A 72,089-nucleotide genomic window follows, 5' to 3' on the forward strand; every position below is an offset into this window, starting at 1 on the left:
GGGAGTCGCATGAGAGAAATGCGATGCACTGAACAAAGGAGGGCCATGTGAGGTCCCGCGCCAGTGTCTGATCACAACAAACCAGCCGTTTATGTATGTCATGGCACCAGGATGAAGGGCTACACTCCTTGAAATTCGGGCAATACTTTGAAGGCACAGCACCAGGCAAAACCAGTCTCCAGATAGTATATTTGCTCCAGGGCTCGCATCACTGCTGCCTAATGAAGTCCAGCCGATGATGCAAGTACTTTCGAGGGCAGTTCTCTCCAGATGACACTGATAGAAGATGTAGGTCCATCATGGGAGGTCTTTGATGTCCCTCAGAGCTCCATGAGAGAACAAGGGGCACTGTGCTGTACCCTTGGAGAGCATACTTCAGAGTGCCACACTGCAGCTACCAGTTTGCCCAGGCCAACCATATTGTCAGAAGGGTGTGTGGATCATCCTGGCGGCAGTAAATACTCCTTGAGCACAACAGAGTACTCTGGTAGTATGCACCATGCAGTCCAGCACATCCGTTCCACGTTCCAACAGGAGTAACTCTAAGTTGCTGAAGTGAAATATTAGTAAATACACTGAAGTGTGCCTTTGAAGTTGGGGGTGGTTCAAAGGGTTCCCCTTTGAACCACAGATGGCTCCCCTAAATTTCAGGCCTATTTGCCATACGGCTATGGAATGCAGATTGTTATCTTTCATCTGGTCATGATCTGGCTCTGAGAGGCCAAGTGTCAAGACCTCTCTCTCCAATCTATCCAGCCAGGCCCAAAACTGGCAGATGTCTGTCGTTTCACACCAGTGGGTAGATCCAGTCAGATCTAATCAATAAGACTGAATGTTTTCCATCGTGGATTTTTGAAGAGTGTTGCTCCCTGGGATACATTTTTGCCACACTTCCCAGGAAGTGGTCACTCAGGAGGGTGGTGGCCTGCACTCTATTGGACAGGAGCATCCCTCTGCTTCCCACCCCCAGGAGTAAGGTTAAATATGGCAGAGCTGCCCCACAGTTAAAATCCCTGCTGGAAGAAGATACTGGAGAAGAAGGACAGCCCTGCTGAATGCCTGGTCTTCACCTGAAGAACTGCACTACCAAGGTCTGCACCAGCTGCACACCTTGAGCTTCACCAAGAAAAGGAATTTTCCTTGCTTCTGTAACTCCAGGAGTAGACTCTCTGTAAGCTACAGGTACAAAGGAGCTGACCAGAGTCTCCTGCATCAAGTTCTGCAAGAAGAACCCAGCTGAAAAGCGCCGATTGACCATTTGAGGATTCCGACAAGGTGCATTCTGGGAACTGTAGTCCCAACTTCCAAGGAACAACTCAGAGATTCTGGAACCTAAGACCAAGTTTGTGTACACTTCAAGGACACAAAAAGGACCTCTGGAAGAGGATCCCGACATTTGAAGCAACTGTTGTAAAAAGCTCCATGAGTGGAAGAGGTGCATTGTGGGAGTTGTAGTCCCAGACCCCAAGAGGTAAACCACACCCTCTGAACCCTTGGCTGCTGCTGTGGACCACTTTCCTGAATCAGGAAACACTTCTGAAAGTAAGTCTAACAGTGTTGCCTCATGGGTGGCCTGAACCCCTGGACTTTGTCCCTGTCCAGTGTGACCATTTTATCCCTTTGAGTTCTATTTGCTTCTTAGCTCTAGATTTTCTTTCAATCTTTAAAAAATCACATCTCTGGTTACCTACATTGGATTTTTGTCATTTTTATGTAATTTTAAAGACAAAAATACTTCCTGTTTGTATAAATTGGTGTCAGATTTTTATTGTGTGTTGTGTTATTTACTGTTTTGTTGATATCAAATGTTTACCCATCTGCCTCCTAAATTAAGCCTATATGATCATGGGTTGAGCATGGATTAAATTACTGAGACCTTCACTGGACCTAGTAGGGGTTTGTGGCCTATTGCTCAGTGTTTGTACCTTCCTGCCCTTCCCATCATCCTATTGTTGCACAGATTGGAATGGGAATAGTAACCTTTACCCCTCTAGAGTCCAACACTTTCTCTACTATTGCACAGACTTGAGAGGGAATAGTAAATTCTCTCCTCTGGAGTCCAACAGTTTCCCTACTGTTGCACAGGCTGGACTGTAAATAGTTAATTTGACTCCTTTGGAGTCCAATGCTTTACCTACTGTTGCACAGACTGGAGTAGGAATAGTAAATATTACCTCTCTGGAGTCCAACGCTTTCCTACTGTTGTACACATTGGAGTGGAAATAGTATTTCAAATTTCTCACACACTTTACTACTTTTATTATTGTGTTATATAATAATGTTATTATTTGTTTACGTTTGTATTTTCTGCATAAATGCATATAGTTTTTAAGTTGTTTTATTTAATATTTTAAGTGCGTGTCTTTTATTATTTTGTGAGTTGATTTATTTAATATTTTGCATGTGAATTATTGTTTGTTTATGTATATATATATTTTTCGATCTTCAAGAGATCTTTCTCACAGCCAGTACATATATCACGTTATGGTGGATGTAGTCTGGAGACGCCGGAACTCCATTATCGTAAACTGCGTAACCTGGCTTCCACTGCCAATGAAAAGATCTGACTCGGCATTGTGGCACTTACCCGGATACGCAGAGGAAAGCAGCTGCCCAAACACTCGTAAGATTAACAACTATAACGCTGCTGTACATCGTCAATTTTGTGACAAATGTCCGGAGTTTTGCCCTAGTTTGGAAGATATCAGGCAGTATTGGCTTGAAGCTGCAAGTTCAATGGAACAACAGTACGTGAGTTAAGTGATTTTCTTTCAATAAAAATAAAATTTGAAGTGGAGTGATTAACCCTTGTAGAAATGGATGAAGTCTGTCAGAAACAAGCAGAGGTAGTGTGTAATCTCTTTAATGAGGAGAATGAGGATACTTTTCATGATGTGAGGGGAATGAACAGTGGCACGTAGTCTCAAAAAACACTGAAGCAATATCTGTCTCTATATGAGAGAATACTAAAAAGAAAGTTAATCGGTGGTGGGAAACCACATCCTTGGATAACTACATTGAGGTGGGCTGGGTGCCAAGAGGTCTACGAATGCTAATTTCTCCCACATACCAAAATCCTAACCCAAAATTGTTGGAGGAGTGGTCTGCACTATTAGCTTCCAAGTGTAAGGGAATGTTGGGTCTACTGTCCAAGTATGCCAAATTGGAACTTGAACGGACATGGGAAGAGATTGTGAAGGTGATATCTATCTTGGACCAACATCTGGCGCACAATGAAATTAAGAAATTCAGTGCTGCAATAGAGCAGAGGCTTAATGAATGTGAACTAGAAATGCAGAGGAAAAAGAGGAGAAAAGTTCTCAGGGACAAACAGTAATATGCACTTGGTCCTATTCTTACTTTTGTCAGGAAATATGACAATGCTGTTAAAGTGTTAATGCAAGAGGGGGCTGTAGGAAAGTAGCCTCTTTCACGCAAGGTTATCCCCACTTTTGGCCTGTTTGTGAGGGTGTGTCAGTATGTTTTGACTGTGTCGCCGGGATCCCGCTATCTAGGACCTCAGTGCTCATAGATAAAAACCTATATGTCAGTATGTTTTTGCCTGTCTCACTGGGATCCTGCTGGTCAGGACCCCAGTGCTCATAGTTTATGGCCTAATGTGTATGCCTGTGTAGTGTCTAACTGTGTTACTGAGGCTCTGCAGAACCTCAGTGCTTATGTTCTCTCTGCTTTTAAAAGTTGTCACTGTAGGCTAGTGACTTCATTTACCAATTTCAATTGGCACACTGGACCCCCCTTATAAGTCCCTAGTATATAGTACCTAGGTACCCAGGGCATTGGGGTTCCAGGAGATCCATATGGGTTGCAGCATTTCCTTAGCCACCCATAGGGAGCTCAGACAAACCCTTAAACAGGACTGCCATTGCAGTCTGCGTGAAATAGTGCACACACTATTACACAGCCAGTTTCGCTGCACCTAAGTAACTTATAAGTCACCTATATGTCTAACCTTCACTTGCTGAAGGTTAGGTGCAAAGTTACTAAGTGTGAGGGCACCCTTGCACAAGCAAAGGTGCCCCCACATTGTTCAGGGCCATTTCCCAGGACTTTGTGAGTGCGGGGACGCCATTACATGCGTGCACTACATATAGGTCAATACCTATATGTAGCTTCACAATGGTAACTCTGAATATGACCATGTAACATGTCTAAGATCATGAAATTGTCCTCCCGTTCCAAATCTGGTATTGGGGAGTCAATTTCATGCATCCTGGGGGCTCCCACTGTGGACCCCCAATACTGCCAAATCAGCTACAGCTGCTGCCACATCACAGACAGAGTTCTGCCCTCCTGAGGTCTGGCCAGCCCAGTCCCAGGAAGGCATAACAAAGCATTTCCTCTGAGAGCAGGGTGTTACACCCTCTCCCTTGGGAAATAGGTGTTACAGGCTGGAGAGGGGTAGACTCCCCCAGCCTTTGGGAACGCTTTGAAGGGCACAGATCATGCCCTCCTTGCATAAACCAGTCTACACCGGGTCTGGGACCCCTTGTCCCCTGCTCTGGTGAGAACCTGGACAAAGGAAAGGGGAGTGAGCACTCCCCTGTCCATCACCACCCCAGGGGTGGTGCCCAGAGCTCCTCCAGTGTGTCCCAGACTTCAGCCATTTTCTTTTGTAAGGTGTGGGGGCACTCCGGAGACCCCTCCTGATAGGTTCATGTCTGATAAGGTAGCCAATCCCCCTCTCAGGGCTATTTAGGGTCTCTCTTGTGGGTTCTCTTCAGGTTCTGCTTGCAAGTTTCCTTTAGGAATCCACTGCAACATCTTCAGACTCATCTAACCTCGGATCAATCGCAGCCTGCTCCAAGAAATGCTGTAACTGCAACAAAGTGTCTACAAGAGACACTTTTCTTCAGTAGCCTCAGCTCCAAGTGAGCAACTGCAACAGTTTCCATGGTGTGCATGCTCTGAGGACTCCCTGTCTTCATCCTGCACCAGAAGGACCGAAGAAATCTCCTTTGCCCCCTGAGGCCTCTGTGAACTCTTTGCAAAATTCCTTCATGCACAGCCTGGCCCAGGTCCCCATCACTCCATCTTGCGATGGTCAACTCACTGAGTTGTTCTCCAGCAGCGTGGGACCCTCTATTGTTGTGCTGCATCAACTGCATTTTGCACCTCCTTTGAACCCAGATTTCACTGCTTCTGGAGGTGCTGGATGGCATCCTGAGGACTCTCTAAAGTGCAGAGAGCCCCCTCTTCCTCGCCACACAGAGTTGAGGCCTCCAGGTCCCTCGTGGATTAAATCAGTGCCATTTTAATGCAAAGCACACTTTTGTCATAGCCAAAGCTTGTTGGCGCCTTCCAACAGGAAATCTCATCTGCAACAATCTTCATGCCTTGGGACATCTTTTGCATCAAGCAGGAACCCGCTGGCATCTTCCTAGGGTGAATTTCTGCAGTCTTCAACTAACCAGGGACTCTTCTTTGGCACCCTTTTCTGGGTTGGCAGGGGCTCCTGTCCTTCCTGGAACTTCTTTCGACTTCTGGACTTGGTCCTCTTCCTTTGCAGGTCTTCAGGTCCAATAATACAGCAGTTTTTCTTTGCAGACTTGGTTGGCTGCTGCAAAATCCCAAAAATGAGGTGTAGTGTGTCCTAAGGAAACTTTACTCCTGCTTTTCTGGGCTCTGTGGTGGGGTAATTTACTTACTTTTACTGTATTCTTACTCTCCCAGTGATTCTGCACACACTACACTTGTCTAGGGGGGAGTTCGTGATTCACATTCCACTTTCTTAGTATATGGTTTGTGTTGCCCATAGACCTATTTTTCCCATTGCATTCTATAGGATTTCCTACTGTTTTCATTGTTCTATGACTATTTACTTGTCTAATTTTGGTGTCTATTGTGTATAATACCTACCTCCAAAAGGAGTATTGTCTCTAAGATATTTTTGGTGCTGTGTCTCCCAAATAAATACCTTTATTTTTGGTAACACTGAGTATTGTCTTTACTTGTGTATAAGTACTGTGTAACTATAATTGGTATTGCATGAGCTTTGCATGTCTCCTAGTTCAGCCTAAGCTGCTCTGTTATAGCTATGTCTATCAGCCTTAGCTGCTAGAACAATACTACTTCACTAATAAGGGAATACTGGACCTGGTATATGGTGTAAGTACCCAAGGTACCCACTACAAACCAGGCCAGCCTCCTACAGGGGCCCTAGGACATTGGAATCAGGATTACAAATCTATCCAGACCTTGACGATTCTCCAAATACCAGCAATAGGGAGACATTACCACTGTCCACTTTAGATGAGTATCATTTTTTACAACAAAGCCTGGGCCCACAAGGAAAACCCTGGCCATCAATTTATCATCAAATGAACTTAATAAGGGGGAACAATCCCTTTTAGTGTTAGGTGTGTCTTTTTGCCCTGTAGCAAACATGGATTATTGCAGAACTCGAATTGATGTATTCTTGTTCTGCCGAAAGCTGAAACTGATGAAGATCTTCTCGCAACAAGAGAATAGACCTTTAAGAAACCCTATTATTGTCCCTAGTGTGGATCACACTTTTGATGATTTCTGCCTGAGTGATGTTGAGGGAATTATGACTTTACATGAGTTAGAATATGGGGGCCTAGCTTCTCAGACAGAAAGGGACTTTTTGACATCTATGAATCTTGAATTGGATAGGACAAGTAGCAGTCCTTTTAAACACAAATCTAGATGTACCCTAATATTCCACATGGCAACATAGATGCCTTTCATGAGGTGATAAAGATATATTTAGGATTTGTCAAAAGAGTAAATTTTGCTGAAAATGTAACTATACCCCAGAAATTGGCTTTGCAATCACTACCAGATGATTCCAATATTGTGATTAAACCCTCTGACAAGGGAGGGAATGTAGTCTTGTGGGATGTTCAACAGTATATGCAGGAAGCCAATAGACAACTTACAAGAGTAAGGGACTATGGGCCATATATACGAATACATTTTCCCATTCCCTTTGCTACATCTGGCCCTAAGAGACTTCATCTTATGAAGTCTATAAACAGTCCATTTTCCACTACCATTGTAAACTTAGTGATTGGAGAGATCGCTTAGCACAGAAGAATTTCAGTTTTTGTATGTACAGAAACTTGTGCCACCATGTTTTTACATGCTTCCGAAAATCCATAAAACCAAAACTAACCACCCTGGCAGACCTATTATTTCAGCTAATGACAGTCTCAAATTTCATCCTGTTACCATGTGTTTTGAATTTACCCTCATTTTGCAGGGACAGTGCAGATTTCATCTCTAAGATTGAGGGTGTTGGATTTTTTTGCTTATGCAGGGTCATCCCCATTCTTTTTTCCTCCTGCATCCTATTTGTTCTGACCTGTTGCTGTTGGCTTTTGAACTCTGAGCACTTTACCACTGCTAACCAGTGCTAAAGTGCATATACTCTCTGTGTACATTGTATGGTTGATTGGTTTATCCATGATTAGCATATTTGATTTACTAGTAAGTCCCTAGTAAAGTGCACTAGAGCTGCCCAGGGCCTGTAAATGAAATGCTACTAGTGGGACTGCAGCACTGGTTGTGCCACCCACATAAGTAGCTCTGTAATCACATCTCAGACCTGTCATTGCAGTGTCTGTGTGTGCAGTTTTAACTGTAAATTCAACTTGGCAAGTGTACTCACTTGCCAGGCCTAAACCTTCCCTTTTCCTACATGAACGACACCCCTAAGGTAGGCCCTAGGTAGCCTCAAGGGCAGGGTACAGTGTATGGTTAAGGTAGGACATATAGGGGGTGATTCTAACCCTGGCGGTCGGTGATAAAGCGGCGGCCAACCCGCCAACAGGCCGGTGGTCCAAAAAATGGAATTCTGACCCAGGCGGGAACCGCCAACACAGCCCGCCACATTAACACTCCGCCCGCCACGGCGGTACAAACAAACAGCGCGGCGGTCACCGCCAACAGACAGGCGGCAGACAATGTACCGCCCACACTATCACAACTCACCAATCCGCCACCTTTTCCGGGGCGGGAGCACCGCCGATAAAAACACGGCAGAAACAGACTACGAACGGGAAAACGCGCACCTCTACGCTCTCCACGAGGAAGGAGGACAGCATGGAACCCGAATTAAACATCCTACCTGCTCTCGTCTACCTGCTCATCTACCACGAGTACGAACGCTGGCGCAGACGACAATGGTGAGTACTGCACCTACGACACAGGGGAGGGGGGAGGACGAAAGGTTACGGCACACACATATGCGACCCCCACCGCCCCCAAACTATGTACACACCAATGCAGAGCAACAAGTCACAGTGACACCACCCAAACCCCCGTGAAAAAAGCAAGGACATAATTAAATTGTGAATCGAAATTTATGGAAAAAATAAGCCACTGATAAGTCATGGTCAAATAGCAATAACAATTTAAAAAAATCAATTCAATATTTAGTGTATTCGATAAACCGAGGCAATTAGTCCTGCACATCTAACGAAATTCCAAGTGTCCGTGGGCCAAAGTGTATCAACACAAGGGCAAAGCCCACACAGGAGACCTGAGTCCTTTGGAGAGAACACTGCAGGGGCATCTTATGACAAAACTACAGGCACCTCAGGGTGAAGGGAAGGGGGGGGCACCACAGCCACATGAGTCCACGACGCCAGATCCACGAAGGGGCCACCATGCCCACTGTGCCATCCTGGGGAGTGCAAAGCCACAGTCACTCAAGTCTCTACAGTGGGTGGCTTGCCCACTGTGCCATCCTGGGGAGTGCGAAGCCACAGTCTCTCAAGTCTCTACAGTGGGTGGCTTGCCCACTGTGTCATCCTGGGGAGTGCAAAGCCACAGTCTCTCAAGTCTCTACAGTGGGTGGCTTGCCCACTGTGCCATCCTGGGGAGTGCAAAGCCACAGTCACTCAAGTCTCTACAGTGGGTGGCTTGCCCACTGTGCCATCCTGGGGAGTGCAAAGCCACAGTCCATCAGGTGGATAACAGTCTCCACCGGTCAAGGAGGAGGCATGGTGGGCACAGTGAACCGTGAACAGTAGCTCGAGACAGATCCAGCACTGTCATTGTGCCAGTGGGGCTTGAGACGGCGGGGCCCAGTGGAGCGGTGCTTGAGACGGCGGGGCCCAGCGGAGCGGTGCTTGACAGGAAGGGCCCAGTGGAGCAGTGCTTGAGACGGCGGGGCCCAGCGGAGCGGTGCTTGACAGGAAGGGCCCAGCGGAGCGGTGCTTGAGACGGCGGGGCCCAGCGGAGCGGTGCTTGAGACGGCGGGGCCCAGCGGAGCGGTGCTTGACAGGAAGGGCCCAGCGGAGCGGTGCTTGACAGGAAGGGCCCAGCAGAGCGGTGCTTGACAGGAAGGGCCCAGCGGAGCGGTGCTTGAGACGGCGGGGCCCAGTGGAGCGGTGCTTGAGACGGCGGGGCCCAGCGGAGCAGTGCTTGAGACGGCGGGGCCCAGCGGAGCGGTGCTTGAGACGGCGGGCCCAGCGGAGCGGTGCTTGACAGGAAGGGCCCAGCGGAGCGGTGCTTGAGACGGCGGGGCCCAGCGGAGCGGTGCTTGAGACGGCGGGGCCCAGCGGAGCGGTGCTTGAGACGGCGGGGCCCAGCGGAGCGGTGCTTGACAGGAAGGGCCCAGCGGAGCGGTGCTTGACAGGAAGGGCCCAGCGGAGCGGTGCTCGAGACGGCGGGCCCAGCGGAGCAGTGCTTTAGACGGCGGGGCCCAGCGGAGCGGTGCTTGAGACGGCGGGGCCCAGCGCAGCGGTGCTTGACAGGAAGGGCCCAGCGGAGCGGTGCTTGAGACGGCGGGCCCAGCGGAGCGGTGCTTGAGACGGCGGGGCCCAGCGGAGCGGTGCTTGACAGGAAGGGCCCAGCGGAGCGGTGCTTGACAGGAAGGGCCCAGCGGAGCGGAGCGGTGCTTGAGACAGGGGGCCCAGCGGAGCGGTGCTTGAGACGGCGGGGCCCAGCGGAGCGGTGCTTGAGATGGCGGGGCCCTGTTCAGCGGTGCTCTTCTGCACAGTGGGGCCCTGTTCAGCGGTGCTCTTCTGCACGGCGGGGCCCGGTTCAGCGGTGCTCTTCTGCACGGCGGGGCCCTGTTCAGCGGTGCTCTTCTGTGCGGCGGGGCCCTGTTCAGCGGTGCTCTTCTGTGCGGCGGGGCCCTGTTCAGCGGTGCTCCTCTGCGCGGCGGGGCCCTGTTCAGCGGTGCTCTTCTGCGCGGCGGGGCCCTGTTCAGCGGTGCTCTTCTGCACGGCGGGGCCCTGTTCAGCGGTGCTCTTCTGCACGGCGGGGCCCGGTTCAGCGGTGCTCTTCTGTGCGGCGGGGCCCTGTTCAGCGGTGCTCTTCTGCACGGCGGGGCCCGGTTCAGCGGTGCTCTTCTGCACGGCGGGCCCGGTTCAGCGGTGCTCTTCTGTGCGGCGGGGCCCTGTTCAGCGGTGCTCCTCTGCGCGGCGGGGCCCTGTTCAGCGGTGCTCTTCTGCGCGGCGGGGCCCTGTTCAGCGGTGCTCTTCTGCACGGCGGGGCCCTGTTCAGCGGTGCTTGTCCAGTAATTCAAGGGAGCCAGACCTGGCCTGGACTCCCTGCTCAGTCGCCCTCCGACCGTGCAGTCGCAGGACCCTTCGGTGACGGAGTCCTGGGCCCTTTGGTGTCCTTCCTTACAGCCGGGATGGGGCTTGTGGGGCCCTCCTGCTCCGCGCTCCTGCTGGCTGACTTCTCCGCCGTGCTGCCCTTTTGCTCCTTAGAAGAGGCTCTCTGGCCCTTGCCTCCCCTGGATGTTGTGGCAGGTGAAGTGGCCGAACTCTGGTCCTTGGGGGCAGCCGTGTCAGTCCTCTCACGGCGGCCCTTGAGTTTCCGGGTCCTCTTGCCTAGGGGGTGCTGGCTGTCCCCTTGCTGCTGATAGAAGTGTCACTGCTGCCAAAGGGTGGACTCCAGAACCCATGCACCACAGTGACACTCGAAGCTGGGCTGGTGGTGGCTGAGGTGCTCTTGGGACTCTTAGCAGATGGAGGGGGTGGGTCAGGGGAGGGAAAGAGGTTAAGATTGGAGAGGTAAACTTTTTTAGGACCAAGGTAAAGGGTGGGAGTAGTGGTGATGGGAGTGGAGGAAGAGGATGTGGTTGTAGGAGAGTCAGGTGTGCTGTCTTTGGGTGCAGGTGATTGTGACGTAGGCTGTCGTGAGGTAGATGGCTGTGTGGGTGGGTGGCTGCCTGCGTTTGTGTGTCTTGGAAGAGGGGGTGACAGACACAGTGGGAGAGGACACAGGGGACGTGTAAATGGCAGTGGGGTGGTGACTGCACGTGTGCGGACTGTACTGGAGGGTATGCTGGTGATGGAAGCACTGGCTGATGGTGGTGTGCATGCAGGTGTGAGTGTAGACGTCACAGGGAGGGAGGAGGGAGACGAGGAGGAGGGGGACACAGAGGTGGTAGTGACTGTTGGCATGTCTGCATCTGGATGTTGCTTGGGTGAGTGTTTGTGGGATCTGTGGTGCTTGTGTCTGGATGAGCTGACCTTGGGTGTTGACGTGTGTGCAGGCTGGTCTGATGGTGTGGATGGGATAGGCAGAGGAACAGGAGACAGAGACAGGGTGGAGGCAGTTAGAAGAGGGAGGCTGGAAACAGGGACAATGGCTGCCGTCAGTGCTGAGGCCAGAGCATTGAACGATCGTTGATGGGCAGCCTGACCCGAATGAATGCCCTCCAGGTAGGCATTGCTCCGATGCACCTCCCTTTCTACCCCCTGGATGGCATTCAAAAGGGTAGTCTGCCCAACAATGATGGTCTGAAGGAGGTCAATGACCTCCTCACTGAGGGCAGCAGGGGTGACAGGGGCAGGGCCTGAGGTGCCTGGGGCGAAGGAGATGCCCGCCTTCTTGGGCGAGCGGGCACGGAGCGTAGGCTGAGGGGCTGCTGGGAGGGCGGGGCTGATGCGCTGGGTGGCGGCTGTACCTGTAGAGGCGGGGGGCCCGGATGTTGCCGCCACCGCTAGGGAGCTCCCATCCGAGGACGTGTTGTGTCGCTGGTGTCACCACCGGTCCCCGTTGTGGTGCTCCCCTCGCCCTCCGGATCACTGGTGCCCTCGGTGTCTGTACCACGGCCCACCGGGGCCTTGTGACTTGCAGCTCCCTCGTGCTCCAATGCCAAATCTCCTCCGCCTGATGATGCTAATGCACACATGCACAAGATGATCAAGAAAAAGGGTGGGGGGAGAAATAATAAAACAGGTTGAGTGCATGCAATGTCAACACCGTTGGCGGAGAGGACAGACACAGGGGCCTCATGCACTACGCTGCGCAATCGGGGTATACTACTCAGTACTTGTGACCAGGCCTGCAGGTCTATGCACAACAAATACACACATGGATGATGCAGGACCATGGATAGCTGTACTTGGCACCCTACAGAGGTGGGGGGCGGGGGCACAGGGCCATGCCTAAAGGAGAGGACTACACTACAGAAAACACCCTGGCATAATGTCACCCACAACCCTCCTCCCCCACCCAGACGCCTCCACTGCGCATAAAGATAGCAGAATGTGCTGATACTCACCCCCTTGTGTCTGCTGTGATGTCCTCAAGCGCACATCCAAATCAGGGTAGGCCACCTCCAGGATCCGGGACATCAGGGGGGTCAGGGTACGACTGGCACCCCTCCTAGGTTGGGAGGCCATCCCCAGCAGTGACTCGGTGGTCTTCCTGGTCCCGCGGCGGATGTCCTCCCACCTCTTGCGGCAGTGGGTGCCCCGTCTGACGTAGACCACCAGGGCCCGGACTTCCTTGGCGATGGCACGCCAAATGTCGACTTTCTGATGGGCGCTGACCTATTTGACATGTACAGGGTGGGAAAGGAAAATTCATCATTTATCTGCATGTTAGATGTGATTGCCCCCCCCTCCCCAAATTTGCCATGTGGCACATGCTCTCATCTGTCGTGCGTTGCACTCCTCATTCGCTCCCCACCCCACCATCATACATCCACCCCACTCAACACAGGCATAGCCCATTCCATGTGCACCCAGTGTACTTACCTGTTGGTCTGGAGGACCGTAGAGTAACGCATACTGGGGGAGGACCCCATCCACTAGTTTCTCCAACTCTTCAGACGTGAAGGCAGGGGCACTTTCCCCAGTCGCAGCAGCCATTGTATCTTCCAGACCGAGGTCACAGCAGCACTTGCAGTATAGGTCCTCTCCTGTGGATGATCAGGTCTCGAGTGATTAAGCAGATAGAAAATGGCGGTCACGCGCGCGGCGGTGCGTACCGCCGGCGCACCTCGTCATTGGCTCCAGAAACCCATAGGCTTCAATGTTAACCAATGCGGCTTCGTATAGCGGTCTTCGACCGCCTACCGCCACGGTGTGCCACGCCAGCGCATTGACCTCACATCCCATTGTCCCACTTCACAGGTCAGGCAGGCGCCATTTCAAGGGCCCACATGGCATAATTTGTACTGCGTCACACAGGCCTAGGCCTTGCATTGCCACACATACACGCCTTTCAATACATAGATAATCGTGTGCTATGCATGCTGTGGTGAACGTACCTGTGATTTGCTTGACTCTGTGCTCCATGTTGTCCTTCCTAGGCACCGTCCGCTGGGACTTGCGAGGAGAAGGATGAATCCTCGCGTGTACCGACCGCTGGTGGACCTGTCGACAATGGAAGAACGCCATATCATACTACGATGCCGACTTGACCGAGCCACTATACATGAACTGTGTGCCCAGCTGGAGCCAGCCCTGATGTCCCCCATCCGCCAACCAACAGGAATTCCCCCTCTAGTGCAGGTTCTGTCAGTCCTCCATTTATTGGCAAGTGGCTCATTCCAGACAACAGTGGCCATGTCATCTGGAATGTCTCAGCCTATGTTTTCAAAAATGTTGTCTATAGTGTTGTCTGCCCTGACGAAACACATGCAGAGCTACATTGTATTCCCTGAGGAGGTTGATTTGGCCACTGTGAAGGGTGATTTTTATGCCCTTGGACATATCCCCAACATAATTGGTGCCATTGATGGGACCCATGTGGCTTTAGTACCCCCAAAAGACGATGAGCAGGTGTACAGAAACAAGAAAAGTTACCATTCTATGAACGTCCAGGTGGTCTGTTTGGCTGACCAGTACATCTCCCATGTAAATGCCAAGTTCCCTGGGTCAGTGCATGACGCGTATGTGATGCGTAATAGCAGCATCCCTTATGTGATGGAACAGCTACAGAGACAACGTGTGTGGCTAATTGGTGACTCTGGTTACCCCAACCTGCCTTGGCTATTGACCCCAGTGAGGAATCCCCGGACCAGGGCAGAGGAACGGTACAATGAGGCCCATGGGCGAACTAGGAGGATCATAGAAAGAACCTTTGGCCTCCTGAAGGCCAGGTTTAGGTGCCTGCATATGACAGGGGGATCCCTGATGTACTCACCAAAGAAGGTGTGCCAGATCATCGTGGCCTGCTGTATGCTTCACAATCTGGCATTGCGACGTCAGGTGCTTTTCCTGCAGGAGGATGGTCCAGATGGTGGTGTTGTGGCAGCTGTGGAGCCTGCGGAGAGTGAAGAGGAGGAAGACGAAGAGGACGACACAGACAACAGGGACAGAGTTATCCAACTGTATTTTCAGTAGCACACAGGTAAGAATCACCCACGCCATTTAACATTTACTGAAAGCCCCCTGCATCTTTATTTTGTGTATTTCCCCCCAGTTCTTTTAAACTGATGTTTGATTTTCCCTTCCCTTTTCAGTGCTGTATGACCCACTGCGTGACTTCTGCTTGGTTAGCCCATGGACTAATGCTTATTGACATCGGTATGTTGTCATCACAAAATTAACTGAACATTATTGATCAGTAATGTGTTATACATTTGTAAATAATACAGGCTGACTCCTGAATGATTTCAGTGCAATGAGTGATTTATTTTTAGTGCTAGATATTGGTACATGATATTAAAACGGTGATGGGTGAGGGTGGAGTTATGTCCATGGCAGAGTCCAGTTCTCAGTTTCACAGGTGCATTTTCCATATGCCTGTGGAAGGATGGAGCAGGGGCAGTTCAAGGTTGGACAGGGTGACAATGTGGGACAGTGGGATGACATCAGGGGGTATCTTATGCTGGCGGGGGTCTTGGCATCCTACTCTGTCTTCCTGTGAGATCTCAGGTTCCTCTTGCGGGGTGGTTGTTCTTCAGCAGGAGGTGGGGTTCTGGTGGCCCGTCGTTCTGTGGGGGCCTCCTGACCACTAGCGCCGGCAGAGGTGGTAGGCTGTTCCTGGTCCTGGCTAGTGACAGGGGCCCTTTGTGGTGCCACATGGTCCCGCAATGTGGTTTCTATCCGGTTGAGGGCCTGGACTATGGTCCCCATAGCGGTAGCGATGTTCCTGAGTTCATTGCTGAACCCCATGTACCGTTCCTCCTGCTGTGCCTGGATCTCGGTGAACCTGGCCAGTACCGTCACCATCGTCTCCTGGGAGTGATGGTATGCTCCCATGATGGTGGTGAGGGCCTCTTGGAGAGTCGGTTCCCTGGGCCTGTCCTCCCCCCCTGTCGCACAGCAGCCCTCCCAGTTCCCCTGTTTCCCCGGGCCTCTGTCCCCTGGACGGTGTGCCCACTACCACTGCCCCCAGGTCCCTGTTGTTGTTGGGGTGTTGGGTCAGCCTGGGTGCCCTGTAGTGGCGGACACACCGCTGCTTGACGTGTCCTGGAGACAGAGGCATGGGCCCGCTGGGTGGGAGCTGTGCTGGTGTTCCCAGAGGGGGTTGGGTCTGCTGTGGCCTGTGTCTGTGTGTGGGGAACCGACTGTCCAGAGGTCCCCGATGGTCCGGGCTGGTCATCAGGTTCTAGGTCGACAGAGCTGCTGTCCTCACTGGGGGCCTGTTCTGGGGGTGGGATGGACAAATCTGGACCCTCCGTGGCGGTGTGTTGGCGTTCGGGCCCTGCAGGGGTAAAAGAGTATGGTTATTGTTTCTGTGTGTGCCATGGCGTGCATTTTGAGTGCCCTTGTCCCCCAGTGCTGGCATTCCCTTGTGGGAGGTGTTGTGAGGGTGGTGGTGGGGGAGGGTGTATGGGTATGTGCAATGGTCATGCTTTGGTGGTGGCTGTCTATGGTTTGTGTTGGCATTCAGGGGTTGGTGTTGTTTAGGGTGGGTTGTGCTGGTGAGACATTGGCAGGGAGGTTGTGTGCTGGGGGGTTGAGATTGGGGGTGAGGGGGGGGTTGGCATGCTGGTGGTTGGGGGGGGGTGAAGTAGTTGAGATTCGACTTACCAGAGTCCATTCCTCCGTGTACTCCAGCGAGGCCATCAGGATGCAGGATGTTTACTACCTCTTGCTCCCATGCTGTGAATTGGGGTGGAATGGGTGGGGGTCCGCCGCCAGTCTTCTGTACAGCGATGTTGTGTCGCGACACCATCGAGCGCACCTTCCCCCTTAGGTCGTTCCATCACTTTCGGATATCTTCCCGATTTCTGGGATGCTGTCCCACAGCGTTGACCCTGTCTACGATCCTTTGCCATAGCTCAGCCTTCCTTGCTATAGAGGTGTGCTGCACCTGTGTGCCGAAGAGCTGGGGCTCAACCCTTATAATTTCCTCCACCATGACCCTGAGTTCTTGGTCCGAGAACCTGGGGTGTCTTTGGGGTGCCATGGGGTGGTGTGGATGAGGTGTGGGGTGGTGTTTGTGGTGATGTGCGTGGTGATGTGTGGTGATGTGTGCGTAGATGTGGTGTGGGTGATGAAGTTGGGTTCCTGTGTGTGTTGGGGTTATCGATTGCTGTACTCGCTCTCTCTATCTCTATCTCTATCGCCTTCTCTCCGATTTCCAACTAGTGGGGGTTTGTGGGTGATGTGGGTGTGTGTTTTATAGTTGATTGGATGTGTGGGAGTGTTGTTTGTATGTGTCTCAGGTGTGTGTATTTCAAATTGTCCAATGTGGCTGTGTTTTGGAGCTGTGTGTATATTTTGAGCGCGGCGGTGTGTACCGCCAATGGAATACCGCGGTTGAAAGACCGCCGCGTAGATTCGTGGGTCAGAATGGCATGGGCGTGTTTGTGTTGGCGTGACGGTGGAGGTTTGGTCATCTCCAGTTTTCCGCTGCCCGCTGATGAGGCGGCCTTCCTTGGATGTCGGGTTTTTGGCGGTTTCACAGTTGGTGGTCAGAATGACCGTGGCGGTTTACCGCGGCCGCGGCTGTAGAATGGCGGACTTCTGACCGGCGGTAAGGGCCTTTTACCGCCGAGGTCAGAATGACCCCCATAGTAATGTGTTTTATATGTCCTGACAGTGAAATATTGCTAAATTCGTTTTTCACTGTTGCAAGGCCTGTCCCTATCATAGGTTAACGTGTGGGCTACCTTTAAATATGATTAAAGTGTAGATTCCTTTTGGAGGTGGATGGACATGTGGAGTTTGGGGTCTCTGAGCTCACAATTTGAAAATACATCTTTTAGTAAAGTTGATCTTAAGATTGTATGTTTGAAAATGCCACTTTTAGAAAGTGAGCATTTTCTTGCCTATACCATTTCTGTGACTCTGCCTGATTGTGGATTCCCTGTCTGGGTCAGTTTGACAGTTGGGCTAGTTGCACCTCACACTAGACAGTGACACAAAGGGAGCTGGGGTGTAGTCTGCATTTCCCGATGAGCCATCTGTGCTAGGAGGGAGGGGAGGAGTGGTCACTCACATCTGAAACGGCTGTGCCTGCCCTCACACAATGCAATCTCCAACCCCCTGGTGCATGTCTGGGGCCTGGGCTGGGGAAGGCAGGATTTCACATTCAAAAGAGACTTTACTTTGAAGTAGGCTTACTAGAAAGGAGAAATTGGGTATAAGAAGGGCACCCAAACCCACAGACTTTAGAAACACTTCTGGAAACAAGAGGAACCTCTGCCTGGGGAAGAGCTGAAGAGCTGTAGAAAAAGAGCTGCCCGGCCTGTGACTGTGCTTTGTGGAGCTATCCTGCAGTTGCTACTTCTGCCAGAGTAAGAAGGCAAAGACTAGACTTTGTGTGCCTTCCATCTTGAGAAGAACTCTCCAAGGGCTTGATTTAGAGCTTGCCGCCTGTTGTTTGAAGTGACTGCAAAGCCTTCTCTCAGCCAGCACCTGGAGTCTCTGGAGAGACTCCTACTCTGCCCTGTGGTGCTGATCCAGATCCTGGGACCCTGAAACGAGAAGCTGGCAGACGAATAGGAGGAAATCCACGCACAGAGCGCCGTTTGGGGAAAAGATCGACGTGACTTCGATCTGCGGCTGAAGAAACGACACGCTGCTGGCTCTGCGGCTGAAAATCAGCACTCGCCGGAAACTCAACTGAAGAATCGACCCACGGAGCTGGAGAAACGACGTGCAACATCGCAGACAGAGGCTGGGAGATCGCAACCCACACTGCGTGATTTTCGGATCATCGTGCGCAAACACCGCTAGGCGTGTAAAAACAATGCAAGGCCTGCCCGGACCCAAGAGTGCTGACTGGATCGACACATCGCTCTCCTGAAGAGAGAAGGAACAACTCGCCCGACCCAACGAAAGGAGAAACGATGCAAGCTCCAGCTCGTGAATGGAATTGACGCATCGCAAGCCCTTTTTGATAAACAATCGCCCGTGCCGGGTTATTTTTGATGCAGCCAAGGTACATTTTAACGCTAACAGTGTTAGTGTGTGTTTTAAACGACATAAAGACTCTTTTTGCTTTTTAATTGATAACTTGACTTGTCTATTGTGGATTTTTGTCATTTTGGTCTTGTTTTGTTTAGATAAATATTTCCTATTTTTCTAAACTTGTGTTGTGTCATTTTGTAGTGTTTTCATTAAGTTACTGTGTGTGTTGGTACAACATCTTTACACCTAGCACTCTGATGTTAAGCCTACTGCTCTGCCAAGCTACCAGGGGTGTAAGCAGGAGCTAGCTGAGAGTGATTCTTTTTTACCCTGACTAGAGTGAGGTTCCTTGCTTCAACAGGGGGTAACCTGACTGTCAACCAAGGACCCCTTTTCTAACAGAGGGCATACCCTGGCAGCCCACATCTCTTTTGGTTATTATTTATGTGGTGGCATTGTACACGTGTATCAATCATAAGGTGGGGATTGGAGCATGCAAACTTTTTTTAGGGATAAGGCCATCCATTTGTACAATCATACCATGATTTTACTGGATATGTTATATTTGTGTCTGAGTAATCATGTCTTTATTTTTAATAACAAATGGTACAGACAGGTTACCAGGACAGCTATGTGCAGTTGTTTTGCCTCTAGGTTTACAGGCATTTTTATGGGATGGTGGGAACAACAACATATTTGGAGAATGAAGTTTGGACAAGACACATAGCACCCTGGATAAGATTTATTGATGACATCTTTGTCTTATGGGATGACTTTTTGTCATTTATTGAATGCATCGTTTACACATCCGATGCACAACAGTGCAATTGATTTTTGGGATGTGCATGTAGCAATTAAGGGAGGTAGAGTTCAGACTTGTCTCCATCGAAAAAAGACAGCTGGTAACAGTTTGTTACATGCGCAAAGGCATCACCTAACTTTGGTGAAGTGGAGTATTTCCTATGGGAAACTCCTGAGGGCCAGACGTAATTGCAGTGATATTGAAGCCTATAAGAAGGAGGAGGCTACTATGCTATGTAGATTTCAAGCAAGGGGATAACCCAACAAAATACTTTTGACAGCCAGAGAGAGGGCAAGAACGGTTTCCAGAAAGGATCTTTTTGTCAAAAAACCCAAAACCTCCACTGATGAAGGGAGGGTGAGACTGATTACGACTTATGCTGAATCAAATGAAATCAGAAGAATGGTGTCAAAGCATTGGCACTTGGTTAAATCTGATCCTATAATTGGGGACAAAGTCTTGCCATATCCTTTGATCAGTTACCGCAAATCAAGATCAGTAAGAGATAGGCTGGTACATAGTGACATAAAGGTAGATTTCAAGCATGGTGGTTGGCTAGAGGAACAGAGGGGTTTCTATATATGTGGGAAGTGCAAAGCATGTAGGGGTAGCAGGCACATGAAAACTTACTTGTTGCTAAATGGACAGTGCATAAAGATTAACAAATAGATCACATGCAATAGTGATTTCTGTGTTTATGTCCTTGACTGCCCATGTGGTCTGCGTTACGTTGGGAGCACTATTTTCTCTATAAAAAAACGGATCTTAGAATGTCTAAGGGTGATCAGGAATAGTGACCATAGTTACCCTGTTGCAAGACATTGGAAACAAGTACATACTCAAAACCCTGATACACTTTCTTTTTTTGTGTGTCTCAACTGTATGTCCCCAATGGGTCTCAATTATGATGAGTAACTTTCTGTACACAATGGTTGAGACCCTTACATTATGCAAAAATAACTGTCACTGAGTTTGCAAGGGTATTTTCCTTTCATTTCATTTCGTTTGTTTATCCTGATTAGTTTTTCACTGTAGGACATCTATATAAATATTTTTTCATGGACTGCATTCCACTGTATACAAACACATGGGGGTGCACTGTGATTTTAATTTAGGAGGAAGATGAAATAGCAACTAGTCCTTTACATATAAAAACTACAGGAATCCACAGTAAATTTGAATGTACACAATGTGATGATTATATATCCTATTTAAGCTTTAATCAAAATGATATAGGCGATATAATTAAGATCTGCTTATTCTTTTTGATTTACGGATACATTATTTACAAGGCATTTGTTGAAATTATTGGTATGACATTATACAGGCATTAAATAAATGGCCACTTAGGCATTATCTGCTGGTAATTTTCGATTTTACATCAAACTGAGTATATAAATATTTATAAATATTCTAATGATCTTATGCCTTGATGAAATCTTATAGATATAATAATATGACAGATTGAGTCACGTTTGTTTTTTAAAAAGCAAAAGAAATTGTATTAGCACTTATGGATAATAAGTTCTTGTACCTATGGATAGATTTACTATAGGATTTTTGGTGAAATTCATATTTGCCGTATGATAATACACTGTGAATCATTTGATATGTTACATGTAATTTATAATTATTATAAGTCTTTCCTCTATGGAATTGTGATTGGGTATAGTATTTTCATTATTTTTGTGATAAGTTTTATTTGTTTTAAAGGGTGGTGTTGCACTCTATGTTTGTATTGGCTGTGGGAAAGATCTCTTTGAAACTGAAACGTGTCACCATTAAATTATTCTCTGCATACAACAAGCCTTGGAGTGTGAGTTTTTCAAGTGTCGGCAACTACTGCACCTTTGTAGTAAATGTTAAGCGGCTGCTGGCATCCGCAACTCGCACCCACCCCGTTATGGTGGATGTGACCGGGAAATGCCAGAACTTGGTTATCATATATATATATATATATATATATATATATATATATATATTCCATATGATAATGCGCTGTATCGCCGCCACTTCTTTGGGACGTGGAGGGGTGGCAAACCCCCAATATTCCACCAAATAGCAAGCGTCCACTATCCGTAAATTGTAAAATAGTAGACCTAGTACCACGGCTCCATAATTAAACGTGCTTTCTTTCTTTTACCAAATGGCAGGAAAACCCGACGCGTTTTAGAGCTCAAGCTCCTTATTCACGGGTATACTCAAGCAAAGCATTTTGGATGTCCATCCCCACCTCTTATGGACATCCGTTCTCAACCATTAACATAACAATAAAAGAAGGACTAAAATAACACAATCACAGAATCCTTATCTAAACATGTCAGCCATTTTGGAGTGGATTCATTCAACAACCTATATATGTACTTACCCCTAAACAAATAAATAAACATTTTTATCCATATTAGCATACCAATGTAGTCCAATTAATTACCGACTGTTAGTCACACAGCTAATTGAACTTTTGTAAATGAGTGCCTCAGGAGATATCATTAACATAATTAAATGTAAATAAAAATATATGAATAATATAGAAAAAAGAAAAAAGAAAAAAGAAAAAAAGAAGAAATGTATTAAGAAAAACATCTACTATTTATCAATAATACTTAACATTACATTTCTTGAAGGTAATCCCCACTCAATTCTGGGGGTACGATATAATAGCTCTTCTGTCTCCATCCCTTTAGGCCGTATTCTTTCAATGCCCTATGACACAAAACCACAATATGTGATACGTGAATCATATCAAGGAACCTTACACTTATTATCTTGCAAATACTACTGAATACACCAGAATAGACACTTTAATGTACATAAACAATCTTATGCATTCTCTCTCTTAATAATTCTGTTTGATGTTATTATATTAGCCTAGATGGACTGAGAGTTCTTCATCCATATTCAATCCTCTCGGTTGAAGGGTCCTGTATTTGATGATTAATTTCAATTCCAGCCTGCGCAATTCTTGTTCTCTATTGCCCCCTCTTATATCCACGGAATACTGTCCAATACACAGAATTTTAACAAACTTATATTTGTATCATGGTACCTTGCACAATGTCTCACAACTGGATATTGTCTATCATCATTCTTCACAGCTCTAAAGTGTTCCAATATCCATTTTTTTGCCTTGTGAATTGTACTGCCTATATAAAATTTGTCACATGGGCAGTACAATGTGTATACCACAAATTCCGTGTTGCAGGTTAGATGTTTCTTTATTACAAAAGGTTTCTTTTCCATAGATAATGTTATTTCTCGGCAACTGGTACTAAACTTACATGTTTTACACATGCTGCAGGTGAAAAAACCTTGTATAGATCTTTGCACATTTTTTATTGGAGACTGCACTAAATTTGTTCATAACTTATCTTTCAAAGAGGGGCTTCTTCTGAAAGTCTTTTGTGCTTTTTCCTTAACAAAGTTTCTAAAATTCTCATCAGCTATTAAAATATTCCAATATTTATTTAAACTCCGTCTCACTTCCCATGATTGGTTATGAAAATTAGTAATACATCTAACAGGTAATTGAGTGTCACAGTCCTGTCTCCTCTGTATGATCAATGCTTCATCCCTATTAATGGGCAAAACCTTTCTGCAAGCATTTCCAATGGTCTTTTGAGAATACCCTCTTTCTAGAAACCTACTTCTCATAGTATCCATTTCCTGATGGAAATCTGTCTCATCACTACAGTTCCTTCTTGCCCTGAGTAGCTCACCATATGGTATACTCTCAATAAGTTTTTTAGGATGACAACTTCTGGCGTGCAATAGACTATTGCCTGCTGTTTTTTTGCGGAAAAATACATTGACAAGATTCGAACCTCTTACTTCTAATTTCAGGTCTAGAAATTCTATCTGAGTGGTATGAATATGTGCTGCAAATCTTAGATTCCATTGATCATCATTTAATTCCTTAATAAATGCCTCAGCTTGCACCTCGCTTCCATTCCAAATACAGAATATATCATCAATGAACCGTACCCAAAGGCCAACATGTTAGTCAAATTGACGGCTATTATAAACCACCTGTTCCTCCCACCAGCCTAGGTACAAACCTGCATAGCTGGGAGCGAAACAGGTTCCCATAGCTGTCCCTTGGGTCTGTCTGTGAATCTTTTAATCAAAAATAAAAAAATTGTTAGTTAAACAGGTGTCCATACAGAGTAGCATTTCAGTATGTTGAAGATAAGATAATGATCTAGCCTTTAAAAAATATTGACTAGCTTCAACCCCAAACCTGTGTGGACTTGAGGTATAGAGACTCTCAACATCCAAACTGACTAATAACTATTGTTTTTCCCATGTTATACCATCAATCCTATTTAGGAAATCACTCGTGTCTCTAATGTAAGATGGTAAAGACTGTACAAATGGCCGCAAGAGGTAGTCTACATATCTAGAAGTATTTTCTAGGGCGCTGTCTCTAGACGAGACAATTGGCCTCCCTGGTGGATTGAGAGGGTCCTTATGTAATTTGGGCAATAAGTAACGAACTGGTAATTTGGGAAAATCATATTTCAGGAAAGAATATTCCTCATTCGTAATTAATGTCATCTCCTTCCAAGTACTCAATTTCTCTAAATAATTCATATGAGCTTGCGCATAACTTTGTCTACTTGTCACCTCATATTGGTTACTATTATTTAACTGTCTTAAACCCTCTTTTAAGTTCCTGTCTAGGGGCCAGATCACCACATTCCCACCTTTATCAGATTGTTTGATAACAATGTTCTGCATACTCTTTAACTCATTAATAGCTTGTATTTGCCCTTTCTTCAGATTTTGTGGCCAACTACCTTCTTTTTGTCAATTCTCTGAAGTTCCTATATCACACAATTCTCAAAAGTATCTATAGACCCCTGTACTATCTGGGGACAAAATGTTGATTTAGGCCTAAAACTTGTAGTCATTTCACATCTCAAATAAGTTCTCAGGCCTTCACTCTCAAGATTTCTTACAGGATCATCTGTCCAACCTACGCCACCCTCTAACTCACCCATTGTCTGTAAAACATCCAAATCACTTATTAATAAATTAGATGGAACCAAGTTAGAATTACCCAATTCTCTAGGTGCCTTCGTGGCATGCCAAAATCTCAGTTTCAATTTTCTTATAAAATAAAACAAATCAATTCTAGTCTGTGTATAATCAAAAAAAGCTGTTAGACAAAACGAAAGGCCTAGAGACAATACTTCTTTTTGATTTTTGGTCAGAATAATATCTGATAAATTGACTACTGTCAATTTGTTGACTGGTTGGAAGCATTCTGACCCCCTGTACGGATTCCCATGTAACTCTCGATCTCTCCTTGCTTTCTCCCATCTCTTTAGCTTTTGCTGCCTCCTCTTTCTCCTCTTCCTCGACCTCTGTAACCTTGCGCTCCTCGGCCTATTTAAATGTTCATTCTTCCTTGCGCCATGAGGTTGAGCTCCTTTAAAATATTGGATTTTACTGATGCCACATCAGATTGGTTGGACACATCACTTTCACCTGTGTCACTTCCGCTGGCTTCTTGTTGTGTTTCCACTTCACTAGTAGATGCCTGCCCAGCTTGAAACGTTGTAGTCTGTTGTCTAATCGTAGATGAACTGATTTCTTGTATCACACTGCTATTCCTCAAATGGTCACATTTTCGCCCGAAGGTCAGAATTCGACCCATCTCATAGTCTACTTCGTCTCCTTGAAATTTACTTTGTTTCTTAGCCATTATTTCCTCTTCCAATTTATTCAAACGTTCATTCAATCTTGTTGTTTCTCTCTCAAATTCTTCCATAGTACATTTCTCCTTTAATATTTCGATGTTTCTATCTATTTGTTCTGCCAATTTCTCAACTTCTTTCCGAACAAACTTAATTAAAATCTTTAACATTACCATTGAGCAATTGTGATTATTTGACATCCATTTATCAATCATACCAGGATCAGGGTTGACCGTATTGGGTAAAATAAAAATCCTTAACCCTCTAGGGATTCGATTGCATTCAACATACATTTGCAATGTGGTGGCCTCCCACCATTTAGCTTGTTCCCGTTTTGAAATTTTCCACAGATTGTCCCATAGTTGTTTTGTTGCCTGTCCTTCCTTGTGCCCATTACCAGCATCAGAAAAATAAAAAAATATATATATATATGTATATATATATATATATATATATATATATATATATATATAATAACAGTTAATTAAGAAAGTCAAAAAATGTAATATGTAAAATATATTTTATAATTGTGTTGTGTTTTCTATATATCTATATATATATATACACATACATACAAAAACATATATATTTATGTGTGTATATTTATGTAGGTATATATGTTAATCCCTTCGCAGCCGAAGACATAATGTTTACGCCGTTGGCTTCAGGACAGACGCCAAGTATGTGGGGGTCATTATGACCCTGGTGGAAAGGCGGAGAAGCGGCGGTAAGACCGCCAACAGGCTGGCGGTCTTTTTTTTTGTATTATGACTATGGCGGTTACCGCCATGGTCATCCGCCGGTTCTCCGTTCTGCCCGCCTGGGTGGAGACGACCGCCGGGCTGGAGACCTGGGTCTCCAGCCCGGCGGCCGTCACTATACCGCCAGCGGTATTTTGACCCGGCTTACCGCCGTGGATTTCCTGCAGTTAGAACCGCCATGAAATCCATGGCGGTAAGCACTATCAGTGCCAGGGAATTCCTTCCCTGGCACTGATAGGGGTCTCCCCCATCCCCCTCCCCGACTCCCTCCCCTATACCCCCCACCACCCCTGCCACCCCCCAAACGTGGCAGGGCCCCCCTCCCCACCCCAACCCCCAACATCACAGAAACTCACACACACACAACACGCATGCAGGCACCACCAACACACACATGCATACACACCGACATACATGCCTACATCCACACACACAGTCAGACACGCACACCCACATTCAAACATACATGCACACATCCATACAGACATACCCACAGACATACACGCACTCATTCCCAAAACACGCGACACCCCCGCAAGCATACACGCACTCACAAACCCCCTCTACATACACAGACGCACACCCCCATGCACCCACACAACACACAACACCCCCACCCCCCTCCCCTAACGGACGATCGACTTACCTGTTCCGTCGTCCTCCGGGAGGGGACGGGAGCCATGGGGGCAGCTCCGCCAACACCACACCGCCAACAGAACACCGCCACGGCAGATCACAGGACGTGATTCGCTGGGCGGTGTTCTGTTGGCGTGGCGGTGGAGGTGAAGCAACCTCCACTTCCCCGCCTCCCGCAGGTATGGCTGTTGGCGGCTCTCCGTCCGTAAAAGGACGGAGAGCTGCCAACGGTCATACTAGGCCGAGCGGCAAACAGCCACCTCTGGCGGTCTTCCGCACGGCAGTCGCTCAGCGGTCTTGTTAAAAGACTGTCAAGGTTGTAATGACCACTTGTAACCGTTACGTCCTGAGCCTCGCCTCAGCGCCCCCACTACGGTGATGGAAGGGGAAACGCTTCCCGTGCCCCCGTGGCATCTGATGACGTCAGCCCACTGTCACACGCTGACCTCATCAGAGGCCTGCTCCTCCGCGGTGGAAGCTGAGCTTCCAGCGTGGATCAGAGTAGAAGTACTTTTGTAATTCTTCTCTGATCAGGTGAAGGCGCTGAGAAAGGCATCAAAGGAAAGGAAAGGCCTTTCCTTTCCTTTGATGTGTTTCTCAGCCTAGACACCAGGGAGTTTTTTAAATATTATTGAACGAGGGGAGCGGTACGTTGGGCAAGGGCCACTACCAAAGGGAGGAAAATATTTTTGGGCCTTTTCTGCCCCCCATGGGGGCATATCGGCCTATTATAATTAGGCTGATCTGCCCTCAGGGGGGGCAGAAACCCCTAGACACCAGAGATATCTTTTTTTAATGTTTACTTTTGTTTGTATATATGGGGAGCGACCCCTTAGGCAAGGGTTGCTCCCCTGGGTGGAAATAGTATTTAGGACATTTCTGCCCCCCTTGGGGGCAGATCGGCCTGTTTGCGAAACCACTAGACACCAGGGATTTTTATTGTTTTGCGTCAATTTCATGTAAGGGGAGCAACCCCTTAGGCAAGGGTCGCTCCCCGGGGGCGGGGAAAATTTATTTTAGGTCATTTCTGCTCCCCTTGGGGGCAGATTGGCCCATTTCTATGAGGCCGATCTGCCCCAAGGGGGCAGAAACAACTTAGGAACCAGGGATTGGTGTGTGTGTGTGTTTTGTTTGGGAGGGCAGCCCTTTGGGCAAGGGTCGCTTCCCATGGGGGCACATTACTGTTGGCCATCTCTGCCCCCCATAGGGGCAGATTGGCTTATTTTTGGAAGGCCCATCTGCCCCCAAGGGGGGCAGAAAGCCCACCTGGGAAGATTTTTTTTCCAAAATAGTGGGGTGGTGGCTACCAACCAGTATGGGCTCGGTTATGCCCCTACCCCAACTGAAGGGGGTAACAGTGTTTCAGCTCTCCCCCGCACACTAAAACATCTTATCCCATGGCAAGCTAGAGAACTTTTGATTACTTTGGGTTTTGGTTTTACATTTGAGCCATGAGAGCTTGGCTAACTCGCAAAATCGTCCCACTTGGAATGGTGAGGGCTGCACTTTTTGGACTTTGGGAAGCTGCCATTTAGAAAAATCCACAAGACCTAGACACATCTGAAAACTAAACATCTGGGTGATTCCAGGGTGGTGTGCTTCACGTGCACCCAGCACCATTTTCTTACCCACAATGCTCTGCAAACCTCCAACTTTGCTGGATATCACACACGTTTCCCATATTTTTGTGATGGAACCTTCCGTAATCTGCAGGAATCCACAAAATTCCTACCACCCAGCATTGCCTCATCTACAACGATAAAATTTCTGCTGCACTTTTCAGCCCAAAGATGTTTTTTTCAAACTGCCCTTTTGGACCTGCTTTGGTTCCCCCTCAATTTCGACATGTTTTTGGCTCTTCCCTTTCACAGGCACTTGGCCCACCTACATAAGTGAGGTATCATTTTTACCAGGAAACTTAGGGGAATGTTGGGTGGTAGGAAATTTGCCCTGGTGTGGTGATCCCACACAGAAATGTGGGACAAAATTGATTTTTTAACTAAATTTGAGCTTTGCTGAGGATTCTGGGTAAGAAAACATTGGGGGATCCACGCAAGTCGCACCTCCGTGGACTCCCTCAGGAGACTATTTTTCAGAAATGTCTGGATATGGTAGGTTTCCCTAGATGGCTGCTGAGTCCAGGACCAAAAACGGAGGTCCCACCCCCAAAAACGGGTAGTTTTGTATTTGATAATTTTGTGTCCAGATGGTGTTTTGGGCCATTTCCTTTCGCGGGCACTAGGCCTACCCACACAAGTGAGGTACCATTTTTATCGAGAGACTTGAGGGAACGCTGGGTGGAAGGAAATTTGTGGCTCCTCTAAGATTCAAGAACTTTCTCTCACCGAAATTTGAGGAAAAGGTGTTTTTTCTGCCAAATTTTGACGTTTGCCAAGGATTCTGGGTAACAGAACCTGGTGAGAGCCCCACAAGTCACCCCATCTTAGATTTCCCTAGGTATCTAGTTTTCATAAATGTGCAGGTTGGTAGGTTTCCCTAGGTTCCGGCTGAGCTAGAGGCCAAAATCTACAGCTAGGCACTTTGCAAAAAGCACATCAGATTTCAATGTAAAAATGTGATGTGTCCATGTTGTGTTTCCTTTTGTGAGCATTACTCCTACCCATGCAAGTGAGGTACCATTTTTATAGGGAGACATCAGGGAACACAGAATAGCAAAACAACTGTTATTGCTCCTTGTCTTTCTCTACATTTCTTTCCTTCCAAATCTAAGACAGTGTGTAAAAAAGACATCTATGTGAGAAATGCCCTGTAATTCACATACTAGTATGGACACCTCGAAATTTAGATATGCGTAAATAACCACTGCTTGTCAAAACCTTATCTTGTGCACATTTTGGAAATACAAAGGTTTTCTTGATACCTATGTTTCACTCTTTATATTTCAGCAAATGAATTGCTGTATACCTGATATAGAATGAAAACCTGTTGTAAGGTACAGCTCATTTATTAGATCTGGGTACCTAGGGTTCTTGATGAACCTACAAGCCCTATATATCCCTGCAACTAGAAGAGTCCAGCAGACGTAATGGTATATTGCTTTCAAAAATTTGACATTGCAGGAAAATGTTACAGACTAAACCGTGGAGAAAAATAGCTGGGGTTTTTTCACCTCAATTTCAATATTTTTTAATTTCAGCTGTTATTTTCTGAAGAAAACCCTTGTAGGATCTACACAAATTAACCCTTGCTGAATTCAGAATTTTGCCTACTTTTTAGAAATGTTTAGCTTTCTGGGATCCAGCATTGGTTTCATACCCATTTCCGTCACTAACTGGAAGGAGGCTGAAAGCACAAAAAATAGTAAAAATGGGGTATGTCCCAGTAAAATGCTGAAATTGTGTTGAAAAATGTGGTTTTCTGATTCAAGTCTGCCTGTTCCTGAAAGCTGGGAAGATGGTGATTTTAGCACCGCAAACCCTTTGTTGATGCCATTTTCAGGGGAAAAAAAACAGAAGCCTTCTTCTGCAGCCCTTTTTCCCCATCTGTATTTTGGCTAATTTCTTGGTCTCCTTCCGGGGAACCCACAAAGTCTGGGTACCTCTAGAAGCCCTAGGATGTTGGAAAAAATGATGTAAATTTGGCGTGGGTAGCTTATGTGGACAAAAAGTTATGAGGGACTAAGCGCAAACTGCCTCAAACAGCCAAACAAAGCTCAGCACTTGAGGGGGAAAAGGCCTGTCAGTGAAGGGATTAATTAATGTTACTTAAATGTATTTATATTATATTATATCAATATTATTTATTAAAATATGTAATATTTGCTATAGTAAACTGCATATTTATAGTAAAAATGGATATATACTTTTTTTTATATTAGTCTAAAACTATAATTTTTCAACATTGTTTTAGTTACCATTATAAAGATAGGGAAACAATATTTGCGTCAACGATATTTTTGACAGGATGTTTGTGTGTCACGATGTTTGCGCCATCGATACTATGACAGTGATCCTGGCCCTCTCACCTGCACTCCCGGGTGCATTCGGGCTTAAACTTTGGCCTTTTATTTGGGATTATCGTGCACATTGTTTCTGCTTCAAAAACCACACGTTCGCATGATTCCATCAAAACTGCACTCTGCAAGTTATACAACTGTGTTATTTAATGTAGTGGTATCAGTCCTAGCATGCTGTCTATCATATTTAAGAAGGGAAAGGAAGCTGACAATATTATTCCAATTAGAATGAGTACATCAAAGGTTCAGGCATTCTAACTGTAAGCCCTGCTTCAAACAAAAGACCCGCAAGGGAAAGGAAAATAGAACATTGAAGAATCAAACAAACTCTTAATTATTAACATTTCTAGTAAAACGGTTACAAATAAACAACTACAGATGTTACAGAAAGGCACATCGTTTGTACGCAACTATAGTTCCACAAAATTTGAAACAGAAATGGTGGTGTGCAAATTCATGAGGAACCTTAAATTCAAGCACCTTTTCGACAAAATTGTGGAAGATCTGATAAAAACCACAAGGCAAACAGGTGAGAGATAACCAGAAATGTAATCTTCAACTACCATGACGTCAAAAGACATTTACATAAATTCGTGACACATTCTAAATTACATCAAAAATTAAAATAGCAAGGTTAACAATATGCCAAAGAAAAAAATACGTTGAAACAAAATTGCAGAAGATGACAAATTGACATTCAAGCTAGTGGTAATGGATACGACCTTTTAGTTGGTCGGCAGATGTCACTGACACAATCACATAGATGAGACAAGAAGTGAACCCCGCTGCATAATTTGAACAATTTAAGTCGATTCTGCAAAATGCACGTGATGAAAGTGTAATTAGTGAGAAAACAAAACAATTTTTGACTATAGGAAATCCCAAAAGATCTTACACTGACACGTTCCCCAAACATTCTGCACTTATCTTCCCCAACAAAATGCTTGCATTTTGGGATGCACTTTGAAACGTGTACCATTTTACAAAACTTCAGTCAAAATGTTAATGACCTATGAGGCTACTACATCTGTGAAAACAGACCATGCGCTGATTCCCTCGTTACTACAACGGACGAAGAATTTAACACAAAAGTGCTCTTCTCTTAATATTCCTCTTTTTTTGCAGCATTGTTTTATTCGCATTTCAAACGTCCGTCATTGCTAACAACAGTAGCCATGTCCGGAGGGTCAACAATATAAACTACAATTATGCAACATCCGTAAACGTGCAGCTTCCGGTAAAAGAGAGAAACTGGGGCTCAGAAAAGAAGCCTGCAGAATCGTAACTACAAGCAATCTCATTTGCAAGAGAAATCAGATTGCAAATTATATGACTATCTATATATCATTTATAATATATTATATATATATAATAGAAACACAGATATAGAACTAAAGATTTACAGCATTATGAAGCAGCCTACTGATGCCCCCAAAAAACATGTGCCAATGTGAAGATAACTACCAGCAACAGCATTATTATCGATCCCAGCTCCTGGAATCAATAAAGCTTAGCATAGAGAAGTGAAAATACCTCTGGCGAAAGAAGGAGAGCTGTTTTCAAAACACAATCAGAATGTTGGGGAGATAGTCATGAGGTGGCATACACTATACAACAGACGACCACCCAACAGCAGAGTGTGACGTGTCTAATAAAGAGCATCTAATCGATACAAGTTACCGTGGAAGTTTCCAAATTTAATCAATCACTGCTAATGTATTATTTTTTTTAACCTTCTATACCAGTGTTTCCCAATCTTTTGATTTCTGTGGACCCGCACTATATCAATACTGGACCCTGGGGACCCCCCACGGAGTCATTACTCAAAGCTGGGAACTAATCTGTCAAAATTATCAAATTTTCTAAGCAGTCACAAACCCCCTGAGGAGGCTTAGCGGAGCCCCAGGGGTCCCCAGACCACAGGTTGGGAACCAATGTTCTATACAATACATATGGAAAAGCCAAACATCATTATTTCAATTAACCAGTCATCTAGGGTTAGAACTAAGGGTTGCCTCCATTGATACAAGTTTTGGCAACAGCCAGTGGCGTTGCCATCCACCTTTGGTTATGGCAGGACATTCCTACAATGTAGGATATAGTATGGAGTATGGTAAATGGAATTGTATGGGTGAATGGAAGTCAATCAATCAAGGATATAGTGGACCATACAACAGCCCAGTAGGGTGTCACAGTAGTGAAATGCCATAGCATGTGAAGAAGATCATCACCAGTCTGCTTACACCTCCTGAAGTTGGATTGGTTTAGGAGCCAAGCACTGTGTAGTTTAAGGCGGGACCATTACCACATACATCTGAATGGTATAGTCCTCTGGCTACCTGTACCGTCTGTGGCACATATTTCATATTTCATTTTTTTAATCATTCCTTATTGAAGGATTTCATTTGAAAACTGAAAGCACGCCAAAAAGAGAGTTATTATAACAGAGAAACAACATCCACTGAGACCGAAATTCAAAACAGTAGAAGTAGTGTACTAAATAAACAAAATAGGAACCTTGATAACACGTGTCGTAAGATAATTTCAGTCTATCCTTCTTAAGCTTTTGTATGCAAGGCAATTCTGTCTAGGGGCCCACTGTAAAATCACAGTGTAGTGCAGTTTGGGGAAGGTTTTCGAGGCAGATTCAATAGGTTTAGGGGTATGAGGTGGGTAATCCTAACTATGCACAAAGGATTTGGAAGGATTTGAGCAATCTCTCATCAACAAGCTGTTCTGCATGTTCAATTCCACTCAAAACCCAGAATTCCTCATGGATGACATTGCTTCATACCGTCAGGTCTATGTTTCTCCATGAAGGTGCTTAGGGTTGCTTAGACATGAATCCTGGAATCAACCTTCAGCTTCTTGTGGGGTTTATTTTGGTTGCCTACTATGACTTTAAGTTACAGGTTTTCGGTCGTGTTCGGCAGGGATTTGTGTTTCTTCAGCATAATTAGGTCTTGTAGTCAATGTCAACCCATAAGGGGGAGAAGGTGTATGTGATATTATATATAAATCAATTGGGACATTTGATAGGCTTATAAGTTAGTAGCAAAATTATTCTTTTGAGTGGCACTTACTGTGACATATCCTAAGCCTTTCCTCCCTCTCAATGTGTCTTTGAGTGCAGCAACAGGTAGGCTCTGCTGGTTGTGGATCTACAATTGGTACATTCGTCCTGCACTCAGAATTCTTGCTTCATGTGTTCCTCTGCAGAGCCTCTTCATGATAACCTATGATACATTAGGCCAGATGTACCAAACCATTTTGTGGTTGCAAAGACTGTGATTAAAAAAAAGCACTGTGCTTGTGACTACAAAATGGCTTTTTTACTGTTCTACATCCATTTCATAACTCAGTAAAAGGGTACCAAACGGGGTTAGAAAGGAAATACAAATCGTTTTTTTGAAGGGGTATGTTTAAAGCATCTCTTCCAAATATCAATTTGTTATGCAGTGTTTGTGGCAAAGAGTTTAAAGGTTAGCAACTCCTCTAAGCAGGGGAATGGAACCCATTTGGACCCCTTTGCAAATATTACAAAAAGTTTAAGAGTGGGCAGTGGTCCAGTAGATCACTGCCAGCACTTAAACAGATTGTGAAAAAAAGCAAATTCTTTTTTTAACACAGCCACATTTCCTGTATGGAAAACTGGCTACATTTAAATGAAAGCCATACTTAATTTACATTTAGCCAGCAAGCCACCATCCCTGTGATGGCATCCAATAGAAATGATTCACAATTTGTGACCTACCTCATGAATAGTAAAGAAGTAGCCAAATTGTGTCCCACACTTAATGGGGATTTTGCAAACCCACTTAATACTACATAGGTAGGTTTTCAAATTCCAAATGGATTCATGAAAAGTTGGTACACAGTTTGTGATCACATTTGCGAGCTGATTATTTGTACACCTGGCTCCTATTATGCTATTAGACTTGGTTGTCATATGTTCATCCTAGAAAAAATAAATCCAAGTCTCACTCCTTATGGAGATCCATAGGATATTGTGTTTAGAATTCACTGACAGCTCAAACTGTGTGTACAATGCTTTGCATTATTTATTTCCACAATAATTTATATTTTACATCTCTCTTCTACTCAAAGATGCAGTCCTCAAAGCATTTTGGGATTAAACATTGTCCTTTATGAGAGGGTTTTAATTCTCAAGCAGATATAGTGACTTTGAGTTTCTGTGAGATTATCTACTGGGCCCAATTCACAGACAATTTGTTGCATGTCTGTGAGAAGGCTGTGACTCCCGAACGCATGAATGCATGATTCTTGATAGCACGTCCTGATATTGGGATGGGCAAGATTTTTCTTTCTAGAAAGTCACAGAATAATACTACTATTATGACCCACAGATCCCTACATGTGTATTTTAGAGTTAGAGTTAGGAGATAAAATGATAGACAAAAAATGTCAACAACATGCTTTCACTTTCAAAATTGTGAAAACACTAGGGGCATATTTACAAGCCCCTTGCATCGCAGGTACATAATTTTTTTTACACCCCGGCGGTGCAGAGTGCAGACCTGTTAGAAATGGGGTTTTTGGTTGGCAGTCAGGTTAACCCCTGTCCAAGCAAGGACTCTCACTCTAGTACCTGGGTAGCGTCAAAATACCACGCACGAGCGAATGTTCGTTGGAAAAGGCTAGCGATGCGTCAATTTCTCAACCGCAAGCGAGACTGTGCGTCGATCTCCTCCTCCGGTCAGGTTGGTGTTAGTCGTTTTTCCTCTCTGCAGGACAGCGATGCGTCAATCTGGGCAAGCACTCGGGTCCGGGCAGGCTTTGTGTTATTGTTCCACACTCAGCGAGGTTTGAGTTGAAAATCCTGCCGCACAGTATCAGTAAAACCATGCTGTGTGGGTTGCGATGTTATCAGCCTCTGTCAGTGGGTGTTGCGTGTCATTTCTCCGGTTGCGTGCTTCGATCTTCCAGCTGCGATGCAGGTGGAGCATCGATTTCTGCCGCAAAGCAGGGGGCGCAACATATTTCAGCCCCGTCTAAGAAGGTGTGTTGATATTTTCCCAGAATGGCGGTCTGTGCTTGGATTTTCAGTTTTGGTCTGCCAGCTTGACCTTTCAAGGGCCCAGGAACTGGATAGGGCACCACTTGGCAGGGCAAGAGTCTCAGCAGAGAGTCCAGGTGCTGGCAGGGGAAGTCTTTGGTAGCCCTGAGGCTTCAACAACAGGAGGCAAGCTCAGGACAAGCCCTTGGAGATTTCTCCACAAGCAGGCATGCACAACAAAATCTAGTCTTTGTCTCCTTGCACAGGGAGAAGCAGCAACTGCAGGAGAGATGCACAAAGCACAGTAACAGGCAGGGCAGCCCTTCTCCTCAGCTCCTCAGCTCTTCTCCAGGCACAGAATCCTCTTGATTTACAGCAGTGATCTGAAGTCTGTGGTTTTGGGTGCTCTTTTTATAACCATTTTGGCCTTTGAAGTAGGCTTACTTCAAAGGAAAGTCTCTCTTGTTTGTGAAACCCTGCCTTGCTCAGGCCAGGCCCCAGACACTCACCAGGGGGTTGGAGACTGCATTGTGTGAGGGCAGGCACAGCCCTTTCTGGTGTGAGTGACCACTCCTCCCCTCCCTCCTAGCACAGTTGGCTCATCAGGATATGCAGGCTACACCCCCGCTCCCTTGGTGTCACTGTCTAGAGAGCGGTGAAAACAGCCCAACTGTCAAAATAACCCAGACAGGGAATTCACAAACAGGCAGAGTCACAGAATGGTTTAAGCAAGAAAATGCTCACTTTATAAAAGTGGCATTTTCAAACACACAATCTTAAAATCAACTTTACTAAAAAATGTATTTTTAAATTGCGAGCTCAGAGACGCCAAACTTCACATGTCTATCCACAACCAAAGGGAATCTATGTGTCAACACCAGAGCAGTACGCGCTCTATTGGCGACAAAAATGCAAAAACCCATCACTCTCAAAACAACGTAATTTATGCATTGTGCTGATATGTTGTGGTTTAAACTTTTGCATTGCAGAGTTCAATCCTGAAAACTTATTTTTAATATACTTACAAATACTGTTCCTTTGCAATGTATTGTTGCAGGTTTTCAGAGTGTGTTAGGGTGTGGCCCCTTTCCAGGGCTTTCCAGAGACTTTCCCTGCAACATGCCTGGGCGTGGTTCTGGGCTGGGCCAAGATTCTAGAAAAGAGAGCCAGCCCAATTCCCAGTGCTCACTATTTAGAGGTCCCGGTGCAGAGCAGCAGCTTCTTCCTGAGCTCCTGTCCCGGTGGCCTATTTGGATCTTCCAGTCTTCTGCCCTTCATCCTTCATTGGTGATCATTGTTCCAGGTGGTAAGACGGTGGTTGGACTGTTCCGACACCGTTATTGAGAAATTTCATATTCTTAGTTTAATTCTTAAATGAGTAACAGATTACTTGCGCGCTACCATTTCTTGACATTTATATGGTAGTTTACAAATAGGCAAGACGCGCGATTTGTTTCATAAAGGTTTGACTTTGTTATTCATTGCGTGCTACCATTTCTTGACATTGGCATGGTGGCTTAAGAATCGGCAAGACGCGCGATTCGTTTTATGGTGTTTAAACATTGATGTCCATTGCGCGCTACTATTTCTTGACATTTACATGATGTTTTACAAATTGGCAAGACGCGTAACTCGTTTCATGAGGATTTAACTTTGTTGTTTACTGCGTGCTACCATTTCTTGACATTTACATGGTGGCTTAAGAATCGGCAAAAGAAGCGCGATTCGTTTCATTATACTTTGATCTTGTTATTTATTGTGAGCTGTTATTTCTTGACATTTACATCGTGTTTTACGAATCGGCAAGACGCGCGATTCGATTAATGATGATTTGACTTTGATATTCATTGCGTGCTACCATTTCTTGGTATTTTACATGGTGACACTCGAATCAGCAAGACGCACGATTCTCTCCTCGAGTTTATTTCATGTTGTTTATTGTATGCCACTATTTTAAGATATTTATTATGTAATATTCGAGTTGACAAGTTATGTGATTTTTTTCCTGAATCCATATTGTGTTATTCATGGTGCACAGTCCTTTTATGGTGTTTACTATATATATATTTATATCTGCAATATGCGCAATTTGTGTTGAAACATTTTAAGAGTACACAGAAGGCCAGAGTTTCTAGATGCAATATTGTATGGTCCTAGTATACATTCTCAAAACAGGATTTATATGACTGGTTTAAAATTTAGTCAGAAGGTTTTTTCTGATTCTCATGTAAAGGAAAGTACTTGAATAAGAGAGTTTTCATTTAATTCATCTTGATTCCCTTACAGGTATCCGGCCATCTTGAAACTTAGTCATTTTAAACTTAACTCTTAGATTGTTCATGATTTCAGAGTGACCAGGCTTAGAATCATAGTCTAGTATTGATTTCAGGAGATATAATTTTCATATTGTGTGTTCTAACCTTTTTCTTACTACAGGTCTCCTTCCCAGCTGTTCCCTTCCTAATCCCCTCTTCCCCTCTTGAACTCCCTCAGTCTCTGTGATTTATCTATCAGAGTATTGGAGCTGTTCAGTGGTGGACATGTTGGGAACGTGCACAGACCCCGAGGATCTGGTGACTCTGACACTATGCTTTAATCAGTTTTAAATGCAGCCCCCATGCTACCTATGAGAGAGACGGACTTTGCAACAGTGAAAACCGAATTTGGCAGTATTTCACTGTCAGGACATATAAAACACATTAGTATATGTCCTACCTCAAACATACACTGCACCCTGCCCAGGGGGCTACGTAGGGCCTACATTAGGGGTGTCTTACATCTAAGAAAAAAGAAGGTTTAGGCCTGGCAAGCGGATACACTTGCCAAGTCAAATTGGCAGTTTAAAACTGCACACACAGTCACTGCAGTGGCAGGTCTGAGCCCTGTTACAGGGCTACTGATGTGGGTGGCACAACCAGTGCTGCAGGCTCACTAGAGTGCATTGGATTTACAGGCCCTGGGCACCTCTAGCGCACTTTAATAGGGACTTACTAGTAAATCAAATATGTCAATCATGGATAAGCCTATCAATAATACAATTTACACAGAGAGCATATGCACTTTAACAGTGCTTAAGTGCTCAGAGTTCAAAAGCCTACAAAAAAAAGTTAGAAAAAATAGGAGGCAGGAGGCAAAAAGATTGGAGATGACCCGGCATGAGGAAAAAAGTCCAACAAGACCCATATCTACAAGGCCACGCAAAGGCACTTTGTGTGGTTTTCATGGCTCTGTAGAAATGGTGTAAGGCAATGAAGTACATGTTGCTGCTTTGCATTGCACTGTGCCGGGGGGGGTGTTCCATGAGCACTGGGGTGGGCTTTTCCATGCAACACCCATAGGTTTTGATGCTATCCCAGATTTACAAAGCAATATAAACCTGGGAATGCGTCAAAATCACACGCCTCCCCAGGGGAGGTGCAATGAGGAGAAATGTCTTTATTTCTTCTCGTTTCTTCTTGTTCTTCTCAGTTTTCTTCTGACTAAGGCCCATATTTATACTTTTTGACGCACAACTGTGCCAACGCAGTTGTGCGTCAAAAATTTTACCGCCGGCTAACGCCATTCCAACGCGCCATGCGGGCGCCTTATTTATGGAATGACGTTAGCCGGCGCTGCGGACTGGCGTGCGTAAAAAAAAATGACTCACACCAGGCAGCGCCGGTGTATGGGAAAATGGGGGTTGTGCGTCAAAAAATGGGGCAAGTCAGGTCTGAGGCAAAATTCAGGCCTCAAACCGGTTTTGCGCCATTGTTTTTGACGCCCAACCTCCATTGACATGCCCCCTTGCCCAATGGCCATTCCCAGGGGACTTATGTCCCCTGGGCATGGTCATTGGGCATAGTGGCATGTAGGGGGGCCCAAATCAGGCCCCCCATGACACAAAAAAAATCGGAAAAAAATACTTACCCGAACTTACCTTTACTTCCCTGGGATGGGTCCCTCCATCCTTGGGTGTCTTCCTGGGGTGGGCAAGGGTGGCAGGGGGTGTCCCTGGGGGCAGGGGAGGGCACCTCTGGGCTCCTTCCGAGCCCACAGGTCCCTTAACGCCTGCCCTGACCCAGGCGTTAAAAAACGGCGCCCATCAGGCTGTGCGTCGTTTTTTAAGGCCCACCCCCTCCTGTGCATCAGAATGACGTCAGAGTATAAATATGGGGCACAGGCCTTAAAGTAATTTTTTGGAAGGGAACGCCGACCTTGCATATAATTAACGCAAGGCTGGTTCCCCCTTCCAAAAAATGACGCACATGGTGGAATTTTGACGCCCGCGGGGGTCGGACGTCAAAGTATAAATATGGGGCAGGGTTTGCGCTGATTGTGCGTCAAAATTTTTGACGCACATTCGGTGCAAACAGAGTATAAATATGCCCCTAAGTGTGCTGCATTCTGCAGTGCACATAGAAAGAGGAAAGAGGATTTATTTTTGTGCAGAAGGGTGTCCCTTCTTGCACAAACACAATCCTGCATGCAATGCAGGCACCCTTGCACAATAGTGCGAGGGCTCCAGTGTTGGTGCGAGGCAGCAAAATTGTGCGCCGGTGCAGGGGGAAGGAAACAAATGCACCAAATTTTTTAATGTTGTGTATTTCTGCTCTTTCCCTGTGGTGCAGGGCATCGCAACCCTGAGCCACTTTTTTGTAAATACCCCTTATTGTTTTTACCAATAATCCAAAAATATAGCACAGCCACTATCAGTGTCAGCTAGCACTCCCAAGGACGTTACCAGTTTGCAGGAATCATTTTTCAGTTCAGGTTTACTAAGAAAAGTAAAATTATGGAAAGCACAAATTATTGTACTTCCCATTTTGAGTGTGGCATGAGCAGAATACCAAAAGAAAAACCTTTTTGACAAGTGGCAGGATTTTGAGGAGTACTTGAAAGTATAAACAATTATTTAAGGCAGTGAGCTCCATTCTCAAATATTTTTCTGTGACTTGTCCTTGTAGTACATTTGGCTTACTCCTGGGGCCAAGTCACAAAGATTTTGCTGTGACTAAGTCTGGAAGTAACCATGATTTACTCCAGCAATCTAGGAGTTAGTCAAGAGTACTATCCGACGCTTGTGAATGGCAGATTGCTTACCTGCCTACCTGGTTTAATAAAAAGTTGTTGAAAAAAAAAGAGTACTATTCGAGGAAGTCACACATAATCATACCAAAATCTTGTGGGCTGGCTTCCTGAATTCCCAGAATAAGCCAAGACTACTACAAAAGCTTGTCATACCTACTCATACCTCAAACATGTTCAGCATAAACTTTACTGCCTTAATATTTAGAATTCACTGCAAAACGAACACAATTACAATTTTATCGTTTTTATATAAACGTTCACCAAGTCAAATATATATAAACGTCTCTGTTTCCACACAGAAGTAGACGTCCCAGCAGTACTGAGATATTTATTGACTTCCTATGGTAATCGCGATAGTAAAATTGGATGCCAGTGTGATCACGTAAGCCACAAGTTTATTAGAACAAGTGGACGGAGGCGACAGAAGTGCGTGAGGTAACAATGTGAAGAAAAAAAAAGCGAAAGCTAATGCTGTTAGTAGTTCGCATTTTTCTTGTCACGCCTGTGGACGTCATAATAATTTTAAAAGTAGACCCTGATCCATTCAGCATTCCAAAGAGAATTATAGAGACGTAGAGCCCCCAGGAAAAGAGTAAAAAGACAAAACCTGTGTTTCTGTTTAAGCCTCTTAATGCGTCTTCTTGAGTGCCTAAGGCTTTGCCTTTGTATTCAACTGACATACATGAATTGCTTGAGGATTGTTAAGAATGGACACTTAGGGGCAGGTTTAGCCAAATTATTTCCCTAGCACAAGGGTTTGATCTGGCATATACGAAAAGGTCCGCCTTTCACAGGTTCGACATTTACTTTTAAGTGTCACAATTGAGGCGCTTTAAGACACGCAATAAATGATGTACACAATAGCGTGGAAGCTAAAAGGCACTGCGACCTTTGCTTTCAATGTGAATACTATTTAAGCCAACATGATACGACCTATGGCTTACTGGCGTAACACAGGTCCCAGTGGTGCGGGGGGCGGGGTGGCGGGGGGGTTGGGCGAGTTCTAAGGGACTCATTCAGCACAATACCCCGGCCTGTAAGCTCCTGGGTGAGTCAGAGGAGGGCCCCTCCATGTACTGTCCAGGTGAGCCCCGCTCAGGTTTTTGTTACACCACTGCTATTGCCTTAATCTTAGCGTTTAAACAGTTGTATACTGTAATCTGATTTGTAATTGGGTCAAATCTATTTGTCAGTAAAGTCTTTTGTCTGCTTTAAACACCAAAGTGATAGAGACAGCTTTAGCACTGGAGGCGCCTTGTGCAACAGTCTTTTTTTGTGCCCCCCACCCCATGACCACCTCCTCAGATTCCTGCACTACCACAGGCAAATGTGCCCCTCCTCTCTCCTTAGCCCCCCTTTCGCATACATTTGTTTGTTTTAAAGCGCTGATAAAGGCTGGCTTTACTAATCCACCCAGGTATACCCATAAAATATAGTTTTGTTCTTTGCAGCAGGCATATTAACTCTCTATGCTACTTTATGTTGAGTCAAAGCTGCTGCTAGAGAAAGCTCCCATCTCTCTCCCTAGCAGGAACATTAATCACAAGAGGTTTCTTGCATTTTAATTGCTTCCTGAAGGCTGTACGAACAAGGAACTTTTCAGCAGGTACTTTCAAATCGCAAGTTTCTAAGTTATTGCTAAACACAGCGCCCCCCTGAGTTCAGCGCTCTCCCAGTTCAGGGCAGAACCCGGTGCAGCCGCATCACTTGCACCACCCTAAAGACGGCCCTGGTGAGAGTAATGCATACACAACAACATTGATAAGTATTCAAAACACATTTTCATAAATGAAGTGACCATATTACTATCATCATTGCAAGCTCAAGCTATATTCGGCTTCAGTATGTATACCTCATGTTTTTGTCAATTTGGATTTTAGTGAACTTAACTTTCACCTGGACTGGCTTTCGTCAGCTTGGATTCCTTAACGCCCCCCCGAAAAATACGACACCATAACGGATATGTGAATTGGAACTATTGTGTGAACAACTGGTCACAAAAGTAATATTTTAGCAATCTGAATAGAATTTTTTGAGCCAACCTATGTCAAAATAGGTTGATTTGTAAAACTTGAAAGTGTAGTGGGTTGGAACCGGATATACCTCATGAATGTTAATGAGATAAGTGCAAATTGTAACTCACTACAATTGAAGGGCATCACAGTGATGCCGGTCTATTGGGGTCAGCAGACCACCTTGTCATGTGTGTGATCACTTTTAACTAAAGCTAACTTTAATTTTCAATACAGCTTGTTTTCTTCAAAGGAAAAAGAGCTATATTTAAAAAGAAAAGGAGAGAGAGAGAGAGAGAGAGAGAGAATGAGAATGAATGTGAATGTTGTGAGTAGTCCCATCGACCACTATTTTCCAACAGTTTCCAACAAAACATTTTTTTAATTCACAAAGGGGATAGAATCCCAAAGGGACCACTTATCTTTGAGGACTTTGTAACTTTCAAATGTTTTGTGTGATATATTTTGGCCACAAAACACTTATACACAGCATATTAGCACAGTGTTTGGAATCGATGCCTAAACACAACCCTAAAGATATCAAATTGGTATCCATCAGCAATCCCATTGTAATAGTCCAAAAACTTTATTGACTACTAAAATTATATTAATTCACCAGAAAAAGAAATGTTATGGTTACAAATGGAGAATCAGAGCATGTAAATGCAGAGGGCCTGTTTTAGAGTTGGACTGTCAGGTTACTCTGTCAGTTATGTGATGGCCATCTCGCCTGACTTAATGTGATGGCCATCTCGCTTGACTTATTACAAGTGCATTCTATACTGTATGTGAGAATGTAGCCTCTTTCTAGCCTTGTTACCCCCACTTTTGGCCTGTTTGTGAGTATATGTCAGGGTGTTTTCACTGTCTCACTGGGATCCTGCTAGCCAGGGCCCAGTGCTCATAGTGAAAACCCTATGTTGTCAGTATGTTTGTTATGTGTCACTGGGACCCTGCTAGCCAGGACCCCAGTGCTCATAAGTTTGTGGCCTATATGTATGTGTTCCCTGTGTGATGCCTAACTGTCTCACTGAGGCTCTGCTAAATAGAACCTCAGTGGTTATGCTCTCTCTGCTTTCCAAATTGTCACTAACAGGCTAGTGACCAATTTCACCAATTTACATTGGCATACTGGTACACCCATATAATTCCCTAGTATATGGTACAGAGGTACCCAGGGTATTGGGGTTCCAGGTGATCCCTATGGGCTGCAGCATTTCTTTTGCCACCCATAGGGAGATCTGACAATTCTTACACAGGCCTGCCAGTGCAGCCTGAGTGAAATAACGTCCACGTTATTTCACAGCCATTTACCACTGCACTTAAGTAACTTATAAGTCACCTATATGTCTAACCTTCACCTGGTGAAGGTTGGGTGCAAAGTTACTTAGTGTGTGGGCACCCTGGCACTGGCCAAGGTGCCCCCACATCGTTCAGGGCAAATTCCCCGGACTTTGTGAGTGCGGGGAGACCATTACACGCGTGCACTGTACATAGGTCTCTACCTATGTACAGCGTCACAATGGTAACTCCGAACATGGCCATGTAATATGTCTAGGATCATGGAATTGTCACCCCAATGCCATTCTGGCATTGGGGGGACAATTCTATGATCCCCCGGGTCTCTAGCACAGAACCCGGGTACTGCCAAACTGCCTCTCTGGGGTTTTCACTGCAGCTGCTGCCAACCCCTCAGACAGGTTTCTGCCCTCCTGGGGTCCAGGCAGGCCTGGCCCAGGAAGGCAGAACAAAGGAATTCCTCTGAGAGAGGGTGTACACCCTATCCCTTTGGAAATAGGTGTCAGGGCTGGGGAGGAGTAGCCTCCCCCAGCCTCTGGAAATGCTTTGATGGGCCCATCTCTGCATAAGCCAGTCTACACCGGTTCAGGGATCCCCCAGCCCTGCTCTGGCACGAAACTGGACAAAGGAAAGGGGAGTGACCACTACCCTGACCTGCACCTCCCAGGGGAGGTGCCCAGAGCTCCTCCAGCGTGCCCCAGACCTCTGCCATCTTGGATTCAGAGGTGTGCTGGCACACTGGACTGCTCTGAGTGGCCAGGGCCAGCAGGTGACGTCAGAGACTCCTTCTGAAAGGCTCTTACCTTTCTTACTAGCCTATCCTCCTTCCTAGGTAGCCAAACCTCCTTTTCTGGCTATTTAGGGTCTCTGCTTTGGGGAATTCTTCAGATACCGAATGCAAGAGCTCACCAGAGTTCCTCTGCATCTCCCTCTTCACCTTCTGCCAAAGGATCGACCGCTGACTGCTCAGGACGCCTGCAAAACCGCAACAAAGTAGCAAAGACGACTACTAGCAACCTTGTATCGCTCATCCTGCCGGCTTTCTCAACTGTTTCCAGGTGGTGCATGCTCTGGGGGTAGCCTGCCTCCTTTCTGCACCAGGAGCTCTGAAGAAATCTCCTGTGGGTTGACGGAATCTTCCCCCTGCAACCGCAGGCAACAAAAGACTGCATCACCGGTCCTCTGGGTCCCCTCTCAGCATGACAAGTGTGGTCCCTGGAACTCAGCAACTCTGTACAAGTGACTCCCACAGTACAGTGACTCTTCAGTCCAAGTTTGGTGGAGGTAAGTCCTTGCCTCCCCACACTAGACTGCATTGCTGGGTACCACGTGATTTGCAGCTGCTCCGGCTCCTGTGCACTCTTCCAGGATTTCCTTCATGCACAGCCAAGCCTGGGTCCCCGACACTCTAACCTGCAGTGCACAACCTTCTGAGTTGTCCTCCAGCATCGTGGGACTCCCTTTTGTGACTTCGCATGGACTCCAGTTCACTCCTCTTCTAAGTGTCTGTTTCAGTACTTCTGCGGGTGCTGCCTGCTTCTGTGAGGGCTCCCTGACTTGCTGGGCACCCCCTCTGTCTCCTCATCCATGTGGCGACACCCTGGTCCCTCCTGGGCCACAGCAGCATCCAAAAACCCTAACCATGACCCTTGCAGCTAGCAAGGTTTGATTGCGGTCTTTCTGCGTGGGAACACCTCTGCAAGCTTTTTCATGACGTGGGACATCCATCCTTCAAAGGGGAAGTTCCTAGTCCTCTTCGTTCTTGCAAAACACCAGGCTTCTTCCATCCAGTGGCAGCTTCCTTGCACCCTCAGCTGGCATTTCCTGGGCTCCTGCCCACTCTCGACACTGTCGCGACTCTTGGACTTGGTCCCCTTGTCTCACAGGTACTCAGGACCGGAAATCCACTGTTGTTGCATTGCTGGTGTTGGTTTTCCTTGCAGAATCCCCCTATCACGACTTCTGTGCTCTCTGGGGGTTGTAGGTGCACTTTACACCTACCTTACAGGGTCTTGGGGTGGGCTATTTTTCTAACCCTCATTGTTTCCTTACAGTCCCAGCGACCCTCTACAAGCTCACATAGGTTTGGGGTCCATTCGTGGTTCGCATTCCACTTTTGGAGTATATGGTTTGTGTTGCCCCTATACCTATGTGCTCCTATTGCAATCTACTGTAACTTTACATTGCTTGCATTACTTCCTTTTGCTATTATCGGCATAATTTTGGTTTGTGTACCTATATCTTGTGTATATTTCTCATCCTCATACTGAGGGTACTCACTGAGATACTTTTGGCATATTGTCATAAAAATAAAGTACCTTTATTTTTAGTATATCTGTGTATTGTGTTTTCTTATGATATTGTGCATATGACACCAGTGGTATAGTAGGAGCTTTGCATGTCTCCTAGTTCAGTCTAAGCTGCTCTGCTATAGCTACCTTCTATCAGCCTAAGCTGCTAGAAACACCTCTTCTACACTAATAAGGGATAACTGGACCTGGTATAGAGTGTAAGTACCCCTTGGTACCCACTACAAGCCAGGCCAGCCTCCTACACTGTAGCACTTGGGATAGCCGTCAGGTTTGTAACAGAGTACCTTTCCGCCAAATTCTAAATAAGGCCATTATTACATGAAGGCCCTCATTACAACCCTGGCGTTAAAGGCCGCTGACCGCCGTGCTGACGGCCGCCAACTTACCGTGGCCACAGAGGAAATCTGCTACAGGTATTATGACCCACATCTAGAAATCCACCACAATAGAGACACCCACACAAGTCCGCCACACCAAAGGTCAGTGATAAACTGGCAATAGCAAACCCCACACCATAACACCAACAGGAATACACCCACAGTATCACGACCCACGAATTAATGCAGTGGTCTTTCAGCCGCGGTAAACCATTGGCGGTACAAACCGCCACGCTCAAAATACACACACATTTACAAAACACAACCACATTAGACAATTCAAAATACACACACCTGACACACATACACACACCACACCTACACCACTATAAAACACACACCCACATTACCACAACCCCTTACAATGAAAATTTTGGAAGAAGCAGAGAGAGAGAATAGCAAAGACAATACCAGCATCCAGAGGCACACAACACCATCACTCATACACCATTCACGCACCTCATAGAACACACCCCAACACATCACAGCACACATCACAACAAACATCACCTCACACATCACCCACACCACATCATGGCACCTCAAAGACACCCCAGGTTTTCTGAGGAGGAGCTCAGGGTCATGGTGGAGGAAATCATCCGGGTAGAGCCACAGCTGTTCGTATCACAGGTGCAGCAGACATCCATAGCAAGGAAGATGGAGCTATGGCAGAGAATTGTCGACAGGGTCAACGCAGTGGGACAGCACCCAAGAACACGGGATGACATCAGGAAGAGGTGGAACAACCTACGGGGGAAGGTGCATTCCGTAGTATCCAGACAGTAGGTAGCCATACACAGGACTGGTGGTGGACCCCCACCTCCTCCCCCATAACTAACAACATGGGAGGAGCAAGTCCAGTTCTCCTGCAGGAGTAGCAGGAGGACTGGACTCTGGTAAGTCAAATGTTTACTATTATATCCTCCACCCTACCTGCATGCCATCACAAACACCTACCCCTACCCTCACACCCATCACCCCAACACCTCACAGATCACCCACTATCACAACCCACACATCCCAATACCAAGCCCTACATGTGACAACAATGCATGGACACCCATCACAGACCTGCATGGACACCCATCACCAAAGCATGTCCAGTGGAGAGACTCAGCCTGGGTACACAATCACCACTCACACAACGGCCAAGGCAATAGTACAAGCACAGGAGTAGAGGGAAACTCACCCATTGCACAAGATGGCACACACAGATACAAAAACTATGAATTTACACCCCAACAGGACCCCTACCCAACGTCACCGGACAGGAGGTGCCAGCCATATCCAGTCCCCCCACAGATGAGGGCCACAGTGACGACAGCAGCTCTGCACGCCTGGAACAAGATGACTAGCCTGGCCCATCATGGACCTCTGGACAGTCTGTTTCCCTGCCACAGTCCCAAATCACCACTGAACCTCCCCCTCAGGAAACACCATCACAGCACCCACCCAGCAGGCCCATGCCACTGTCCCCAGGACACGTCAATCAGCAGTGTGTCCAGCACTACAGGGACCCCAGGCAACCCCACTAACCCAGAACGATCAGGGACCTGGGGTCAGTGGCAGTGGGAACACGGTTCAGGGGACAGAGGCACAAGACAACAGGGAAGCTGGGAAGACTGCTGTGCGACAGGGGGAGGACAGGCCCAGGGAACCCACTCTCCACGAGGCACTCTCCAACATCATGGGAGCATACCACCATTCCCAAGAGACCATGGGCACAGTACTGGCCAAGTTTAAGGAGACCCATTGGCTGCAGGAGGAACAGTACCTGGGAATCAGGAAGGACTTGAAGTCCATTAACACCACCCTGGTCACCATAGCAAAGGTGCTGTCAGACATGACCAACACCATGAGGGAGACAGTGGCACACCAATGGGCCCCTGACACTAGCCCGAACGATGAACAGCCCTCCACGTCCGCCGGCGCTAGTGGACAGGAGGACCTGCCACAGGACCAACAAGCCACCAGCACCCCACCCCCTGCAGAATGAGAACCACCCAGCAAACGGTACCTGCGATCCAGGCACAAGACACAGAACATTGCCAAGACCCCCACCAGGAAATAAGTCTCTCCTGATTGTCACCCTTCTGTCCCACTATGTCACCCTGACCACCTTGAACTGCCATTGCTCCACTTCCTATGCCCCCTTGGACAATGCACCTGTGATACAAAGAGACTGGACTCTACCATGGATATTCCTCCACCATCACCCCAGCCCATTGCACACTCCCCTCCACTTATTAGCACAGAAATAAACACCATTGAATCACAAATATATCTGGAGTCAGTCTGTACTTTCACAAATGTGTTATTGCAACCTCTCAGAAAAATAGCAATGTCAATGTTCATTTTCTCATACCAATGTTCGACAGTTGTTGGGCAGCAGTAAACATAGCAGAAGGCAGAAAGTGGTACCCAGATCTGTGAAATGGAAATCCAAAGTGAACTGTCAGGGTCCGTACACAGAGATAAAACGGCAGACTTATACAGGGGGTCATTTTGACCTTGGCGGACGGCGGAGGCCGTCCGCCAAGGTACCGCCGCTGAATGACCGCACCGCGGTCAAAAGACCGCGGCGGCCATTCAGACATTTCCTCTGGGCCGGCGGGCGCTCTCCAAAAGAGCGCCCGCCGGCCCAGAGGAAATGCCCCTGCAACGAGGACGCCGGCTCAGAATTGAGCCGGCGTAGTTGCAGGGGTGCGACGGGTGCAGTTGCACCCGTCGCGTATTTCAGTGTCTGCTTAGCAGACACTGAAATACTTTGCGGGGCCCTCTTACGGGGGCCCCTGCAGTGCCCATGCCCTGGGCATGGGCACTGCAGGGGCCCCCAGGGGCCCCGCGGCACCCCCTACCGCCATCCTGTTCCTGGCGGGAGACCCGCCAGGAACAGGATGGCGGTAGGGGGTGTCAGAATCCCCATGGCTGCGGAGCGCGCTCCGCAGCCATGGAGGATTCACAAGGGCAGTGGTAAACCGGCGGGAGACCGCCGGTTTACCCTTTCTGGCCGCGGCTGAACCGCCGCGGTCAGAATGCCCTCGGGAGCACCGCCAGCCTGTTGGCGGTGCTCCCGTGGTCGGTGACCCTGGCGGTCACCGGCCGCCAGGGTCAGAATGACCCCCACAATGTCCTACAGTAGTCTGATATGAGAGGAGCAGTGCCAGTCTCTTACCTGTGTCTCACTGGAAGTATTGCATGATGATGTTGTTTCGGTTATCAATATCTTCTTCTTCTGCCTCCTCTTCTTCACTGTTCACAGGCTCCACAGCTGCCACAAGACCAACATCAGGCCCATCCTCCTGCAGAAAAGATACCTGGCATCTCAAAGCCAGGTTGTGCAACATACAGCATGCCACTATTATCTGGCACACCTTCTTCGGTGAGTAGTATAGGGAGCCACCTGTTAGATGGAGGCACCAGAATCTGGCCTTCAGGAGGCTGAAAGTCCGCTCTATAATCCCCCTGGTTCACCTATGTGCCTCATTGTGGCGTTCCTCTGCCCTTGTCCTTAGATTGCTCACTGGGGTCAGTAACCATGACTGTTTGGGGTAACGAGAGTCACCTACAAATATCGAGGGATATCTGTTAGACATACACCAACTCTTAGGGACACTCCCATACCCAGACACCTATTCATACTGTGTGGGGACCTTGGGCTCACCTATTGGCCACACACGGTGCCTCTGGAGTTGGCCCATCACATAAGGGATGCTGCTATTCCTCCAAATGTAAACGTCATGCACAGAGCCAGGATACTTGGAATTCACACGAGAGATGTACTGGTCTGCCAAACACACCATCTGCACATTCATTGAATGGTAGCGTTTACGATTTCTGTACACCTGTTCATTCCTGCAGGGGGGGGTACAAATGGACAAATGCCACATGTATGCCATCAATGGCACCAATGATGTTGGGGATATGTCCCAGGGCATAGAAGTCACCTTTCACTGTGGGCAAATCCTCCACCTGGGGGAAAACGATGTAGCTGCGCATGTGTGACAACACTCTGGTCAACACGTTAGAGAACATTGGCTGTGACATCCCTGATGACATGGCCACTGCTGTTTGAAAGGAACCACTGGCCAGGAAATGGAGGACTGACAGGACCTGCACTAGAGGGGGGATACCTGTGGGATGGTGGATAGCTGACATCAGGTCAGGCTCCAATTGGGCACACAGTTCTTGGATTGTGGCACGATCAAGTCTGTAGGTGATAATGATGTGTCTGTCTTCCATTGTCGACAGGTCCACCAGGGGTCTGTACACCGGAGGATGGTGCCATCTCATCATCTGCCCCAGCGGACATGCCCGATGGAGGAGAATGGTGAGCAGAGGGTCATATACCACATAGGTTGCACAAGGGTGATTTGCACTAATGTGATTTAATAGGTGTGTGGCGCTGTCTGTCCTTATTCCAGCTCAAATGTGCTGTGATGCAGTTAGGTGCCCTGCCATGTGCCCCCCTGAAATGGCGGCTGCCTGACCTGTAAGGAGGGACAAGGGGAAATGATGTAACTGCGCTGGCGTTGTGCAGCGTCGCGGTAGGCGGTCGAAGACCACTGCGCAATTCAGCATTGGTTATCATTGGGCCCTATGAGTTCCATGAGCCAATGACGATGTGCACCGCTGGTGACGGTACGCACCACCGCGGACGTGACGGCAATTTTCTATCTGTTCACTCACTTGATACCTGACCTTCAACAGGAGAGGACCTACACTGCAAGTGCTGCTGTGACCTGAGTCTGGAAGCGACAATGGCTACAGTATCTGGGGAAAGGGCATCTGCCTTTACCGCGGAGAAGTTGGACAAACTGGTGGATGGGGTCCTCCCCAGTACACGCTACTCTACGGTCCTCCAGACAAACAGGTGAGTACACTGTGAGCATGATGGATGGGACATGAATGTTTTGAGTGGTCTGGATGGAAGATACATGTGGTGGGGGGCTGTGGCCTGCATGTGAGGATGGTCAGTGTATGTGTTTCAGGGCATGGGTGGGAAGTGATGGCCAATGAGTAAGAAGAACCGGATGGGGGGGTAAGTTCCATTCTTACTTTACCTTTCCTCTAGGTCAGCGCCCACCAGAAGAAGGGTATTTGGCGTGCCATCGCCAAGGAAGTGCGGACCCTGGGGGTCTATCATAGACGGAGCACCCACTGCCGCAAGAGATGGGAGGACCTGTGCCACTGGAGCAAGAAGCCGTGGAGGCCCAGCTGGGGATGGCATCCCAATGTGGAAGGGGTGCCCGTTGCACCATGACCCCCCTAATGTTCCGGATCCTGGCGGGGGCATATCTGGAGTTGGATGGGCACTTCAGAGCATCACAGCAGCCACAAGGGAGTGAGTACAGTCTCATTCAGCTGACTCTGCGTGCTTTACGAGGTGTCTGGGTGGGGAATCTGGGCTGTGGGTTCCCCTAGGTCAGGGCAAACTTGCTAGGGTAGGTCCCTTGTTAGGCAGGCTCAGTGGCACTCCAACCCCAACAGTGGTAGTGGCCATCTACAACTAGTCAGGCTCCTGTGGGTTCTAGGTGCAGCAAATGGGGTTAGGCATAGTCCCCCATGGGCAGGTGAGAACTTTTAGTGCATGGGCTAGTGCATAGGGCTGATCCCTGTGTGTTGTGTCTGTCAACGGTAGTGGTGTTGCTGGCACTGACCGTGTGCCTCCTTTGTCTTTCCCCCCTTTTTGTTTTGTCACCCTGTCCTTGTGTGCATTAGCATCATATGGTGGAGGAGCAGTGGCACTGGAGCAGGAGGGAGCTGCAACCCACATGGCCCTGGAGGGTGAATTTATGGAGTCTGAAGGCACCAGTGGGATGGAGGGCAAGGGGAGCTCCACGACGGGGACAGGAGGGGACACCAGCGACAGCGACTCCTCCTCCGATGGGAGCTCCCTTGCAGTGGCGGGCACATCTATGCCCCCGCAACAACAGGTGCAGCCGCCACCCCCCCTACCAGCATCGCCCTCCCAGCAGCCTCTCAGCATGTTTTCCGTGCCCGCTCACCCAGGAGGGTGGGCATCTCCTTGGTCCCAGGCACCTCAGGCCCTGCCCCAGTCAGCCATGCTGCCCTCAGTGAGGAGGCTATTGACCTCCTGAGATCCCTCACTGTTGGCCATACAACCATTTTGAATGCCATCCAGTGTGTCGAGAGGCATTTGCAGCAAACAAATGCATACCTGGAGGGCATTCAATCTGGCGTGGCGGCCCAACATAGAGCATTTCAGGCTCTGACCTCAGCACTGATGGCAGCCATTGTCCCTGTGTCCAGCCTCCCCGTCCAACCTCCACTACCCAGACCCAATCCCCTTTACTTCAGCCTATCCCAAGCACACCATCGGACCAGCATGCACACACATCAACACACAAAAGTGGCTCAGGCAAACATAAGCACCACACATCCCACAGGCACTCACACAAGCACCATACCCATGCAGACACACCAACATCCACTGCCTCCACTGTGTCCCCCTCCTCCACGTCCTCCACCTCCCTCCCAGTCTCGTCTCCACTCACACCTGCATGCACTACATCCTCAACCACTACCTCCATCACCATCACGCCCATCACCACACAACGCTCACGTGCAATCACAACCCCCACTACCATGCACACGTCCCCTGTGTCCTCTCCCAGTGTGTCTGTGAGCCCGCCTCCCAAAGAACACAAACACTGGCCCACACCCACTCAACAGCCATCCACCTCACAACAGTCTCCAACCCATGCACCTTCACCCAAACTCAGCATATGTACACCTCCTGCAACCACTACCTCTTCCTAAACTCCCAAACCCCTTCCATATTCCCGTCCCAGTGTGTCTAAGAAACTTTTCCTGGCTAGCATTGACCTCTTCCCTACACCTCCCCCCATCCTTCCCCTAGGGCCAGGTTTTCTTTAGCCCTGACCAGCACCTCAGCCACCAAATCCTCGTCCAGTGTGGTCCCTGCAAGTTGGGGAACATCGAAGGGGGCACCCATCAGGGCTACCAGTGTGCCACCTAGTGGAGCCAAGGACCACCCTATTCCGCCACCTGCCAAGGTAAAGAAGGGGCCAGCATGCCGAAGAGAAAAGCCGCACCAACCACCCAACAAGGCCTCTTCCAGAACCAAAGAGGACAGTGCCAAGGTCCCAGCAGCGACTTCCAAGGTGGGGAACACACAAGATCAAAGGGAATTCAGCTCAGGGCACGGAGCCTCCGGGTGAGGGACTGGTGTCACCCCTTTTGCAAGACAGCCCAGCAACCTGCACGGCAGTGGGCACTACCGCAACGCCACCACCTGCTCCGCCACCTGCACCGCCATCTGCACTGCCACTTGCATCACCATCTGCACCGCCACCTGCATGGCTGCTGCCTCTACTACAGTCACCAGCATCATCTCCAGTGGGCAGCCTTCCGAGGCTGCAGGAGATGGCCTGGTGTCTCCCTCCACAAGTGCAGACACCTGCACCACCGGCAGGCTCTCCACCGTAGACACCGCCACAGCCACCGCCACCTGCCCCGCGACGTGCCCAGCCAGTGCCACTACAGCGGACATCAGCAGCATCCCCAGTGGGCAGGCATCTGAGGCTGCAGGAGACGTCCTGGACCCTGCACACATAACATGAGGCACCACCACCAGCACTGGCACTACCAGCAGTTTGCAGCCTTAGTCATCGCAAGGAGGAGTGTGGCTATGCCTCCATGGAGGATCATGCTACCTGTTACCGGTAAATCTTGTGGCTCAGACTCCCATGTGAGGGAATGGGAACTGCCACACCGCTGGTGTAGCATCACTGGGCACCATGCCCCCTCCAGAACCAGTGGAGAACAGCATCCATTACCCCAGTCCTTGGCAGGATGAAGCACTCTGGGCACCATGCCCCCTCCAGAACCAGTGGAGAACAGCATCCACTACCCCAGTCCTTGGCCGGACGAAGCACTCTGGGCACCATGCCCCCTCCAGAACCAGTGGAGAACAGCATCCACTACCCCAGTCCTTGGCAGGATGAAGCACTCTGGGCACCATGCCCCCTCCAGAACCAGTGGAGAACAGCATCCACTTCCCCAGTCCTTGGTAGGATGAAGTACTCTGGGCACCATGCCCCCTCCAGAACCAGTGGAGAACAGCATCCACTTGAGAGACTGTGGCTTTGCACTCCCCAGGACCAAGCAGTGGGCAAACCACCCACTTGAGAGACTGTGGCTTTGCACTCCCCAGGACCAAGCAGTGGGCATGGAGCCCCCTCGAGGAGCAGTGGGGTCGTCCCATCATCCGACTGAGGTGTCCTCCTCCCCTTCCCCCCGAGGTGCCTGTGTTTTTTTCGACCTGATGCCCCTGCAGTGTTCTCTCCGTTTTGAGGCAGGTGTCATATGTGGGCTTCGCCCATGCTTTTTGGGACCACTAGTCCACGAACATTTAATGGAACAGTATACGGACTTGTGTACTTGCTGTAAATATTTGTATATACTGATGATTTAAAGTTATCTTGGGCTACCTGATTGTTCAATTATTACACTTGTTAAACTCATTTCATTTGGTCCTTGCGTTCTTCCAGGGGGTGACGGGGTGTACCTGTGATGTTATTGGATGTGTGTGTGTGTGTGTATGTTGTGATGGGTGGGGAATGGGGTGTTGCATGTTGTGTGTGTGTGTTTCACTCTCTTTTTCCTCCCCCCTCCCCTGTGTACTAGGTGCAGTACTCACCATCGTCGTCACCGCCATCTTTGATGTTCCTGGTAGATGAGGAGGTAAACCAACATGGGTAGGACCTGTAACTTGGGCTCCATGGCGTCCTGGTTCCTCGTTGGGTGTCAAGAGGTGAGTGGTTTCCCTTCCAAAGCCTGTTTCCGCTGTGTTTTTGGTGGTGTTGGTACCGCCCCAGAAAAGCTGGTGGATTGGTGCCTTGTAATAGTGTGGGCGACACATTGTCTTCCACCTGTCTGTTGGCGGTTACCGCTGTGGTGTTTGTTTCTACCGCCGTGGTGGTCAGATTGTTAAAGTGGCTGTCTGTGTTGGCGGTTTCCGCCATGGTAGTGTTTTTTTTTTTTTTACCGCCAGCCTGTTGGCGGTATTACCGCCGCTTTATCACCGTACTCCAGGGTTGTAATGAGGGCCCAAGTCCTTAGTTATGAAACAAAACTTTCACTACTTACACTAAAATTAAGGATATATTGTACAAAAAAGACCTCTAATCAATTAATTATTTGAAGAACATATAAGTTCCTTTTTGCAGAAATACTTCCTTCAATGTAGTAAATCCTGGAACCTCATCCCAAATGACACCTCACAGCTGCTACATGATATTTGTAAAGATTATTGACAGAATCATAGGTGTCTTAGCAATAATTATCATAGAGATATAGCTGTAGTGATCCCACATTATTTAAGCTTTGTCACCAAAATGTTTGCTTGTTTCCTAGCCCAAATCACAGAGGCCCCAGATAAAACGTTTGCCATTGTAAACATATAGAAATACATCTAATTTGTAGAATTTTTTTGCATTTCTTGGAAATCTGAAAGAGTTGATATATCAGTCCTGAGGGTGAGAACAATGGCAGCAGATTCTTAAAGAGCTACCTGACCATTGGAAGTCCTGTCCTTAATGTGGGTGAAATAATACTGGGCTGTGCCATCCACAACAAAACATATATGCAGGTTACATTAATTTGCGGTTTTCTGTTCCTTATTTGAAAGACTCATTAGTGGTCAAGAGGTGCCTGCTAGACTTGAAAATTGCAGTGTCCATTGGTTTTTGCCAGAGAGAAGGAAGCACAGCCATGCCTCGAAACTCCATGTGCAGCAGTGGGTCTCGTGAGGGCATGATGACTCACAACTGAAGGCAAAGATGTGACCTTATGAATTGTGCATCTGGTGGCAAACCTGCCCCACTGTAATTCAGTGTGGGGTCAGAACTTGATGATTCATGTGTCACAGCAGTGGCAGAGGCAACGTCTCCAACATTCTCAAGAGTTACTAGGTTGGAAAAGTGTCTCGTTCAGAGTTCAGATGATGATAATGTTGCGGAGAGTGCTGGATCTTGGCGGGATATGGATGTGTAGTCATTGGGTGATGGATCTCTTTGGAAAAGTTTGTTGGTGCTTTCTCTGGGCTGCAGTTGCCACGGGACTGGGTTCACTGTGCTATATTGCTCGCTTAACAGTCATTTCTTAAGGGAACCATATTCGAATCAGAGAGCTGGAGTGTCAGAAACAGCTTTCATGGACTGTAGGATATTATGGAAATAAAATGTCATAATCGCGAAAGAGACTGAATTATAGGCCCACAGAAAACTGACATTAAAATTGACAAATGAGCTGATACACAGTGTAGCAAATCCATCTCTTCTGCATGGTCACCTCTGATTTATTTACCTTTTCTTTGGGCTCTATTTTTGGTGGGCTTAAAACTCTGTGCAATGTCAACCTTGATAGACAGGAGTAAAGTACATGTGCTCTCTGTTTAAACTTGAATACATCGACTTATCCATAACTGACTTATTTAATTTGCCTATATGTCCTTAAAATCTAGAATACAAAATACACTCAAAGCTAAGAAAGTAAATGCTACATGTGGACTGCAGCACCCATCGTGCCATCCACAGCCTGGGCTTATAAAACATAACTTCAGGCTTATGACTGTAGTTTGCTCCCTGCAGTGTAAAACCTTCAGGGCATCCTTTCAAATAGCCCTTTCTGAAAGGCTAAGACCTTTCTTTTAAATATGAATTAGTCACTCCTACATAGAGCTTGTAGTCAACAAGGAAGTGTACATAGGGACATGTAGAGAATTGATATCACCATGCGCCAACAGTGACAAGGCCCTAAAAAGCTATTTTCACTGTGGCTGGCTTGATTGTCCTGTACAAAATGCAGAGTAGAGATGAAAATGTTATATTGCTAATTGGGAGTTTGGGACTTTCTGGTTAAAGTAATTAAAACACAATTTTAAATAGTTACTAAAACTCCAATTTTACTGTAAAGTAAGATTTTAAATACGTATTAAGGAAAGTACCTTTCAGCAAGTTACCTTTACCCTGCCTGACAATCGTGGAGGCTACATTGCATTAACTCTTAAGCAGCTGCACAGCCTGTACTTAGATTTTAAATAGGTGTAGAATTCCTTACAGGAGCCTTAAAGTAGACCAATTTGAACAACAGGTGGACATGAACATGCAGAGGTGACTCTGCTGAGCCCTGCTGGACATTCAGGGTGGGGCTGCTGTCTGTTCATGTGGGCACAACATTGTCACATCCTGCCTGAAAGAACTGTCTGATGCACATGTGAAACCTTTGCATCCTTGAAAGGGATGAAAAAGGACCAGATCACAGTTTCTTGTGTATCCCCGGTCTGGTTCTGGAGAACCCTACTTTATGCTACTAGATATCCGTCTTATTCTTGTTGTGGGTCCAGGGCCTGCTTAAAACGTAATTTGTGGTGTTAGATGTTGCAGGACACTGGTATTTTCCATAGGACACTCCCCTACGCATCCCAGCTCTCACAGCCTAAGCGTTACATTGTTGAAGACTTTGGCCATCTTGGATTTGCCTTGACTTATTGCATTTTGGGGGCTGCTTTCAGTAAAGCAGCAGGAACTACTGAAAAGTAAGTAAGCCAGGGCCTGGGAATTTTTACCCCATAGATTATGGAGTGACCAGATTCACACCCATCCACTAGCTAGTGCTAACAATACATTTGGCACCTCAAGGCACCCTCCTGAGAACACTTACGGGGCCTGCAGAATATCATAAGAAGACTGGACCTACTTTCTGTGACCTGAGAGGAGCCCTGAAAGACTGCCCTGCTCGTAGGACAAAGAAGTGGACTCCAATGGCCATTTGCCTGATCTTTCTGTGGCTACAGAAACACAAAAAGCTGCAAAAGCCTTTTTTCTTCAAATGCTACGCTGACCAGTGCACCTGTACTGGATGTTTCTGCTGGCCTCTTCCTGACACTATAAATACTTTACCTTGAGATTCTCTTTGTCTTAGAAATGCATTCCTGTGGTTTTTTGGATGCCAGAGGAAAGTTTGTAAACTTCAGAAAACCTTTCCCTCAGACCTCCAGAGCTTCAGTTGCACCAATAGGGAAATGTGTTTGACCAGCAATTCCACATTCTCAAAAGTTCCAGAGCATCATTGGTACTAATCTCCTTCAGTCATCTGGCATCTGGTTCCATTGCATCTGCTACAGTTTGAGAGAATTATTTTCCAAATAAGTGACAAAGTCTCATTCTGAAGTGGGATTTAGAAAATTGTCATCTTACTGGGGCTAATTCAGTTGGTGTATCTGATCTGTGCTCTATCATAGTTGGCCTCAAATCATACCTAGATCACTGTTGATCATGACCATTAACTACCACTGTGCTTTGAACTTTCTGTGATGATTTTCACCCAAAACTTTAACAAATCATATCACTGGTTGCCCTTACTGGATTTTTGTTATTCATCTGTCATTGTGTCTGTTATTTGTTACACGATTTTTCCAATTTGGTTTGATTTTTGTTTTCATTTTAGTAATGCACAAATTGGTTCCACACTGCCCTGTGTTAAATCTGCCTGCTCTGTGCCATAGCTACCAGGAAGTTGAGCTCAGGTTGATTTAGAGACTTTGAGGGTTTACAATAAGAAGCAATATTATTATTCATTTAGATGGGCAGTCACCCACCCTAGATACTAATCTAGAGGCACTGTGAAACAAAAAAACAATTATGGAAAGTGGAAGGTGCTGGGAGGGTTGCAAATTTAAATGAAACATAAACGACTACCCTGTCCACCAAAGGTTTGATCTGCCTGCCTCATTTAGGGCCATATTTATACTTTTTGACGCAAAACTCTGCCGATGCAGTTTTGCGACAAAAAGTTTAATGCCGGCTAACGTCATTTCTTTGCACCGCTCGGGCGTCAAATTTATACTTTGACGCTCGGCTGCGCCACCCACTGGTGTGAGTCATTTTTTTTTACTCAAACCAATGCATTATGTTGTAAAGAAAAACAACGTTAATGTGGCCAAAATGACTTTGATCCGGTTTACGACGTCGCTAACCGGATACGTGCCTTTTTTTGATGCAATTGAGTCAAAAAGCTGCGCAAACACAGCAAAATGTGCAAAGGAGAGCCAAAATGGATCCCAGAAGCTTTGAGAGACCCCAGTAAGATGATAACAGACCAGGAACCAGCCAGGAGGATCCACACAAGACCCATGGGAGGGAGAAGAAGAAAAGGAAGTGATGGTTCAGTGCAGAGGAGCAGGAAATACTGGTGAAAGAGGTGACGGAACACCAGCACCAACATTTTGTCACCTCTAAATTGCCAATTAGTAGGAGAGAGGCAATCAGTGGCAGCCGGCAGCTTTAGGAGGGAGGGGGCGGGCGGAACACACACACACACACACACTCATTCTTTCACACACAGACACGCACGCACGCACATCAATTAACAACACTCATACCATTCTAACATGCACGCACGCACCAAACATTCATTTTAAAAGATCGCACACACTCATTCTTTCACACACGAACGCACGCACATCCATTAACAACACTCATAACACTCAAACATGCACGCGTGCACCAAACATTCAATTTAAAACATCACACACACACACACACACACTTACCTTCAGCCTACAGGTCCCAGGAGGGTTGGGACTGCTGCCTTCCCTCATTGGTTGACCTTAGGTCCCAGTCCCAGCCTCGTCCCCATGCTGACCCCATCCCACTCTGTGACGAAGTGTCACTGATTGACACTCGCCCTGGGCGCTTCAGGGCTTAAACTGAAGCACCCAGGGAGAGTGTCAATTGGTGACGCTTTCCTCATCACCCAGGGGAGGGCCTTGAGGCACCTTTGCTGAGCCGAGGAGGTCACACCCATATGAGCTGTGACCTCCTCAGCCCAGCAAAGTTCAGCTCAGGCAGCCAGGAGTGTGCGCAAATCGCGCATGTCTGCTCCTGGCTGCCTGACCTGAACATGAGAATTGTCTGTCAGGCTGAACAAAGGGGACACTCGTCATGAGGGGCAAAAGGTGGGGTTGTGTGGCCCCTCCGCCCTAAAGGACGGGCCACTACTGGAGGCAATATGGCAACAAATTGTTGACAAGATAAACAGAGTGGCAGAAGTACGGAGAACAGTCATCGAGTGCAAGAAACGCTGGCATGACCGCAAGTGGAGGACCAAGGAAAAGATGGCCAGGAACATGAAGGCAGCAATGCAAACTGGAGGTGGGAGTCCTGCTCCGCAGGAGGCCCTGGACCACATGGAGGAGATGGTGGCAGCCGTCATCCCTGAGGAGATCTTCACAGGGATTCAAGCACAGGACAGCGCAGACTACCAGGAGACAACACAGATGCAGGGTAAGCCACATGGGGAACTAAAATACCCAAATGTTAACTGTAAGCAGGGGCGTAGACATACCTACTACACAATGCATGTAAGTCATGATATTCAGGGAGTGGAATGGGTAAAGGGGCACGGCACGGGGGCATGGGCTGTTCAGAGGAAACCTGGGGCACAGTACTACACTACACCTACAACCTTTGCATTGGGGTATGCTGCCATGCCAAGGATGTTGGAAAGGTAAAGCCAGTCCAGGAGGGTAGGGTACAAATTAAAACTGGCCTGCTGTCACACGGCAGCTGGTATTCTCCCTACATGAACTAGGGCTCAATTAACAGTCTCCGGCCATATCCGCAAGTGGAATGTAACATTGACAACAGTTGCCACTATCACCTCTGCTGTGTGTGCAGGTCAAGTAGCTAATGGCAGTTATGTGCCCATGGATCAAACACACCCACATTAGAGGGTTCAGGATGACAACTTTATCAATACCCTGTAATCAATACAAATGTGTTAATCCTGTCAAATGTGAATGAACTTAGTTGCTACAAACATCAGCCATTGTCATAAACATTATGAGGTACACAGCACTAATGTCATGCCCATGCTGCATATGTCAAGGTCCACCCTGTGCATGAGTCACAATAGCTGCAATGACACCATGCAACATCCCAACTGTTATTCTGCTCAGACAACAGCATTGAGGGGGAGGACATATGTCACCGGCTAGTGAAATACACCTGCACAGTCAGAAGAGGAAATGGAACACTGCTAGGACCATCAGTGCAATCCTATGTAGCACACATTCCCCAACATCAACATTACACACTACCAATGCTGACATATGTACTGTGCCATGCCAATGCTATACATAGTGTATGCTAGGTCTCAGCAACATATAGCTGGACGTGAAATATCAGAGACTGGAGCAGTTCCAGATTGTTAAGTGTGGTGCAAGTGCCATCAGAACACCCACAGCCAGTGCAAGGCCACAACATGAGATTGGAAGTAGACGGAGGGTTGAGTAGGACAATAACGTGGCAATATACAATTTGGACAGAACCTACACCTAGAGGATGAGATGCTGACAAGTCCCAAAACTGCCCACAATACATCTGACATACAGGTGGGGCATAGGCCTGGGAGAATGCTAATATTAAAGACAGGAACAATGAACAGGAACTAGCATCACAGTGTGCAACTAATAGGAAGTCAGGCACATCACATTACAAATGCCACAACACAGACACACTAATTGTACAATATCTCATTGCAGAGGACGAAGGCTGTCCTGGGGATATGCCTGTCCCTGAGTTCCCTGATGACATGGATGACGAGCTTACAAACATCAGCCAGCAGACCCTCGAAGATGTCCTTGGAACCCACCAGACCTCACCTTCAGTCGCAAGGAGGAGCACAAATACACCAGCCATCACAGAGGACCCACCCACCACCCCAATTGTACGACTAGCCAGCTCCAACCCAGCTGAGGACTCTGACGACACTGGCACCAGCTTTGAGAGGACTGTAGTTGGAGTACAGCGGGAGCTGGCCAAGGAGGTGCGGGTGGGGATGCAAAATATGGCAGCCAGACTAGAGGGGGTGTGTTCGTGCATTATGTCAACTGCAGAACAGGCAGCAGCCATGCAAGGGCGAACATCAATCTTGCAAGAACTTGAAAAAAGTGTGAAGGAAATCAGCACAGCAGTAAGAGAGTTGACACAACACCACCAACAACAAACCTTTCAACGCGTGCACAAATGCAATATTGACCCCCTCAGGCTCATGTCAATGCCCATAGAATGTCAATACAACTGCCTTGAAAGATTGTGGGCTGATAACTATGCACTGGGGTCTGGATTGTACTATCATCTGCCCTTCCTGAGGGTTAATTCTGAGGTAAATAGAAACTACACTGCATAATGCTGTGTCGGACAGAATAAGTCTTCTTCAAGGGATGCCTAAGCTGAAAAATATTGCCTTCTAATTTTATTTCCAGCCAATCTTTACATATGTGACATTTGACTCAAACTTTTTGTCACGCACACCATACAGCAGGAATGGATGTGTATGAGTGTACGTACAAATAAGTAACATGGCTGTACAATGTAACAAATGATAGGTGTGAGTCATGTATGCTATACTACATGAGATTATAATACCACTCACCTTATCAGGGTTCACATGAACATCAGGCAGACGTAACACAGTGTCCTCAATACCAAATCTGGTCTCAAAGTATGTCAGATTGAAATCACACATCCAAACCTAACAACACATTGGGATCCATAGTAACTGTGAGTGGGGGGTGCAATGGATGGCAGATGCATAGAGAAGTAGCTTTCGTGTAGCTGCCAATGTGACAGCTCAATTGGGATTTGGATGCAGGATGGAACACAAATGCAAATAACAAATTGACACTGTTCACCAATGCCAAGGCCCTGATCCCCAAGCATATGACACATACTGTAAAGGAGTATCTAAATATTTATTTAACAGTAAAAAAGGATACTAAAACTATGGGAAACACCATAACTAACCTAATCTATCCTAACTACACATTACCCACAACTGGCCCTAACTACTCTAACCTAAACCTACTTATCACATTTAACTAAACACCCTAAACATCAACCCCCACCCCACTTATATGACGGGACACATGGAGGACAACATATACTAACCTAAACACATATTATATTATACTAAACAAATATATATTTTTTGGATTTTTTTATATACATATATATATATATATATATTTTATACACAAAAATCCCAACTTCATCCCCCACCCACCCACTAACACACATAAAAAATAATATAGAAAGATCATACCCTCCACCCCCAACCCACTACTACTAACTAAACTAACAGCCTATTCTAACCTAACACTAAGCCCCCTAAACCCACTAATTAAAAGAACCAGGAAAGAGGAGGGAGGGGAGGGAATCATGGGTGAGGGTATTATAGTCACAAGTTCGCCCTCCGCAGGGTCTTCTTAATGGCATGCACCCTCTTATTTATTTGCGACACCTCCTGCTGCAGCCTGTCCAGTCTGCGCAACATCCGTTGCATGTCACGTTGCATAGCACGAAAATGCCCAGTGTCAATGACTGCAGCAGGGGTGGTCTGAGTGCCAGTGGTTGTGGGTTGTCCATTTCGTGGTGCAATGCTTGGAAGGGAAGGTGCAGGTACTGCTGTCAGTGGTCCTGGAGCTGAGGAAGTTGAAGGTCCTGCAGTGGTTGCCACCTGGGTCGTAGTGGTGGTGCTGGTGGTGGCAGCTGTTGTGGATACAGAAGGGTCCCCTTGGGCAAATGCCCTCCACAACCCTGAGGGTCTTTCATGGTGATAACGCTGTGCCATGTGGCAGAACTCATACTCCACATCCAGAATGTGGCGGTAACCCATCGCCCGCCGCTGAAAGTCACGGATCTGGCTGGCAACCATGTTGGCTGCTGTTAAAAAAGATAAAGCCAAACATTAGGTACATCATTGTGTGATACAGCTACTGATGAGAATCAGACAATACATCTAATGTAGCTGAAACAGGCCATATCACCATACAGATCACAGATTCTCCCTGAGGAAGTACATGCCAACGCAGCCTACACATGTCCTAGCTAACAGCACAGAAATGCTCTAAACATGTGTGCCAACTTAAATGATCTTAGCATCATTGTTCAGCCATTAGTTATGTAACAAATGCTGCAAGTCCTCCACATGTGACAGGGCAACTAATGACTATCTTCTGGATGACAATCAAGGGCCACAAGATCTGTGATTTGTAAATGGAATTGCCAGGATGGTATGCAGTTGCAAATCAAGAGCGGGTATCCTAGGTTTGGACAAGTGATTTACATATTTAGATGTCTGTGTACTACACTTGGATCATCACACCTAGGTACACATTTTGTAACCCTAAGCCTGTGCCTCAGGGGGGATGGACAAGCAACACATCGTTTCAAACATCAAGGACACTCAGGAAGCTTTGGACAGCTGTGCATGGGTTTAGTCAGTCCACCACAGGTAAGGAGGGTATTCAACTGGGATAGACACAAGCCTTGGACAATCCCATCCGCATTTATGTTTGTAATTGCAGGCAATTGTCAACATCATTTGATACCACCAATACCTCTCCTACAGCAAGAAGATAGATGCAACCACACATCTGGGCAGGAGCTGCATGCACAACTATGACATTGTACTCAAGTCCCACATACATGTAGCACAACATGGGTAGCTAGATGCTGCTAGGAAGTCAGACATACAGTTGAACATGCTCATTAGTGAACAGGGAGGCTCAAGTCTATGGGTAAGAATTTTCCATCCCTATTCTGTGAGATTCGGGATCTCACTTGCTGACTAAATCATGAAAATGGCCCTCTGCTAAATTTTCTTTACTACAAATGTCACTATATTCACATGGCCATGCCTATAGGGCTGCACTACAATCCCAAAATATGACTATACGCCACTGATTGTCCAACTCAAATATGGAAAAAAAAGTGAAACTCCAGTCAAGTTACATATCAGATCATGTGCCAGCATGTCATACCTTGCTATGTGTCCAACACACAGGAGTCATTCACACAACAACTGCAAACACTACACAAAACAGAAATATCAACAATAACTGGATATGTCTGGGTCCGCAAATCGAGCCACTTCGCCAGTTGTGTAAGGGGCAGGCCCACCTGTAAAGCATGGAAGGGTGAAATGTGCTCAGTGTCTGTGCACTGTACAACACTTTCAAATAAAATAACTGTGTGACATTATATCTGAAAGTCCAGCCTCTCAGGCATGATGCTACTCCAACATACATAGCCCTGCAAACATGTATAGACCCTGTCACTCCAGTGAGTGATACACACACACATGCACACAGGCAGTGGCCTTAACTATCATGTGGTGACAAACATGATCCATCAATTGTTTGCAGACTCATTTATGGAGTGTACTCCTTTCATCATTTGTAGTAGTGAGAGACATGCAAAGCCACATTCCTGGAGCACTGCAATACCAGTCACTCAGGTATTGTGGCTTGTGCATCAAGGGACAATCAGTTACTGTGTGATGCTCATGTGGGTTGATTGAAGGTCATGATTTCTTATGCTTTCTATGGTCCCTTACATGTAGGGCCTGTGCTGTGTGTAGGTTACATATGCTACATTAACAGTGTACCGTGAGCCACATATGCCCCCTATGACACCATAACGGCAAATATCCTGTGCCAATTTGAGGCAAAACGTGGATTGGCCATGTTTAATATTTTGATACAACAATGAAATATATGCGGACAGTGTATATTGTGGTCATCCATGACAGAATGCATAAGCACAGGTGTAGTGATTGCACCTGAAATATGTCACTCATTGCCTTGTGTACCCATAATGGGTTATGGAAATCTCAGTTAGCCACATTCATCATCTTACATTTGCCAAGTTGGGAGATCAGCAGGTATACAGCAAACTGACACTGTCACATTATTGAAACATGGTTTAGCAAATGTACTACTGTGTCAATCATGATGATGTAGGTTTCAAATTGTATGTACCTTCGGAATGGTAGCAGTCACAGGAATGCTGGTCGTCTAAGCATACACCCATGTCTGTGATAGCCTCCATGCTGGGAAGTTAGTTATTGTACATATGCTGCACTAGATCAGCAGGGGTGTACAAAACGTAAACTAGCAAAGTATTAGGGAACTTTATATGTATGGTGGAATTGGTCAGAGGTCCCTTGCACAACATCATAAACGTAATACATTGTGACCATGCATTCCCCAACGTCAGGTATCATATGATGACCCATAACTAATGAGAAGTGCATGGCTATAGAGTAACACAGATGGGAAATGCATTAGCTCTGTTCCAGCTATTGTGCCCAAGACCAATTAAAAAAACACAGAGGTACAATGAACACAGGACCAGGGATAGTTGTTATCCCTCAATTTGTATCATTTGCTTCATGTTATGTGCTACAGCTATGGAAAGTAGCACCAAACATTTTGATATGAACCTGTGTGAATTACTTTGGCATCCATTCCCAATTTAATTGCGGCACAACCAAGTCAGCTGTATTTTTGTAGACTTGCTGTACATTGTGCACTCCCATGCATTATGTCATGTGAAAGAGGTGTCCATGTGTCTTGACTGGGGGTGACATGATACTTTCATACACAGAATCAATTCCACAGTGGTGGTAACACAGTTGCATCTACATGGGCTGGAGTTCCCATCCAATTTAACTTATGCAATAGAGTTTGTTAAACATCAGTGAGGCCCTTCGATTTGGCTAGGTGACAATTTACAACACATCTCCATAAGTTGTCAGCACTGACGTGTTGACAATTGACAATGCACAAATATCCCATGTGTGACAAGTTCTATGCAGACCTATTTATCTGCCCTCACTGAGTTGACTCATGTTCAAACGTGTACCTACACTACTGAACCTGGTCCAGTTAGGCTGGCTGACTTGGTTGTGGGGTTGAAGGTTTAAGTGTCAGAAGGTCCATATGCCTGTACATCTGTTGTGTATATGTGTAATTGTCTCAATCCGTATTTGTTGGAATGTGCACTTTGCAATATTGTCACATCAATATGTGTTCTTAGCACAGTCAACTTGCTTATTGGTAGTGGACAATGTCAGCCCAGGAGTGATGTGAGATGTTGGTACTGCCTCACTGATTCCATGCCCCATTCATTGGAGTCATCATCATCATGCTAGGTGTGTCATGGTTTTAGACCTGCAGCAAAACACATTGCATACCCCTTACACTGTACATATTGTTTGGAAGGGTGTGTGATTGAGTGTTATTGATGTGATATTGTAAGATTCATCTTCCAAGTTGTACTGCCAGTTAAGGCCATGTCATTGTCACTGTGTGGTTTTAAATTGTTCCCTTGTGTCTCTGGAGTGGCATCTGTTGTTATTTGCATCTGTCATTTGTCCCTAGGTGTATATCCCATTGGGTGAGGATATCAAGCATGCCTAGCAGTGTCACAACCTCAGTATCTTCCTGGCCACGTGTCAATGTAGTGGTGTATGTGTTGTGTGTCCTACAGGGTTGCTGTGCTGTGTGTATATAACTGGGTTTCTGTACTTACCAACAAGTAGGCCATTGCCATATCGTCCATCCTGGAAGTGCTGATTGATGGTGCAGTGGCGGAAGATGAATAAATCATGTACACTCTCAGGATACTTTGCCACAATGTTGGTGATCAATCCCCGGAGATCGACAATGGCCTGTACATTGATGGAGTATGTGTGCTTCCTGTTGCAGTATAGATGCTCGGTTGCAGCAGGTGGCACAATCCATACATGTGTGCAGTCAATGGCACCAAGCAAGTGTGGGAAGCTGTTGATTTGGTAGAAGCCCTGTTTGGTCTCCTGCTGCTTCTGCTCTCTGTTGGGGAAGCTGATGTGGCGGGGTGTGAGGGAGATGATGGCATCCAATACCTTGGGTAGGAAGGCAGAGAGTGAGGGCTGTGAGATCCCGGCAACCAGGGCAGCAGTGGTTTGAAACGAGCCACTTGACAACATGTGGAGGACAGCTAGCAGCTTGGTCTCTGGTGGAATGGTGTGGGGTGTCTGCAAGCTGAGTGCCAACTGTGGCTCAATGTGGCTCAGCAGCTGCTGAATGGCTTGCCAGTTGAGTCTGTACCTCTGGATGATGTCGTGTTGCCTGAGTCCCAGCAGGGTTGTCCTGGTCTGGAATATCCTCTCCTGCCTTCTGCGTTGCCTTTGGGGTCCTTGCTGGTGTGGTGGAAGCTGCTGGTGTTGGTCCCGTGCTCTGCGTCTTCGTGCAAGCTGGATGAATAGCACCTCCATGTCTTCCTTTTGAAGCTCTGATGTTGCTTCTGTGTGTTTTCCTTAAGTACTGGTGTGTTTGCCCCATTTCAACACCTGCTCTGACCCAGGCATTATTTTTGTACGCAAATCGGGCTGTGCGCCATTTTCTGAGTCCGCCTCACAGCAGTACGGGATTTTTGCGTGGTACGATAAATATGGCGCATGGGTGTTTAAGTCATTTTTTGGATGGGAATGCCTACCTTGCATGTCATTAACGCAAGGCGGTTTCACGCACCCAGAAAATGACGCACACAGCAGAATTTTGCCATTCATGGGCTCAGACGACTAAGAATAAATATGGTGTGAGGTTTGCGCCGAATTTGCATCAAAATTGTTGACGCGAATTCGGCGAAGACAGAGTATAAATATGGGCCTTAGAGACATGCAGACCTTAAGTTTTCTGTCTACAGAGCCGTCATTGAGAGAAGAATATCTTTTTTATGTCTGTCAACAATGTCTTCGGAAACAAATTCCTGCTTTGCAAGTTTGATTATGAAACCATTAAGAAGTGTAAAGTTTGTCAGAAAATTTCATTCCGCTCTGGAGTTGGAAGAATTTTGGTCACTCTGCGTTACTCTTTAGCACATGGTTCCTGCTAGATTCCATCAACTGCCATATGATGACATTTTGCTCCTATTTGAGCAGCGCAATGAGAATGGAATCAACATGAGGTTTCAACAAGTGACCTGGTGAGTGAGATGTGTCCCCCCACCTCGATTTCTGGTCTCTAGGGAGCTTTCGAGCACCATTTTCAAATGTGGGTGTTTACAAGCGGTCACATTCAGAGGGCTGCTTTTTTTGTAGATTTTCTATTCGAGAAGCAGCAAAATCAACTAGAAATTGGATTTTTGAGTAACTATTCTACTTGAACGGATGGTTCAGGACGGAAGTGCCACAGAGGCTATTCCTGTCCGGAAGATGCCTCCTAGTGCTGTGTCCATCCCTTGGATACTTTTATTTAGAATTTTGAGGGGAAAGGGTCACTCTCTTATTTGTCTGCAGTCCCAGCTGCACATACCACTGGATATTGAAGACATTTTTTAGGAATCAAGTAAGTTAAAGAACTTTTGGATACAGTTGTTGTTTGATAGAGTACATGCACCAGTATATTTTGCATTTAGGGGCATATTTACATGCCTCTAGTGCCACCTTTTGCCACCATAGTGTCGTTTATTTATGCTGAGGCAGTGCTAAGGTGGCTTTTCTCCCACGCCGTATTTACAAAGTGTGCAATGCTTGCATTATATCACTTTTCAACCCCTTGAGCCACATTATGTCTGAATCAGGCCTAATGCATGCAATGCTGTGCTCCAATGCAGGATGGCCTGAAAAAATGGCGCTGTGAAATTTACATTTCACTCTGCTATTTTTTGGTCACTTTTAAGGCCTGCTCAGAGAAGGCGTTAAAATGATGCATCCATTTTTAACCATGGGCCTCCCTGTGCTTTGAGCACTAGCATCAAAATTTTTAATGCTAATGCAGCAAAACGCCACAATAGTGTTAAAAATGTTGACGCTATTATCATAAAGAGTGCCATAGAGCACTGTATTGTAAATACGGCGCAACCATGGTGTTGTTAGGTAGGGCAGGATCAACTCAAGAAAAGCGGCGCATCAGGACAAATGCACCATTTTCTTGTAAATATGCAGCTGAGTTTTTTCTAAGCGAAAACATTTGCACAGATTTAGGCTGGGGGCTTTGTTTTAAAACTTTAAAAACACTTTTTTTCATTTTCTTAGGCAAAAGGCAATTTTCAGTGTGCTTTGCTTTTGACATAGGCCTGCATGTTTTCTTTTTAATCCATGCTTTTGTGCTAGTTGGCCGTGTGGCTGGCGGCCTTTTTCTGGACCCAGTGTGTTTTGTTTTCTTCCATTTTTAAAGCCAACTTCTAGGGACATTGATGTAAGACACCCATGCCTTTTTGTTTTTTTCTTCTTTGTTTTTTTTCCCCCTGATGTGCATTTAATATAGTATGTATGTAAAGTGTTTGCATGCATTTTTTGCTATGTGACGCCTTGCCTCCCATAGGATAGCAATATGTTTTTTAAGGATTATTTCATTTTACCCCTGCATCTGTCACCTGCCATAGTTGCACAATAGCAATCATAATTTTAAGGATTATTCCATTTTACCCTGGCCTGCAACTGCCACTAGCCATAGGCCATAGGTGTACACCACCAATAATATTTTAAAGGATTATTATTCCATTTTCCAATCTGCTGCCTGCCATGAGCCATAGGTAAACACCAGCAAAACATTTTATGAGGATTATTTCAGTTTACTCTGGCCTGCAGCCGCCTCCTGCCATAAGCCATAGGCACAAACCAGCAATAACTTTTTTAAGGATTATTCCATTTTCCTCTGTCCTGCACCTGTTATCTGTCATAGGCCCTAGAAGAACACTAGCAATACTTTTTTTTAAAAGGATTATTCCATTTTGCCCTGGCCTGCACCTGCAGCCAACTATAGGCCATAGCTGCTCACTAGCAATAATTGTTTTAAGAATTATTCCATGTTCCCCTGGCCTGCACCCGCCACCTTCAATAGACCATAGGAGCATGCCAGCAATATTGTTTTTTAAGGATTATTCAATTTTCCCCCTGTAAACTTTGCCTGCCACAGGCATCTCATAGGACGTAGAAGCCTGTAAAGTAAACTTTTCAATCTGTATGTTATTGAATACTATGTTATGATTTGGAATGTATACACTATTGTTCATTTTTTGTGATGTGACCTCAATAAATGATATTGCCTGTGCATTCAAACTACAAATGCCATGCTTCACTGACTTTTTTGTTTGTTTACTTTTAGATGCACAACAAGAGACATCACACACAATACTGACAGACGGATGGACGGCAGTGACAACACCTGAGACCTCCTCCGCTTCCACTTATGCAGCTAAATAGCAACTGCCAGACCTATGAAAGAATGGCCCTAAAGATTGGTGTGTCTGCCAAGAAAGTGAACAGGGAGGAGAAGAAGAAGAAGGATATTGCCACCTCTGGTGTGCTACCCTCCACCTTTTTTGAGGAAACATGGATTACCTGCTGCCCATCCTGCATCATCAACAGTGCCACCCTAACTTAAGGTTAAGCCCAGGGCAATGTCTCTCAGTGATGAAGCCGCTGTAGTCATGGTGAAGAAAAGTGAGTCTGAACTGGATTTGTCTCAGCCACAAAGTACTCAATCGTCGCAGGGAAGTGGGCAACAGGAGCCTCAGCCAGCAGCAGTTCTTTTTGAAGTAGAAGGTTAAGCTTCCCATTGAGCAAGATGTTCCTCTTCACCTACTGGCTTCACAATCTCCAGCAATAAAAAGTAAAGGTACTCTTCAATGTTATCCAAGTCCCTGTGAGAAAGCCATCCTTTTTGCCCTGATCATTCCCAATTCATAGACTGATACTGGTGGTTA

The sequence above is a fragment of the Pleurodeles waltl genome, chromosome 2_1 (assembly GCF_031143425.1).
Source record: "Pleurodeles waltl isolate 20211129_DDA chromosome 2_1, aPleWal1.hap1.20221129, whole genome shotgun sequence".
NCBI lineage: Eukaryota > Metazoa > Chordata > Amphibia > Caudata > Salamandridae > Pleurodeles > Pleurodeles waltl.